Source organism: Molossus molossus, unplaced genomic scaffold (genome assembly GCF_014108415.1).
Source record: "Molossus molossus isolate mMolMol1 unplaced genomic scaffold, mMolMol1.p scaffold_m16_p_9, whole genome shotgun sequence".
In the NCBI taxonomy this organism is placed as follows: Eukaryota; Metazoa; Chordata; class Mammalia; order Chiroptera; family Molossidae; genus Molossus; species Molossus molossus.
In genome coordinates, this window is record NW_023425403.1 from 102,240,096 (window position 1) to 102,312,184 (window position 72,089).

Below are 72,089 nucleotides of genomic sequence, written 5' to 3' on the forward strand. Positions count from 1 at the left end.
TTTCAAATTACCATGCTTCTAGGAAAAGATCGAGATGCTATGTCTTTTCAGTGAAGGAAAGTTTCATATTAAATTTCCATTAATTAAAATTTGTCTATTTGAATTGTAAAAGGTCCGAGCCAGCGGGAGATCACATCCACAACGCAAGGCCAATGTAGAGCAAAATAGCTTTATTGCATGAGCCTGGGGGCAGGCGGGTTGAGCCGAAAAGGGGTCAACCTCAAATAACAGTTGGGTGTAGGTTATATACTCTACTTCTAGCTTCTGGCAGTTCCTACTGACATACTCTGCCTGGCCCATTGTCCACTTTGCAGTTGGACTGGTCTGGTATCTGGTCCTGCATCTGCTGGGTGATTTATTGTTCTGCAGAAAATCCGATAATCCTCAGTCAACAGAAGGCTGACCAAAGGTCATGCAAGAAATGCATTTTTCAGTTTCTGCCTTTTGCAAGCTTTTACCTTTATCCTTTGAAACATTACTAACCCTGTCCTGGCCAATTTGGCTCAGCGATTATAGCATTGGCCTGCGGACCAGAGAGACCCGGGTTTGGTTCCCGCTAAGGGCACGTATCTTGGTTGCAGTTTGTCCCCGGCCCTGGTTGGGTCGTGTGGGTCCCTTCCACTCTAAAGTAAATCAATGGAAAAATATCCTTGGATAAGGATTAAAAACAAAGAACAGTTCTTGTTTGGTATCTTGCAATAATTTTTATTAAAAATGGAAAATTGATTGTACTAAAAAAAAATAGCACTTGTCATGGAGTGTTATAAATATTAAGATAAGAGTGACATCAAAATGGCATAAAATAAGGTTCCAGATCTCATTCCTTACAGAAATGTCAATTTAACAACCATTCACAGATAAAAATACTTTCATGAAAGCTCTGAAATTCAGATAACAGAGCATAGCACCCCAGTGGAACACAAAAACAATTTTTTTAAATTGATAAAGTCAAGCAGAAGAGTTTCACTTTACCCTCATCACCTCTCCCCAAAGCCAGCACAACATAGTCCTTAAATAGGTCCTGTCAGCCACAGATTTTTCGGTGCAGGAGAGAACAAAGTGAGTATTTGATTTAACTAGCCTTTGGGGGCACTATTTGAGAGGCTCACCCACAACACTGAGGAAATGGGCAAATTCCTTACATACAGGTGATTATGAACAAAGGAAGGGGGTGGGGTGCTCTCAAAAGCCCTGTACAGATCTCAATAGCTGGCCAGAGGCCCTAGTCCCAGGTCTACGGGCAAATGCTAGCAGGAGGCCTATTCACTCACAGGCCTAGCACCAAGCCTGGCTGCTTGTGGAACCAGCAACAAACCCACATGCTCACACATTCTGGCATCAGAGCTAAAAAAAGATCTCACATAACCTCAGTAAAAACCTCAGGGAACAAGAAAAATCAGAATGAACTAAGTTTAAAGTTAGCAGGAGGAATGAAATATAAAGGTTTACTTTCTGTCGTTTCTTATAACGTTGTATAACCAGGAACAAACACCGCAAGTTGTGCTTGCTTAGTTTTGTGGACAGCTGAAAACAGGGGATGCTTTTATTTCTTTTTAAACTTTTGTAGCTGTAGAAGTGATGCTAGATAGCAAAGTACTTTCAGCAAAATTGTCTCACTTAAACATCTCCCTTTATTACTCATCCTATGGGAGGATAAACGAAGACATGAAAAGATTATTGAGCTAGATAAATATATCTCCTATCTCAGATTATTTTGCTTGAAGGCAGGGATTTTAAGAGTTTATATCCTAAAAGGAGCTATTGCTAGGCCAAAAGATGCAGTTGGTAGAAAAGAAAAGAGGTGTTTTATTCCATTCCAAAAAGAGTAAGACTGACATTTTAATTTTTGCAAACACCATTACAAAGATTACTGAAAACATTAATCTCTGTTTTATATGCACACATTCAAAAGCATTATAAAGTAGACAGTTTTCATCAAATGGTTCATCTTTGGGTTTAGAGTTTTTATTTAAGTTATATTCTGCAAAACACTTTTTTGTGTGTGGGAAATTAACCATGCTTTAATATGTCTGGAGAGTATATTAATCCTTAATTAATACAGCAAATTTATTTCTAACAAGTTCAGATACCAGCTCCAGGATTTTCATCTGGTAAAAATGTTTTCTCCCCTGTGTCTCTTTCTCCAGGCATTTAATATCCGGTTATAGCAAACATGCAGCAAGTGCCTTAGGAAAAAAATTGGAAAGCAAAATGTTTTCCAAAAATAAAATGGTAACATCCCAGTGGGAACTTGGGAAGAAGGGAATTAAGCCTCAATTAATAGTTTTTGTTTAGTCTCCACAAATGACCCACACAACATAACTGCAGTGAGTTCTCACTGGACCCATGTCTGATTGTTAATGCACTTTTCTACTGAAGGGATGGAGGTACACAAAGGGACTAGATAAGCTGAGAAGATGCAGAGAAATAGACTACTGTGCCCAATGGAACAGCAGGAGAAGATGTGGGCTAGTTTGCAAGTCCACCAGAAACCTCTCTTGGAATGCTACATTGCTAAGAGGTAGTGGCTCCAGCAACATTTGAGTTTTACTATTAAAGTGACTATATAATCCCCCCTCACTAATGTGGCTTACAAAATTTGTGTTATATATTACTATGGATCTTGAAATAAAATTAAGGGCCTGAAGCCTAGATTTTTTTTAGGCCCTGGTCTGCATGTCCAGAACACAGCGTTGAATCCAGTCTCTTGGTTTGCAAACTGGAGGCTGCCAGTTTGATGTTACATCCATGTTGTTTCACTGTAGCTGTGAGAATGGCAAGCATGTGGAGAACCCCAGACTTCGGCAAATACCGAAAGGGACTGAGAACTGCATGGCTACAGGAAGTGACCTCATTACTAGATTCTACAAGCTACAAGCTTGACTGTTTGTTTTACCTTCTCTCTCTTCTTTTTCTTCCATCCCTTACCTCTGGCCATCTTCCTTCTGCCCACTGTCCAGCTCATAGCACCTCCATTGGCAGAAGAGTCACAGAGAAGAGGGGAAATGTAAGTCATAACAATCTGTTTTGCTACTTGTCAGCAGCTTGAGTGCATTTTATGAGAAAACGGTGATTGGCAGAGGAAGACTGGGAAAAGCTGTCGAGTTCATTCATCCAGTACAACTGGATTGAGAGCTGGACATTGAAATCTTGCTTGTTTGCAACTGGTGTTTCTCTTCTATGAACAGAGGATTTAGTGATTTCGAAGACATCTCTGCAAGTGAAGAGAAGGAGATAGGAGTGGAGGAGGAAGAAAACATTTTGATTGCTCAGAATTCTTACTACATTATTCATTCTACATTCTTACTACACTTATTTCCCTTGGTCCCTTTCATGGAAGTGATGGACACTTACAGTTTCCACAATTTGCTTGCATATGGTTTGTAGCATCACATATTCATTTCTGGTTCTTTGAGTTTATTTTCTCTGAAATGTAAGACTATTTTCTTCGTAATGACTTGAAGGTCAGCTGTACATTCTTCTCCCTGATACTCAATTCCCCACAGTTACAGAGCAAGTGACAGAGGCGCAACTAGGTATATGTACTACTGTGTCAGAAGGGCTTAGTGGCATTTTGCAGAGACTTATTTCTGGAGAAGAATTGAAGAGCTAATGAGTAGACATTACAGGGTAGGCTATGGGCCTGATTCAGAGAGTAATCTTGTAATATTTAGAACTGTTCAGCAATGCAGTGGGTGGATTGATGTTGATGGTGTCAAAGCAAAGGTGCTATAGAGAGGATTAAAGAGCATAGAAAAGATCAAGCCAAAAGAAATCACATCTCTTCTAACCTTGAGATTCTGTTAGTATAAATTTATGACTTTGTACAATTAGCCTATCACTGTATTTTATTTTTTTCAAATAACCTAACTTTGACGCATTCAAGTTAAGCTGTCCTTCCAAACTGTCATGCTCTTTCTTACCCACCCAGCTATTAAAAGTATTGCCATCTCTTGGGGATCAGTTAAAGCTTTACTTCTTCAGTCTTTTCTCTACTCAGTGATCTCTCTTTTCCCTGATTATTATAATATTCACTGAGTGCAACTTTTCAGCACTTAATTACACACCCATTCTTTTTTTAATTTAATTAATTAATTAATTTTTGTTACAAATGTTTCTCCTTTTTCCCCCACTGATTCCCCCTGCCCTCCCTGCCCTGTCCCCAGCTTTGTTGTCCATGTCCATTGTTCATGCATATATGCATATAAGTTCTGTGGTTTATCTCTCCCCATCACCCCCTGGGGATTGTCAGTATGTACCCCACTTCCATGTCTCTGAGACTACCCCATTCCTCAGACTGTTATGTTCATTATATTCCACAAATAAGTTACATACCTATTCTTGTATTGTTATCTATATGTTATCTACATATTTTATCTCCTTCACAAAAATTGACATCTCCTGAGAGACATGAACATTACAGAGCTGAATAAATACTAAGTTTTATTTTTAAATGTTTTTATTGATTTTTTAGAGAGAAAGGAAGGGATAGGGAGAGAGAGATAGAAACATTGATGAGAGAGAAGCATCAACATTGATCAGCTGTCTCCTGCATGCTCCCTTCTGGGGATAGAGCACACAACCCAGGCATGTGCCCTGACCAGGAATTGAACCAGTGACCCCTTGATGCATAGGTCAATGCTCAATCACTGAGCTACACCAGCTAGGCAATACTAAGTTTTATTTAATAATTAAAATTAATTTTCATTATGTCAAATAGAAATAACTTGAGCGAAGTTTCTCTTTTGTCATTGATGAAACCTCTAAAAGGTGCCCCACATCAATCACAGACAATCTTTATAGGGTGATTATTTCCTTTAAGATTTTTGTGTGTGGCCCTGGCCAGGTGGCTAAGTTGGTTGGAGCATTATGCCAGGGTTGTGGGTTTGATCTCCAGCAGGGCATATGCAGGAATCATAGGTGGATGGAACAGCTGGTCGCTGTTTTTTTTTCTCTCTCTCGCACCCTTCCTCTCTCTAAAACTAATAAATTTTTAAAAAATTAAAATTTAATTTTGTGAATATGTTTATAGAGCTAGGCTCTAGATATGCTTAACTGAGTTTTTACTATCATGAGCCCGATCTCTAGTATCTTTGTTCCTGATCTCTGGTCAGTGTCACTTCATGGCAAAGTAGAATAATGACACAAGCAGCCTCATAGATGACATATGAAAGTGCAGGTCTATGAAAGCTTTAAAGGCAACATAGAGGGGTACATTTTTAAACACTTTAATAGAATAATATTATTTGAGTACCAAATATGTTAGTTTTATTGTAGTTATAAAAAATAAAGTATAATTTAACCGTTTCTTATAAAGTTCTGTTCACCTTTCTAAGATGGGTTTTGCAAAAAATTAATTGAAGGACAATTGTGGCTATTAATAAAGATATATAGAGAAACTGACAATCATTCTTAGGGTAGCTGTAAGTATGTAAAATCTGATGAAAGATTACTAAAATCCTTGGCCACAAAATTGTATTTCAACTGGAGCAAGCCATCATGAATTTATTTAGCAAACATACATCAAACAACTTACTATATACCAACAGTTAATCTTTCTTTTCTTCATTTTGGTTACTTTAAAATGAATATGATCATGCCTACTTTATTTAGCTCAGCATTGTGTGTGGAATAAAAAACAAAACAAACCATCGACTTGGAAAGGCTTCCCCAGGCTGCCATATCCCCTCTGTCTAGAGCACAACAGGTCATACCTGATGCAGAATTAGTACTCTCTCTGGAACACATCAACTAAACTTTCCGCCTTTTCTCCCCAGGCTAGGACTTAAACCTGATATGTAGGCTGAGTGGTGGTATTTGTTTTAATTGTTTTTTTCCCATATATACATATATATCATAATACACATAGTTTTAAAGGATAATGACAGATGGAGACAGAGTGAAATGAGAAAAGTAGGGAGAATTTTTCCTACCTTACAATGGAGTTCCCAGAAGGAATGGGGAAATGTTCCAGTTTTCCAGATTTTGAAGGTATAGTTCTCCTAATTTTCCATAGTAGTTTCTGTTTCAATGATCAAATTATGTGTCTCCTATGAACTGAAAACTAAATAGGCTTTTCTCAATCTGATGTCCATCTACCTTAAAATTAAAGATAAGAAAATAGAGACGAGTAATAGCAGGCAGACAGCTTGGGGGTGGGAGGATTGGAGGGATTCAGCAAAAATGAAAAAAAGAGAGAGATAACTCATGGACATGGACAATAGTGTGGGGATGAAGTAGGTGGGTGGAGATGGAAGAGGGCAGAGAAAAATGGTGATGGAAAAAAAAGTAAAATAAAATTTTAAAAAATTAAGGCTAAGGCCCCCTAAATTCTATTGTTTTCATTGCAGTATTTATTAGTGTTATGAGTTTACATCTTTTTTCTTTTCTGTATTTTAGTAAGAAGTTGAAATATACTTTAGTAGAGACTATTGACCAGAAGCCATTGTGTTTTGGAAATTATTTTATGTTTGTTTGAGTATTGCTTATATTATATTGTAATACATGCCCTATAAGTGCTTTTTGTTTTAAAACATGTTTTTAAAATATTTTTCCTTTATTGATTTTAGAGAGAGAGGAAGGGAGAGGGAGAGAGAGATAGAAATATCGATGAGAGAGAACATCAATTGGTTGCCTCCTGCATGCCCCCCACTGGGGGTCAGGCCCACAGCCTGGGCATGTGTCCTGAATGGGAATCGAACCAGCAACCTTTCAGTGCATGGGTTGACACTTAACCACCGATCCACACTGGCCGTGCTGTTTTTTTAATTTTTTTATTATTGTAAAAACATTTAGCATAAGATATAACATCTTAACAATTTTTAAGAGTACAATACATTATTATTGACCATAGGTACAATGTTGTACAGTAGATCTCTTTTACTTAAAATTCTTGATAAATTGGTCATGTTATTGTTTCTAATCTAAAGAAGAAAAAAATATTGTCTCTTTTGATTCTTTTCCATCCAATCATACATGTTATTTGCACATTGAAGAAAGGAAAGATACAAATACCTAATTATAATAAATGGAGTATAGTAAATAATTTTGACTGGGTGATCAAAACAGCATAATAAGAAATGCCATGGAGTAGATGACATTTGACTTGAGTTTTAAAGAATAGCTTTAATAAATATATAATAAGGTGAGAATCATTCTAGACTGAGGAACTCACATAAGCAAAGATATTACATGATATGCCAATTACAATCAGATGTTATGTATTTTAAATAGAGAATAGTTTGAAGCATATGCATGTAAGTCATATTGGCTACATTTTCTTCTAAAAAAACACACAAAACCACTAAGTTCATTTCAGCCTCGGGGCGTTTGCACTTGCTGAGACATCTCTATCTTGGATACTTTTCTTGAGCTCTTCTAGTAGATTACTGCTAATACTTTGGCAAAACTTTTATCTCCTCAAAAGTGACCTTCCTTGACTGTAATAGTTACATTTGCTTTCTCTGCCTACCTTACCCTCCATCATGTTATGTGCTTATTTCACAAGATTTTTTTTATTCTGTAATATATTTTCAATATGTATACTGCTACAGGTCTTTATTCTTTAGCAAATGAGATGCCAATGGTGTCTTTATAAGATGAGCAATGACATGGTCTTTCTTGATCTTAGGAATTTATTTCTAAATCAAAGATAAGAGGTTATTTCATGATGTGCATTATAGCTCAGCGAATGAAGGAAGGGGAGAGTGTAGGGCAATTTACCAGAAATTTATCACAATACACAGCCTTAGTACACAGCAGTCCTTAATGTGTAGCGTATTCTGATGTGTATATGCACAAATGTGAATTTTACATCTAGACATGTTACATCTGCACATGTTGAGAATTATTTGAAATATGTGATTCTTTGTAATTATATTTCTATATTCTTTATTCACTGCTGTTTTCCAAAGTGGCTGTACCATTTTGCAGTACCACGAGCAATGAGTGAAAGTTTCTTCTGCTCTGCATCATCACCAGCTTTCGGTGGTATCAGTGTTTTTGGATTCTGGCTCTTCTAATAGGTGTGTAGTGGCATTTTGTTATTACTTCAATTGGAAATTCCCTAATGATGTATGATGTTGAGTGCCTTTTTACATACTTATTTCCCATCTGTATATCTTCTTCGATGAGGGATTTGTTCAGATGCCTTGTCTATTATTAAATTGAATTGTTTGTTTTCTTGTTATTGAGTTTCAAGTGTTCTTTGTATATTTTTGATACAACTCCTTTATCAGATATGTTTTGCTAATATTTTCTCATAGTCTATCTCTTTCTTCAGTACCTTAAACAGTGTCTTTAATAGAGCAGGAATTTAATTTTAATGAAATCCATTTTTTTTCTCTTTTATGGTTTATGCTTTTGATCTAAAAAGCTCATTGTTCAACAAAAGATAACCTAGATTTTCTTCTATGCTATTTTTAAGATGGTTTTTAGCTTTGCCTTTTAGGTCTATGATTCATTTTGAGTTGATTTTTAAATTTAGAACAAATTTTTTTTTGCATGTTGATGTCCAATTTTTTCAGCACCATTTGTTGAAAAGATTATCCTTTCTCCATCAAATTACCTTTGCTCTTTTGTCAAAGATCAGTTGATTAAGTTTGTGTGGGCCTCCTTCAGAGCTCTCTATTCTGTTTTCTCTTTCACCAATACTATACGGCCTTGACCACTGGCCCTTTATAGTAAGTCTTGAAGTCAAATGGTGTCAGCCCTCTGACTTTGTTCCTCCTTAGTATTGTGTTTGTTTCTGGAGATTGTTTAGTATTGTGTGTGCTCTTTCATATAAACGTTAAAATCGGTTTGCCTTTATCCACCAAATAGCTTGATTGGATTTTGATTGAGGTAGCATTGAATCTATAGATCAACTGAGAAAGAATTATATCTTAAAAATGTTGAGTCTTTCTACCCATGAATATGAACTCTCTCTTCATTTATTTAGATCTTTGATTTTTTTCATCAGTGTTTTATAGTTTTGCCCACATAGATTTTGTACATATTTTGTTAGCTTTATACCAAAGTATTTCTTTTTGTGTGTATGTGTGCTAATATGAATGGCTTTGTGTTTTTAATTCAAATTCCAATTGTTAATTGCTGGTTTATAAGGAAGAAATTGCATTTTGTACGTTAACCTTATGTCCCGCAAAGTTGCTATAATGATTATTAAGTTTTTGTTTTTTTGGTAGATTCTTTCGGATATTCTATATAGAAAACCATTTCACCTAAACAGACAGTTTTATTTCTTGATTTTCAGTCAGCATACCTTTTATTTTCTTGTCTCATCTGGCTGCATTAGTTAGGACTTCTGTGAGGTCGAATAGCATGGTGAGAGCTGTCCTTCCTTGTGTCCTGTCTTCAGATCCAGTTTCACACCATTAAGTGTGTTAGCTATTCTTTCATAGATATCCTTTATCAAATTGATGAAGTTTTCTTCTATTCCTACTTTGCTGAGAGTTTTATCTTGAGTGGGTGTCGGATTTTGTCAGATACTTTTTCTGTATAATTAAATGGTAGTTTTACATTCTCCTGTTAATGTGGTGGTTTGTATTTATTGATTTTCAGTTGTTGAATCAGCCTTGCATATCTGAACAAATTCTACTTGACCATAATATAACATATATCATATATCATATATAATATATATAATATAAGGATTGTTACATCTGTGTTCATGGGATATATTAGTCTATAATTTTTATTTCTTGTACTGGCTTTGTCTAGTCTTGGTGTTCTGGCTTCATAAGTTAGGAAGTGTCCTCTCTGCTTCAATTTTCTAGAAGGGATTGTGAAGAATTGGTATCATTTCTTATATAAATGTTTGTTAAAATTCACATTGAAAGTGTATAGTGTTGGTGTTTTCTGTTTTTGCAAATTATTAATTATTAATTTAATGTCTTTAATAGATATTGGCTTGTACACATCATTTATTTCTCCTGATGTCAGTATTGCAGATTGGGTCTTTTAAGGAATATGTCTATTTCACCTAAGTTATCAAATTTGTGGACCTTGCATTGTTCTTAATATTCCTTTATTATTTTTTCAATGTCTATGGGATCAGTAGTGATGGTCCCTCTTTCATTTCTGATGGTAGTAATTTGTGTCTTTTCTTTTCTTTTTCTTGGCTAGCCTGGAGAGAGTTTATGAATTCTATTAATCTTTTCAAAGAATCAACTTTTGTTTTGATTGTTTTTCTCTATGGCTTTTCTGTTTACAAATTTCATTGACTTTTATTCTGATTTTTATTGTTTCTTTCCTTCTGCTTACTTTGGATTTAATTTTCTCTTATTTTTCTAGTTTCCAAAGGTGGTAAATAGATTATTGGATTAGATCTTTATTTCTGACATGTGCATTCAGTGCTATACATTTCTCTTTAAGGATCGTTTTTGGTTCATCCCACAAATGTTGATGTTATATTTTCATTTAGTTCAAAGTATTTTTACATTTATTTTAAGACTTCTTCTTTAGAAATGTGTTGTCTAATCTCTAAATATTTTAGGATTTCCTGTCTTTTTTTTTTTGGCTACTGATTTCTAGTTTAATTCTACTGTGGCCTCAGAATGTATTGCATGACTTCTGCACTTTTCAAAATGTATGGTGTTTTTGTGACACAGAATATGATCTATCTTGGTGAATATGCCATATGAGAAGAATGTGTATTCTGTTGTTGTTTTGTGAAGCATTCTGTGAAGGCTGATGAGACTCGGATGATGGTGAGGTTCAGTTCAATGTGTTTTTACTTATTTCATGCTTGCTAGATCTGTCAATTACTGATCAAGAGCTATTGAACGCTTCATCTATAATAGAGGATGTGTCTTTTTTTCCTTGTAGTTTTATCAATTTTGCCTCATGTATTTCTAAATTGTTGTTAGGCACATACATATTAAGCACAATTATGTCATTTTGTAGACAGCTATTTATATAATTGATTTGGTTGAGAATTGAGAGGTGTAACATGTATGCATATGTGCTCTGGCTTTGGAAATTACATCTATTATATTTCTGTGTCCTGATTCAAACTAATTTTAACATCCTGTTACATATACAATGATAATAATACCACTTTATCTGATACTCATCATTTTGTCTCTGTTAAGGATATTGCTGAGGAGGTATATTATACTGAACACAGTGAGAACTCTGGGAGCATCTTTTTCTACTGTTATTATTAGAATAATTCTACTTTTTGTAGCACTTGGTTTGATTTTTATTTTGATACTACAAATTGTGTATCTGATTACATATTCTTTTTTTGTAATATTCAGAGCCGAACTTCTATCTTGATGACAGCACATGCACAAGACTTTTGTGAAAGTTTGTATAATAAATCTCTGGCACCATTTTCATTTAATTATTTCCTTATCTTGGTTTTTCTGTTTGATTTCTGAAAGGCAATAAATATAGTATAATGTTAAGAGCTCAACCTCTGGACTTAACACAATTGGGGGTTTATATCCTGGCTTCACTATTGCTATGACCTTTTTACTTTCCTTCTAAGTCTTATTTTCCTCATCTGGAAAATTATGATAAAAAATAACATGTGCTCAAGATTAAAGTTGACCCTTGGACCGTGTGGTTTTAGGGGCACTGACCCCTACATAGTTGAAAATAGCATATAGATTTTGAATCCAAAAAAACTTAGCTGTGAATAGCCTTCTGTTGACCAGAAGCCTAACCAATAACATAAAACAGTGAACTAACACATATTTTGTATGCTATATGTATTATATGCTATAGTCTTATAATAAAGTAAAGAAAAAATATTTTTGAAAATTATAATAAAGACAAAATACATTTACAATATTTATTGACAAATGTCTGTGTACAAGTAAACCCATGCAGTTCAAACTCATGTAATTTAAGATCAACTGTACTATGAGGGTCATGCATGTAGTGAATGTAGCATAGTGATGATCACATAGTGAGTGTCCAAGAAATAGAAGCTACAAAGATTATTGCATATGTTTCTTTTACCTTTCTAGTCTTTATACAATTGCAGGCTGTCTCAAATTCTTTCAGGCAGTAAGTGCAAATTGAATACGATAAATTAAAAATATTTACATGCACACACCACTTTTATTGTGCAAATCACTTTATAAGTTATTTTTTCTCATTGATAAAAAAAAAAAGACATTACCCTTTTTCTGTAGGAATAGAATCTCAGAGAGTTTAAGTGGTTTGTCCAAGATCATACCACTTGTGAGTGAGACATGCCCCATCTCATTTCAAGTCTCGTAAGCCTTCAACTATAACATCTTTGCTGTGACTCACATTGCTAAAATTCTTTACTTTAGTCTTTAGTAACTACATGAATCACAGTTTTGTTTTGTTTTTAATTCCAATTTTCAGTGACATGAGCATCATTAACTGCCAGTCATTTTCCTACTAAGTACTACATAGCATCAGAATCTCAAAGTGGGTTGAGAAAACCCTATTGAACTGTAATTTTTTAAATTCTTTAAATGTTTCAATTACCATTGACATATAATATAATATTATATATATTTCAGATATATAAAACAGCAATTAGGTATTAATACAACTTACAAATAGTATTCTTGTTCAGTTGTTTTTTTAGTTATTACAAAAACAAATTACCTTCTTTTTTCCTTTCCCCAGCACCCTGCTTACCAACTTACCCTCCTCCTCTTTTCTTCCAGTTAGATACCAACTTTATCTACCCCTTCCTTTATTCTGTATATTTAATACTGCATCACCCACCCTATCAGATTTTGCTTTACTGAGACCCAGCCCTCTCCATTCATTCTGGATTTCTTTAGCCACTGTCTCTGTGGTGTACCTGTCCTCCCTTTTACCTGCCCATCCCATACTATCCTGCATGTCATAACCAAATGCAGAATCAGGTGCATTTCTTTTCTTTCTGAACATTACCTTTATCATGTAGCCTTTATTCTCTGTTAGCTTTTTAAAAAATTATTTCTGACTTTCTCTGTCTGCTTTATGAGGACCTCCATATATATAGCTCCTCACCATCAATGATACTGAACTTAATATAAGCTGTGTGTCAGTTAGGACTAAGCAGCACACATTGACCCCAGCTGGGTGGCTCAGTTGGTTGGAGCACTGTACTGTACACCAAAAAGGTTCTGGTGTCGATTCCTGATCAGGGCACATACTTGGGTTGGGTTTGATCCTCTGTTGGAGAGCATGCAGGAGGCAACCAATGAATCTTTCTGTCTGTCTTTCTCTCCCCCTCCTCTCTTTCTAAAATCAATAAACATATCCTCAGGTGAGGATTGAAAAAACAAGCACAGCTCTGGCCAGTTAGAGCATCAGCTCAAGGACCAAAGGGTCTTGGGTTTGATTCCCAGTAAAAGGCATGTGCCTGGGTTGCAGGTTTGATTCCCGGCCCAGTGGGGGTCATGTGGAAGTCAACCAATCGATGTGTCTCTCTCAAGTAGATATTTCTCTCTCTCTCTCTCCCTTCCACTCTATCAAGAAAGTAATGGAAAAATATCCTTGGGTGATAATTTTTAAAAAAGCACAAATTGGTAGTTACAGAATGTAAGTAAAGCATTAGAAATGTAGTCAATAATATTGCAATAACTATGTATGGTGCCCATTGGGTACTGGAAATATTGAGGGGAACACTATGTAAAGTATATGATTGTCTAATCACTAAGCTGTACATGTGGAACCAACACAAAATAAAATGGAAAAAAAAATACAATAATTTAAAAAATAAAATAAAGCATTGACAGCAAGAAATTAAAACAACAAAAAGCCATACCACTCATCCTTTTGTGTTCTGGCTCACAGCAAAGAACTACCCTATTCTTTCATATTTCGAGGTAAGACTCAACTCTACCCTTCCTCAGTGACTGTCTTGTTTATAAAACTCCATGTTTTTTTTCTCTTTTCTCTGAGATTTTCCTCATTAATGAATGCTCTCCTTAGTACAATAGTTGAAATAAATTATTGATTACATTTTGTCTTTCATCCCATCTATCAAATCCGTTTTATACTTGTATTCAACATATAGAAGCTTCATATTTAAACAAGAAAGCTTTTTCTCTAACTACACTGTCATCATTTTTCTTCCCTTCTTTTGACCTTTATGCATATGGTCCTTGATTCTGTTCAAGTCGTAGCCCTTCTGTTGTGCACCTACGAATGTTTTTCTCCTTCTGCACCATCCTTACATCCCAGTTAAAACTTCACTTGTTTCATGAAATCTTTCTACTCATGCTGTCTTTCTGTTAATACCCCTCTAGGTTCTTACAGTTCTCACAGTTTATATCTCCTTATTTGTCATGTTATTATACATGTGCTAGCGAGTTGAGATTTGTATTTCAAACAAGATTTTGAGTTGTTGTACCATTCTCTTTTTTAATGCCTCCCTACCCTCACCACCAATTTTCTTTAGAATCAGAATAAGAGTAGGCTCTTGATAAATATTTGCAATTAATTCCCATCTGGGCTTTTCTTTAGATATACAAAACATGGAATTCTTTCCATTCCTTACCTAATGAAATAAAAACGAAAGGGAATCAGAATAATATTGCTGATAATATGGCATTTAATATTTGTTTTTAAATGTAAAATTTATTTTTTGATATGTAGATTATCTTAATTGACTGAATTAGTTCTAACTGTATGCTTTATCTTAGCTTTGCATTATTATTTTTGCTCTTTGCCTAAGGCTCCATAATAAAAGTTTCAGAATAATTTCATTAATTAAAGGTTAATAGAATGCTTTGGTATAAATACATCAAGAAAGAATGATCATATTACAGCCTCCCTGCTGTAGTCTCTGAATTAGGGGGATGAAGTGGACAATCTTTCACTTGGATAATCACTTTAAGAAATGTGTTAATTCTCTGAATTTGGATTTTGGGCTCTACAGAGTTAGTGAGTACTTTGTGATAATCTTTTGCAAACAGCCACTGAAGCCTACAAACAAATCAAAGACTAAATTCACACAAAATTGGATTTCACTTGGACATTGCTGACAATGAAAATGACAGAGACGGGTGATGTATATCAGGAAGCCATTAAATTGTGTGCAAGTAAAGGTGCCCCAATCCCAAATTTGCAAGGAGCAATGGACTCCCAGATTGGTGAAGCCATCTAGCCTAACGTAAGGTTTAATCATGTTTTCACATATGTGCTCATGAATACATATACATCTCTCTCTCTCTTTCTCTCTCTCTCTCTCTCTCTACACACACACACACACACACACACACACACACACACAGATATGCTGCCTTCTTCACAAATACATCTATTTGGATCATGCAGATCTGGCTAAGATAATGTCTTTTGCTCACTATTACAATAAAAAGCCTAATTGTATTATTGTTATTTCTTTTATACTTATAATTAAAACCATACATGATTTGATTTCAAGTAGGAAAATTAGGAATTCTCTTCTTTCCCTCTTTACTATTCATCCTCTTCTTCCTCCTCCTCCTCCTCATCTTGCTAAATTCACAGTGACATGCAAGGTCACACTTGTGGTGCTCCCAATGTGAAGCAGTGGAGCTAACAGGACCTAGAACACACAAGGTGCTTTATGAACCTGCACAGCTTTGTCAAATCTCTGAAGAAAACAGCCACAGGAAAGAAAATTATAAAATTCTTGCTTTCAGTTTTTGTATTTTCACAAATACACCCCCATAAAGACCACATAAATAACCAGAACAATTTTGTTTAAGGAAGTCAACACATTGCACCTCTGTCATTTTTCTTTCTCCTACTTCTCAGTTAAGTTATGTAAGCAGTTTATCACAGAGTCTCAATGTATTGTTCTGTAAATACCATTCTTTTTCAATAATTACCTTTTGTAATTATTTTGTGGTTAATTTTGTGTGTCAGCTGGGCTAGACGATGGTGCTCAATTTTTTAACCAAACATTAGTTTAGCTATAGCTATGAAGATATTTTGTATATGTGATGTAAACATGCACACATGCATACACACACACACACACACACACACCCCACTGGTTCTCTTTCTCTGGAATATCCTGACTGATGCATCTCTTAAAATATTCACTCCCAGAACTGCCCAATGATTGGTACTTGCGAGGGTGCCCTTGCTGGTATAGATAGTATGAGCTCAGTTGGAGTGTGGACTTTCACATCGATGTTGGATACAGTTTTCCCAGGATCACCTTAAGCCTCACCCTAGCTCCTTCCACTCCTAAAAATCCTCTCTGGAGGGACCACCATGATTTTGTTTGGTTTCGACACCAACATCACTCTTATACTTCTAGATGGAATAGTCCCTCACTTGACCAAACAGCAATCAGGGCAGCTTCAAGGTTTGTACTATAGCTCCTTCAACCTATGTCTTCTTTCATGTGGATCCTAGAATTGATTGATAGAGTCCCTTTTATGCATTCTCAGTGAGAGACCCAAGAACTGGAATGTGTGGAGGTTGACTTCATTTTTTCCTCAGGAATATGACTACATAGTCCTTTAAATCCCCCCAAATACTTAATATTATAGAAGGTCTTTCACCTTCAGAAATGTCTCAACTAGAAGTGGGCCCAAGTCTCAGTCAATAACACTCCCAGGCTTCAGAGGACACATCAACCCCTCCTTCCCCACAGCAAGGAAGAGGACTTGCTACCATCATTAGCTAGCTAGCCAATATTATTAATAACAAAGGAGCAAAGGGGAAGCCAGACATGATAAGCCTGGTTGTCTAGGCAGCTTCACCAGGAACTGCAACTTTACACTCCCCAGGGAACCATCGGTCCATTCCTTGCAAATAACTGGGAGAAGGAATCAAGTAAGGGGGAAGGTGGGTGCATGCACAGTGAAGTCGGGTGACACAAGGAAGGTACTTGCCTGTCAGTCTAATCCAGGAACAGATCTTTGGCTACACGGACGGAACCCAGTGCAGGCCTGTGAGAAGCTGGGAATACATGTTCCCCAGACAAAGCGATTCCCTCTCTCATTCCATTTGCTTCACTTCTGCTTCCTTGCACTTGGCCGTCTCCCTTCATGACTATATGGCCCTTGATATGGAGCAGGAACTGTGGGCAGTGGCTTTGATTCTGGCCCTGCTGAAAACAAAATGGGACTTTCCCATGGTGGGAGAAAGGGAGATGGTGTCTTGGAAACTCCGGGCTTTAACTCCACAGAAATAAAACACATCATCCTGTGGGGGCCTCAGGAAATTCTTCTCAAGAAGCCCACTTCCACCAGCAACAGGTGGGGACACAGATAACAGAATAACAAGAGTAAGCGTCTACAGTGTGAACATAGTGCCTAGTGTTGTGCTCCCCACGAGGTGCTTAGCCCTGCTCCCGAGACGAGGACACTGTTCCCTGAGCCCTCTCAGCAGGGCAAATTCCTGTCGCCCAGTAAGTGGGGGTCGCACTTTGGGCAGCTGCACAGAACACAGCTGGAACACAGATGCCAACTTCCCCTTCCTTCAGTCAACTAAGCTCAAGGAGGAAAAAGTACACCTCTCCCTCCCTCCACAACAGTGTGGTAGCTTTTCTGTTAGCACTTCGCTCCACAGTAACACAACTTCTCTCCTCCCCTCCCAGTTTCTCATCCTATTAGTGTGCTGTGAGGTGTCTGACCCATTTCTGGCTCACTGACCAGTTTCATTGAAGATGAATGTGGCAGTTTTTATCCTCAGTTTGGGGTCTTAACTGCAATTCTGGGACAACAGTTTGTCCCACTGGACATTTTGCTACATATACAAATATGCCTTAGACCTAACATAAACATATTGAATAATGATTTTGATAGATCTTTTATAGTTTATAAGCAGAGTGCTGTGTTGTCGCTGACGAGCATGAGAAGTAACCCGTGTCTGTCCCTGAGCGGTGCTGGGCATGGCGAAGAGAAGTGGGCTTTGGGCCCTGGTAGGTGTGCCGGCCAAATCAGGACCTGTAGGAGCAGGTGAAGTGAATATTTTGCAGCTTTCACCAGCAATTCCTATAATGGAAGAGAAGATTGGGGATCGCAAAATGAAGACTGTGGTTTCCTTGTCTACATTGATCTTACTCACCAGATAACTGCTTGGCACCTTCATTTTGTTTTAGTGAGCATCACCTAAAATAGCAGTTTCTAGCTAACTGCCTGGGGGTCTGTTTTTATGTTCCTTTGATATGCAAATAGTCAGCTACCTCACAATTAAAGTTTCATGCCCTGACCAGTAAATAAATTGGGCAAACAAGATGAGGCAAAACAAGGCAATATAGCAAATGTGAATGTAATTGTGTGAGAAAAAAAAAGCCTTGTCTTTTATTCTGTTCCTGAGAACCCATTGCCATAGCAACACATTAAGTTCTTTTCTTACATCTTTAGGCAACATGAAGTGGTATAATCGATATCAAGTATTGAAACTCACTGGGGTATTAACAATAACATTGCACTTAACAAGACAACACAATAAACAGGTCCACCTGCTAAATATACCTAATGCAGTTTATGTTTCCAGGAAGCACAAATGTCTTCTAGAATTTTTCTTAGTTCTGCTGTTTCATTGTGGGAAATGTAAAGTTCAAGTATCAACTTCCTTTACAGGAAACAGAGTTCACTGCACAGCAGGTTGTGGAGGGCGTCAGATAAGAAAACTGGTTTCTTTCCTCCTTCTCTGTCTGTCAAACATCTGTCATCAATCCTCACTGTCTTTTCTGAGGATTTATCTCCCCATAAAACTGAATCAAAAAACTAGAATCTCTCAATATAGTAGTCACTAGTCATGCCTCTGAGTACTTGAAATGTGGCTAAACCCCACTGAGATGTGCTACAAATATAAAACACACATTAAATTCTAAGTAATCAGCACAGAAAAAAATTATGTAAATTATTTTGTTAATGATGTTTATATTGATTACATATTAAAGTAACATGTTGGATATAATGGCCCTCTTCTTACCTTTTAAATGTGCCTACGAGAAAAAGAATGTGCATTTGTGGCTCACTGTCTATCTCTGCTGGGCAGCAGTGCCCTGGGGCTGAACGCATGTCACCCATCCAGGGACGACAACCCAATCATTTCTCCACTTCTCCCTGAACGACTCCTTTTCCACTCCGTGTTCCTGCCCTCTCTGCTTCCTTGTTATTTACTTTGTTTCTTGTTGCTATTTTCCCCCTTATTTATTCTATTTCTCTCTCTGAGATTTGAAATAGAGAGAAAGGGGAAGGTCCTGCTTAGAGAGAGGAGGAAAGAAGGGCGATGAAGTGGGAAGGGATCTGTGGTTCACCATCTGTTCTGTACATACGTGTCCATCCACCTTGAAAGTTGGCCCTAGAAAGAACTAAAGAGGGGCAACCATGGTTTTCAGCGACTCACCCCTCATTCTCTGAGGGACATCTCTAATCGTGACGTTTCCCTGAGATGAAGTATGCTCTTTCCTCAGGAGGGAGCAAGTAGACAGCTACTTTTACAAACCCTCGCTCCTCCAGCTGGACTTGTCCCTCAGGTCAAGCCACTAATTTGGTTGTTGAGACTAGGGGAAGCCTAAAAGTCATTGGACTGCAATAAAAAAAGGGTGGGGTCACTACATTAAGCTGTGGGCACCTGTTTCTGTCACCACATGGCTCATTCTCTCTCTTGACTTCTTAGACATTTTATTGTAGCCTGAAAAATGCCACACACCCCAAAAAAGTCCAAATTCGAATCCCTGGGATCCATGAGTTTTTACTTTACATGGTAAAAGAAACTTTGCAGATGTGATTAAGTTAAGGATCTGGAGACAGGGGGATTACCTTGGATTACCTAGGTGTGCCCAGTGTAATTCAGGGGTTTTTCTAAGAGTGAGGCAAGAGGTTCTAAGTCAGAGAGAAGGTACTATGATGATGGTAGAAGAGGGGCATGTGGGCCAAGCAAAGTGGGTAGCCTTTAGAAGCTGGGGTACAAACAAAAAAACAGGAAATGGATCCATCCCAGAGCCTTCAGAAAGAACAGCCCCACCAACACCTTCATGTTTGTTGGTCTGCGGAGAATGATATCAGACTTTCAGAACGTAAAATAAGCAAGCTGTATTGTTTAAGTCGGAAGGTCTGTGGTAATTTGTTGTAGCAGTCATAGAAAACTGATATAACCTGAAAAGGCCAGGCACAGCGACTCTTTCAGGCAGGCCCTAAGTGGTCGGACCAGTCCGGCTTCAGCTCCGCTCCCCAAAACTAGTGTGCAAACCAAACCTGTGAGGCTTCGAAGGGTTCGATGGAAAGGAAGTACCGTTATATTCGTCACTCTGGCCATTCCAGAAGGGCCCTGATAAATCCCATCCTTTCCCTGCTTTGCCCCGTTCTCTGTGTCCATTCGTCAGAACTCCGAAGGCAGAGGGGTGCGGAGGGACTTGAGAGGGAAGCCTGTTCCAGGTCTGTGACATCATGGTGAAGCTTGTTTTCAGAGACATGAATTCAGTAACTGCAGGTTCTGGTCCCAGTGCTGTCCCAAGCCTCCCTGCTCACCTGCCTCAACCCTGCTCTCACGCGCCCCGTGGCTACGCTCATAACTCAAGACTACACGCACTTATGGGGGCTGCCGGGTGCCCTGCTCTGTGACAGGCATCATGGTGGTGTGGTGTTTACAGCACATTGCTGCTTCCTCATGGAGACGCTTACAGAAAGCAAGTCTACATGGATAACATGGGACATGTGCAGTTTCTCTGGCTATGTTAGAAAATGAACAGGTCAGACAAAAATGCATTATACTTTGTTAGAACTTTATTAGTTCATGATTATAGTAATTATCACCTATTCTGTCACTTGAAAAATTTAAAGCAGCTTGATAATTATCATTATTAAAAATACAAATATAGTTCTTTACAACTTACAGAGTAAATTTACATATATATGATTTTGTGAAACTGAAAATAAAATCTCCGTTTGGCATGAAGACATGAGTATTTGAGAAGTTTATGTGGTTCCCCAAAGTTTTGTAGAGCATATTGGATAAAGTCTACAGTAGAGCCCAGATCCTCTGGACTCCAGGCCCTGCCTCGTCTTTTCTCAGTTGCACAGTAGACATTTCCTGTGCGACTTCCTGTGCAGTTCGGCGCTGAGGCTGCAGGCGGCCCTGAGGCTGCAGGCGGCGCTGAGGCTGCAGGCGGCGCTGAGGCTGCAGGCGGCCCTGAGGCTGCAGGCGGCGCTGAGGCTGCAGGCGGCGCTGAGGCTGCAGGCGGCCCTGAGGCTGGAGGCGGCCCTGAGGCTGCAGGCGGCGCTGAGGCTGCAGGCGGCGCTGAGGCTGCAGGCGGCGCTGAGGCTGGAGGCGGCCCTGAGGCTGCAGGCGGCCCTGAGGCTGCAGGCGGCCCTGAGGCTGCAGGCGGCGCTGAGGCTGCAGGCGGCCCTGAGGCTGCAGGCGGCCCTGAGGCTGCAGGCGGCGCTGAGGCTGCAGGCGGCCCTGAGGCTGGAGGCGGCCCTGAGGCTGCAGGCGGCGCTGAGGCTGGAGGCGGCCCTGAGGCTGGAGGCGGCGCTGAGGCTGGAGGCGGCCCTGAGGCTGCAGGCGGCCCTGAGGCTGCAGGCGGCGCTGAGGCTGGAGGCGGCGCTGAGGCTGCAGGCGGCCCTGAGGCTGGAGGCGGCCCTGAGGCTGCAGGCGGCCCTGAGGCCGGAGGCGGCGCTGAGGCTGCAGGCGGCCCTGAGGCTGGAGGCGGCCCTGAGGCTGCAGGCGGCGCTGAGGCTGGAGGCGGCCCTGAGGCTGCAGGCGGCCCTGAGGCTGCAGGCGGCGCTGAGGCTGCAGGCGGCCCTGAGGCTGGAGGCGGCCCTGAGGCTGCAGGCGGCGCTGAGGCTGCAGGCGGCGCTGAGGCTGCAGGCGGCCCTGAGGCTGCAGGCGGCCCTGAGGCCGGAGACGGCGCTGAGGTTGGAGGAGGCACTGAGGCTGGTAAAACTTATCCATAACCACAGCACAAGTCACCATGTTGCTGCAGCCTCCCAGCTTCTGAGGAGCGTTAGGTCATAGGCCTTAATTCATACAGAACTGATACTTCGGGGAGGGTAACAGGTTAAACAACTGGGCCTTTAGACTATAATAACAGAGAAACAAAATTTGAGTAAAAAAACAATACTGAAAATCTAGGTCAAATTCTCAAAACACCAGGAACAAAAAAATGAACAGGTGCTAAAATAAGCACAAGCATGTCCCAACACAAACTGCCATGATTGTTGAATTGAATGTCTTTTTTGTAATTCAGTTCTCCTATAACATACACACAATGGGAAAGAATCCAGTTCTTTAATATGTGCTTTAGAAGATCTTAAGAGCTACTTTTTTTGCCTGTCCCTGCATTTCTTCCCCACCCAACCCTCAGCAACATTGGAAATAAGCACTCTGGTCACCAAGGAGAGGGGGGCAGTGCTTGGCCAACAGGAGCTCCCTATTCATTCCTGGGTGTGTGGTAATTGGTCCAGAGGTGGTTTTATGATGCAAGAAAGGCCAGTCAAGGTTTTTCCCTTTACATAAGCCCTTTGGACTTAATATATGTAGGAAAGGGGCATGTGAACTACATAAATTAACTAAAGCCAAACAAAGTTAAGTCAGGGGGTTGCTACATGTTGCTTGACACAGAACTCAGCTGATTGGAGATGCAAGCAGACCAGGAGAAGCCTCCAGAACAAAGAAAATGTCTGCAAATATTGATTAATAGCTACTCATCCATAACTTATCATTTATTCATACCATAATACCATACAAGAGAAAGACAAGACCACAAAAATACACTTTATAGTTAAATAAATCCCTATATTTTTTTCACCCTCTAATTCCCCCTGCCAACAATTTTCCATAGAAACGACAAACAGATATAATCTCAACCTCTAGGGATGGTTCGAGTCCACCACTTTGTGGAGTAGCTTTTCTTGTTTGTCCTCTCTGCTCAATAAACTTGCTTTTGCTCTGACCTCCTGTCTGGCTCATATCTTGAATTCTTTCTTTCCTGTGCAAAGCCAAGGAAAGTTGGCTCAAGTCCCGACTTGGGATTCACCCTTCCAGTATCAGAACCGGCAGGCAGACCAATCACATCTCCCTGGGGACCTGAAGAAGACTTTCTGCTGAAGCTCAGCAAGGACAGGCTGACAGAAAGCTGTATGAAGGAGGGGAAAAGCCTGGTTGTATGGGGCTTCATTCTAGTCCCTGTGGCTCTGGACCCTCCACCTTTTCCTTTGAGCCTATGAACTACCCTCAGAACAATTGTCACCAAACTGGTTCTGTGACAGAATGGTTCTGTCCCAGGATGGTTTGGAACATCCAGGCTCTCGACTCATGCAAGAAAGAATTAAAAATCAAGTCCGAATAAGAATGAAAGCCAGTTTTATTTGAGTAGAAGAGAAGAGGCTAGGACGCCGGTTTCTGGAGACAGGATCAGGGCTGGAGCCATCTGCTGCCCCCTGGATGCAAGTCTTACAGGGCACCATGGTGAAAGACACAAAAGTACACCTCCTGGTAGAAGCAAACAAACTTGTGAGTGAAATGCGTGCCAGGCGAGTTAGTTCTTGTGTTTTTATGTGTTTTCAAGAGTGGGTTGTTTCTGAACTTTGTAGCACCAAAATCTGACTGACCTTCTATTTGGGAAGGGGTCTTTTCTTAACATGGTCTTCGGGAGTGTAATGGAGAGTCCCGCTCTACACCGCTTCTACTGTGGTGTCCGTTTTCATTATAATGATGATATAATGAGCTTTGGATCATTCTCTGGTCGATTTTCCTCCATCTTGGATTGATCCGGTTTTAGCCCATCCTTGTTGTTGTTGACTTTGAGCACCGCAGGAGTTTCCTGCCATTACTTCATTTTGATCATGTGTGAAGGGAGGGGCTCTGCTGAGAGGACCTAGTGGCTGATAGGCCTGTGATGTGCACCCCTACTTTCTCCTTCCACTTGTCGAGAATTTTCCCTAAATTCTTTCCATCCTGTCCACAATCAGGCTGCATATTACAATAGACTGCATCTTTTCCTGGGGCGGGTTTGTTTGGGTAGGAGGAAGAACCTGCCCACTACGGAGCAGGGGTGGTGAAAGGTGCTCTCCTCAGTTGTACAAAATGTGACATGACAAACCTTTGACCTTCCTGCAGTAAGAGTGAAGAGACCCCAGTGAAACTTTGGACATCAGGCCTCATTGCCTCCTCTTCTTTGAGCTATAGAAGCTTCCTATAGGTTGGAAGGAGATTTTCCTAAACTGAGGTTCTGATGGCCAGTAGTAAGGTGTGATGTCAGGGGAAGGAAAATTTGGGGAGAACATGTAGTAGGTAAAGGAAAAAACTGCTATTTAGAATTTTTAGAACCCTGAAATTTTTTTTCTTCATGGGATTTTTTTGGGTGACATTGTATCACAAAATTCCACAAGTTTCAAGTGCACAACTCAATAAAACTTCATTCCACACTGCATGGGGCACCCATCTCCCCAAGCAAAGTCTCTTACAGTTACCATTCCCCCTTTGCACACCTCCACCTACCCTCTACCCACCTTGTCCCCTGGCTAACACCACACTGTTGTCTGTGTCTATATATATTATTATATATACATTATATATAAATACAAAAAATATATATTGATTTTAGAGAGGGAGGAAGGGATAGGGAGAGAGAGAGAGAACCATCCATGAGAGAGAACATGGATTGACTGCCTTCTGCACGACCCTCACTAGAGATCGGGTCCACAACCTGGGCATGTGCCCTGACCAGGAATTGAACCGGTGACCTCTTGGTGCATGGGTTGATGTTCAACCACTGAACCACATGGGCCAGGTTACTTTTTTTTTCTTTTTGCTTAATCCCTTCTCCTTCTTTCTTTGAGCCGCCAATCCCCTCTCCTCTGACAGCTGTCAGTCTGTGCCATCGATCAGGGATTCACTAGTAAATAACAGAAAAATTCACTGCTGTCAAATCTATTTTTAAATACCAGAAGTGATAAGTTCTGCAAAGAAATCTTTCTTAGCTCTTAGTCAAGGAAGGCCTGTCTAAAAGGTAACTAAGACAGCATTTGAATGACAACAAGAAGAAAACTAGGAAAAATCTGGAGACAAAGTATTCCTGGGAGAGGAAATAGCTAATTGAAAGTTCTAAGACAGGAGATGTTCAGTATATGTGAAGAACAAAAAGAAGCTTGGTGTTGCTAGAAGGCAGTATAGTGTAGTGTAGTGCAGGGTTTTCCACCTGAACACTGCTGGCATTTGGGACTGGACAATTTAAAGAGGATGTAAAGTTATCACTAATTAGAGATAATATGAAATACTCTGAGATACTCACGGGAATCAACTAAAAAACAAGAAATGTGTAAGATCTATAGAAACAGAACTGTAAAATACTCCTGATGACAAAAGAAATTATGAACAAAATGAAAAGGCACATGTGTGACATAGAAAAACTTAATATCATAAAGGATTAAGTTCTCCACAGAAAATCTGTAGCTCTAGCATAATTCCAGTATAAATACCAACAGGGTTTTATCTTGCACTAGAGAAAGTGATTATCAAGTCATATGAAAATACAAGCAAATCAAGAACAGTAAGAAACACTCTGAAAAAACAAGAGTAATGAGGGGAGGTAGCCTATTGGTAATTAAAGCATATAAAATTTTAAGTAGTTATAGTAATGTGTTCCAGATTTAAGAATAGACAGTGATGTAATAGAATCCATTAATATAAACATGCACATGGCAACTCAATAACTAATAAAAGTGGTATCGCAAATCAAAGGGGAAATATTAAGAATTAAATAAATGCTATCAGGATAACTAGGTAGCCATTTGGAATATATAAATTGTATCTAAACTAACCCTTTAAGCAAGAATAAGTTCCAAATGGATCAATGATTTAAATGTATATATTAAAAACAAACAAACACCTTGAAACTACTAGAAAAAAATTATAAAAACTGAGAAAATTATATATGACAATGAAGTGTGGAAGATATTTCTAATTAAAATATAATATTTCATATCCATCTGGTGTGGCCAGTAGATGGAATGTACTGAGAGGTCTCAGTTCAATTCCCGGTCATGGCACATGCAAGAGGCAGCCAATTGATATTTCTCTCTCACATCAATGTTTTTATCTCTCTCTCTTCTTCTTCTCTCTCTCTCTCTCAAAAAATTAAAATACAATATCTTAAAGCTTTAAAAGAAAATAAGATTTAAAATGGTGACTATATAAAATTTTTCTTAAAAATTAAGGAAAATCAACTATAAGAAAAGTCAAAAGAAAAAAGACATACTAAAAAATAGATTTGCAACCTTATGACAAATGATCATTTTACACATTAAAAGCATGGATTAATCAATAAGATCAGCAACTCCAAATTTGGCAGGATAGTAAGAAGCTAGAAAAATTCCTGAACAAGTGGAATGCTGAAACTGAGACAAGAAAATTCAACAAGGCCAAGCAATTTGAAGGACTTAAAGCCAGCTTCTGAATTGCAAGACTTTATCTTCCCCAACCAAGAACGCTTGAGAGCAAACGGCTTATATCTCCCCTCCCTAACCCAAGAATATCTAGCTTAAATCACCCTAGTCGGGGAAAATAGGGAACAGAAACCCAGTTAATGCCATTTGTCCCAGCTAAACCCAAGGACAGATAAAGTCAGGGAAACAAATAATAAAAATCCTGATTAAAGCCAGACAGACCCAAGATAAAAAATAAAACAGTAAAGCAGACCAAAGAATAATCCAAAACCCCCCTATATGCTCATTTTAATGCAATAACATATTAAAAATGCACCCCGAAAACTGATGAATATTCTGCTGAAACCCTCCTCTGAGATTCTTTCCCACAGAAAGAAAAGAAAAAATTCCTCAAGACAAAGACCGAGTGTGGGCTCGCTCTACAGCAGGCTCATGTCCCTTCTCAGGTCCCCATGAGACTTGCCATCAGGGAAGCAGCGGGCAGCAGCAACTCATCCTGGTCTCACCCCCTGATCCTGTCTCTAAGGCCCCCTTTTCTCTCACTTCCCAGTGAGCTAAAAGCACCCCACCTTGGCTCACCGCTATCACTGTGACCTTGACTTCCCAGCGAGCTGACAGCAGCCAAGATTTGGCTCACTGCTTTCCTAGAACGTTTCTAGGGAACCAAAGCAGAGACCACCTAGGCTCTCTCCTGTTGCTGCTTCTACCCTAAATCCTCCTTTTGTTTAACTGTCCCTAGCTTTAATAAAGGCACTCTTAAAATCACATGGACTCATGTTGAAAAATCTTTCTTACATGAAGTCAAGAGCCCACACACTATAGGTTGTCCCTTTGCAGTAACACAAATACCGTATGATTTCACTTGTATGTAGGTTATAAACAATATAAACAAACACACTAAACAAAAACAGACTCAGATACAGAGAACAAATTGATGGTTGCCAGAGGAGAGGGGTATTGGGAAAGTGGGTGAAAAAGGTAAAGGGATTAAGAAGTACTGATTGGTATTAACAGAATAGTCATGGGGATGTAAAATACAGCATAGGGAATATAGTCAATAATATTATAATAACCATCTATGGATCCAGATGGGTACTGGAAATATCAGGGGGATAACTTTGTAAAGTATATGATTGTCTAACCACTATGCAGTACACCTAAAACTAAAATAAAATCATATTAAATATAAACTGTAATTGAAAAAATGTAATTTAAAAATGGTAAAAAACAAAAACAAAACAACTCAATATAAATTTAGGTTGTCTATTTACCATTTTCTAGTTTAACATTTTTGAACTATCTAAATGTGTTATACTTCAAAAGACTTACTACAATGAAAATTTTTGAAAATAGAGATGACTTTGGCTACTGTTTCAGTATGTTTCAATAAAGCCTATTACTCAAATAATGACTGTGAGTGGATATTTTTATAAAAATTAAAAAATGTTGGGAATTTCATAGCTGAGTTGACATAGTATGAAAATTATGGATGAACTAATAATGTATAAAATTTACCTATGAACTGAAGCAGTTTATAACAAGCAATAACTGTTAAACCCTTCACACAATCGCTTTTCCCTTTCTCCATTCCCAGCTATTAAACTGACCAAAAATTTAGGAAAAGTTTTAGATTTCCAGGTGAGTCAAAATTGGATATTTAGGAAACTTTACTTAGTTCTTTTTTTTTTTTTAATCCTCACCCGAGGACATTTTTTGTTCAGATAGAGTGGGAGGGAGGGAGAGGAAGAGAGAGAGAGAGAAACATTGACGTGAAAGGGACACATCGAGTGGCTGCCACCCGCACGACCAACCAGGACTGGGGACAAACTGCAACCGAGGTACGTGCCCTTAGCGGGAACTGAACCCGGGTCTCTCTGGACCACAAGCTGACGCTCTAATCGCTGAGCCAAACTGGCCAGGGCAAAACTTTACTTAGTTCTTAAGAGGCATGGTGATCCCAGCTAACTTTTGAATTAAGAATAAACTACTAAACTAGAACTCAGAAAACCTAGACTCGGAGTCTATCTTGATGGCCGATATGACATTTGGACACAAGATGAGAGGAAGTTCAGACTCTCCCCAGTATCCCAAGTATATGCACAACAACCTGGCACAGAGAAACAATCTATTAATCCTATTCCTCCCTTTATCTTCTCATTCTGATGCTGGTTTTGTTCATGGGTCAGTCTCACCCAGAATAAACCGTTTGAAGCATGTGTATTAGTTCCATTTGGTTCCACTGCCCACACTGGGGGTAAGGGTGATTCACATGGTTTAAACAAGGGAAATATAATTTTCCTCCCATGGTAAAGAATATTTATACTTGAGAAGTCCTGGGCTGATATGGCAGCCCCATTGCTGTTATCGGGGACCCAGGTTCTTATTATACTCGAACCTACAAGTCTTTTATTCTCAAGGGCTCTCTATAGTTCCAGATGGCTGCTTGAGCTCCAGCTATCAGACCTGGTGAGCATATATTTATGAGTGAAAGAAGACAAGCACAAAGGAGTGCAGAGGGGTGGGCAAAAGTAGGTTTATAATTGTGAGTACATGAAACACAGAGTTTATGCTTATGTTATTATCTATTAATTATTGTATTATTTATCATTGGAACAACTGTAACCCCTATTTTTTTTGTTTTTTCAAATTTTATTAACTTATTTTTGTTACAGATGTTGCTCTATTTTCCGCCCGACCCCCTTGCATTGTTGTCCATGTCCATTGGATATGCATACATGCATTTAAGTTCTTTGGTTAGTCTCCTCCATCCCCCCCACTCTGCCTAAGGTTTGTCAGTCTGAACCATACTCCTTTCTATGTCACTGGGTCTATTTAGTTCATCAGTCCACACTGTTAATTATATTCCACAAATAAGTGAGGTCATGTGATATTTCTCTTTCTTTGATTGGCTTATTTCACTTAGCATAATACTCTCGAAGTTCCTCCATGTCGTCTTAAAGGATAATAGATCTTTCTTTCTTACAGCTGTATAATATTTCATTGTATACATGTACCACAGCTTTTTTACCCACTCATCTATTGACAGACACTTGGGATGTTTTCAGATCTTAGCAATTGTTTAAATAGTGCTGCTATGAACATAGGGGTACATATATTCTTTCTGATTGGTGTTTCAGGCTTTTTAGGATATATTTCTAGAAGTGGGAACACTGGGTCAAATGGCAATTCAATTTTTAATTTTTTGAGGAAACATCATAGTGTTTTCTATAGTGACTGCACCAGTCTGCATTCCCACCAGCAGTGTACTAGAGTCCCCTTTTCTCTACACCCTGCCAGCACTTGCTGTTTGATGATTTGTTGATGCAAGACATTCTGGCAAGTGTGAGGTGATACCTCATAGTCATTTTAACTAGCATCTCTCTGATGATTAGTGACATTGAGTATTTGTTCATATGTCTTTTAGCCATTTGTATGTCTTTTTTGGATAGGAGTCTATTTAGGTCCTCTGCCCATTTTTTGTTTGGGTTCTTTGTCTTCCTTTCATTGAGTTGTATGAGCACTCTGTATATTTTGGAAATTTCCTCTTACCTGATGTATAATTGGCAATTACGGTCTCCCATACAGTGGGTTCCCTTTTCATTGTGATGGTTGTTTCCTTTGTTGTGCAGAAGCTTTTTAGTTTGATATAGTCCAGTGTGTTCATATTTTCCCATGTTTCTGTTGCTTTAGGTGATGTATCAGTGAAAATTCTGCTGCATATGACATCTGAAATTTTGTTGCCTACATTTTCTTCAGGATTTTTATGGACTCACAAGTCACATTTAAATCTTTTATCCATTTTGAGTTTATTTTTGTGTATGGTGTAAGTTGATGGTCTAGTTTCATTTTTTTTTTTTTTGCATGTAGTTGTCCAATTTTCCCAGCGCCATTTGTTAAAGAGGCTGTCTTTACTCCACTAGATGCTCTTGCCACCTTTGTCAAATATTAATTGAGCATAATGTTTGGAGTCAATTTCCATGTTCTTTGTTCTGTTCCATTGATTTATATGCCTGTTCTTATGCCAGTAGCAGGCTGTTTTGATTACAGTAGCTTTGTAGTATAACCTGATATGTAGTATTATGATCCCACCTACTTTGTTCTTCTTTTTCAATATTGCTGTGGCTATTCAGGGTCTTTTTTTGGTTCCATATGAACTTATGAAGTATTGGTTCTAGTTCTGGGAGATATGTCATTGGTATTTTGATGGGAATTGCATTGAATCTATAGATTGCTTGGATGGTATGGACATTTTAATGATGTTAATTCTTCCAATCCATGAACAAGGTATGTGCTTCCATTTTTTTTTTTTTTTTTATATCTTCTTCTATTTTTTTTCCAGTGTTCTGTAGCTTTCTGCAAATAGGTTCTTTACTTCTTTGCTTAAGCTTATTCCTAGGTATCTTAAATTTTTTGCCATGATGGTAAAGGGGATTGATTTTTTGGTTTCTCTTTCTGTGAGTTCATCATTGGTATATAAGAATGCCATCGATTTCTTGAAGTTAATTTTGTATCCTGCTACTTTGGCAAATTCACTTATTAAGTCTAGTAGATTTTTCATGGAGTCTTTAGGGTTTTCTATGTACAATATCAGGTCATCTTCAAATAATTACAGTTTCACTTCCTTCTTTCCGATTTGGATCCCTTTTTATGTTTTTTTCATGTCTGATTGCTGTGGTTAAGACTTCCAGTACTATGTTAAATATGAGTGGTGAAAGTGGGCATCCCTGTCTTGTTCCTGTTCTTAAGGGAAATGTTTTTAGTTTTTTCCCATTGAGTATTATGTTGGCTGTAGGTTTTTCATATATGGTCTTTATTATCTCAAGATATGATCACTCTATTTTCACATTGCTGCACGTTTTTATCAGAAATGGATGCTGGATTTTGTCTTATGCTTTCTCAGCATCTACTGATATGATCATATGGTTTTTATCTTTTATTTTGTTTATGTGGTGTATCACATTTATTGATTTGAGAATATTGTACCAGCCTTGCATCCCTGGGATGAATCCCACTTGGTCATGGTGAATACTTTTTTAAATGTATTTGTGGATCTGATTTGCTAGTATTTTGTTCAGAATTTTGGCATCCATGTTCATCAGGGATATTGGTCTGTAGTTTTTTTCTTTGTAATGTCTTTATCTGGTTTTGGAATTAGAGTGATGCTCGCCTCATAACATGTGATTGAAAGTCTTTCTTCTTAAAGTTTTTTGAAATTGTTTTTTTAAATTAATTAATTATTTCATTAATTTATTTTTGTTACAGGTGTTTCTCCTTTTTTTCCCCATTGACACCTTCTTCCCTATCCCCCCCACCCCATCCCCAGCTTTGTTGTTCGTGTCCATTGGTTATGCGTACATGCATATGAGTTCTGTGGTTTATCTCTTCCCTTCACCCCACCACCCCCTCTTCTGAGGGTTGTCAGTCTGTAGCCTCCTTCCACGTCCCTGGGTCAACCCTATTCCTCTGACTGTTATGTTCATTATATTCCACAAATAAGTGAGATCATGTGGTATTTGTCTTTCTCTGCTTGGCTTGTTTCTCTTAAGATAATACTTTCCAGTTCCCTCCATATTGTCTCGAAGGATAAGAAATTTTTCTTTCTTACAGCTGTATAGTACTCCATTGTGTATATGTACCACAGCTTTTTGATCCACTCATCTATTGATGAACACTTGGGCTGTTTCCAGATCTTAGCTACTGTAAATAGTGCTGCTATGAACATCGGGGTACATATACTCTTTATGGTTGGTGTTTCAGACTTCTTAGTGTATATTACTAGAAGTGAGATCACTGGGTCAAATGGAAGTTCAATTTGTAATTTTTGAGGTAACACCATATTGTTTTCCATAGTGGCTGCACCAGTCCAAATTCCCACCAGTAGTGTACTAGAGTCCCCTTTCTACATACCCTCACCAGGACTTGTTGTTTGATGATTTGTTGATGGCGACCATTCTGATAAGTATGAGGTGATACTTCATTGTTGTTTTAATTTGCATCTCTCTGATGATTGAATTTTTTGAAATAGTTTGAGGAGAATTGATGTTAGTTCTTCTTTGACTGTCCGACAATATTCCCCCATCAAGCCATCCTTACCTGGACTTTTGTTTGCTAAGAGAGTCTTGATTACATCTTTAGTTTTCTTAGTTGTTATTGGTCTCTTCAAGTTTTCTATCTCTTCCCAGTTCAGTTTTGGGAGACTGTTTCTAGAAATTTGTCCATTTTGCTTAGATCGTCTAATTTGTTGCCATATAATTGTTCGTAGTATTTCTTCATGATCCTTTGTATTTCTGTGGTGTCAGTTGTTACTTCTCTTTCATTTCTGATTTTGGGCAGTTGGGTTCTCTCTTTGTTTCTTGGTGAGTCTGGCTAAGGGTCCATCAATCTTGTTTATCTTTTAAAAAAACCAGCTCTTTTTTTCATTGACCCTTTAAATTTTTTTTTATTTTTTATCTTTATGTTGTCTATTTCTGCTCTGATCTTTCCTATCTCCTTCCTTCTACTTGCTCTGGGGTTTTATTTTTGTTTGCTTTCTAGTTCTTTAAGTTGTGTGGTTAGATAGCCAATTAGAATTATTCCTTGTTTCTTGAGGTAGGCCTGTAGTGTTATGAAATTCCCTCTCAGAACTGCTTTCCCTGCATCCCATAGATTTTGTGTTGTTATGTGTTCATTTTCATTGGTTTCCAGGAAGTTTTTAATCTCTTCCTTGATCTCCTCAGTAACCAATTCATTGTTTAATAACATGCTATTTATCTTCCATGTGTTCAAATATCTTTGCATGTTCTTATTGCAATTGATTTCTAGTTTCATGCCATTGTGATCTGAGAAGATGCTTGATATGATTTCAATCTTATTGAACTTGTATTGACTTAGTTTGTGTCCTAACATGTGGTCTATCTTTGAGAATGTCCCATGTGCACTTAAGAAGAATGTGAATTCTTCAGTTTTGGGGTGTAATTTTCTGTAGATATCTATTAAATCCATTTGATGTAGTACTTTATTTAGAGTCTCTGTTTCCTTGTTAATTTTTTGTCTAGAGGATCTATCCAGTGATGTCAGTGAGGTGTTGAAATCCCTTGCTATGATTGTATTGCTGTGGATTTCTCCTTTGAAATCCTACAGAAGATTTCTCTTTTCTTTCTTTCTTTCTTTCTTTCTTTCTTTCTTTCTTTCTTTCTTTCTTTCTTTCTTTCTTTCTTTCTTTCTTTCTTTCGGAGAGAACGTGAATGCTGTCCCACACTACCACAAATTATACAATCAGTTTCTCACATTTGGGGAAATGGCAGGGGTCAGCACATTGGAGTGCAATTGATAAGCCTCGCCTTGGGGAAACCACCTTTGTGATCATGGTATTTCCCCTGCCAGGTAAATATAGAAGATTTCTAATATATTTGGTGCTCCTATATATCTTACTGTTGGATTGGTCCTTTTGATATTATGTAGTGGCCTTCTTTGTTTCTAGTTATGGCCTTCATTTTGAAATGTATTTTATCAGATATTGCTACACCATCCTTTTTTTCTTCCCCTTTGCTTGGAAGATTTTTTTCTATTTGTTTATTTTCAACCTATGTGGGTCTTTTGTTGTGAGGTGGGTCTCTTGTTAACAACACATATGAGTCATGTTTTCTTATCCAATCAGCTACTCTGTGTCTTTTATCAGGGCATTCAGTCCATTTACATTTAAGGTGATTATTGATATGTACTTATTTATTCCCATTTTTGTTTAGTGTGGTTATATTTTTCTTCCTATTTCTTCTGCTAATTATAGCAGTCCTTTTAACATTTCTTGCAGTGCTGATTTGGTGTTAATATATTTCCTTAGCTTTTTTTTTCATCTGGGAAGCTCTTTATTTTACCTTCTATTCTGAATGATAGCCTTGCTGGATAGAGTAGTCTTGGATTTAGATCCTTGTTTTTCATGACCTCAATTACTTCATACCATTCCCTTCTGACCTATAGTATTTCTGATGAGAAGTCAGCTGATAACCTTATGGGGGTTCCTTTGTAGGTAACCTGTAACTTATCTCTTGCTGCTTTTAAGATTCTCTGTCTTTAATTTTTGGCATTTTAATAACTATGTGTCTTGGAGTGGGCCTGTTTGTGTTCTCCTTACTTGGAGCTTTCTTTGCTTCTTGAACTTGAATTCCGTGCACTGCCAGCCCACCCTTTCATGCCTCCACAGACCTACCAAGCTCAATTCAGTGTCCTTTTTTCCTGTCTGTGGTTACATGGTCCTCTCCAGCTGCTTTTCTGTTGCTTTTTCCCAGTTATTTGTCTTTATTTTAGTTGTACTTCCAGTTTGGTCTTGGGAGATGACCTGTGTAGCTTCCATTCACTCTGCCACCATTTTGGAATCCCCGTGTCAGGTGCCATGTGTGCTCTTCATGCCAGTTACCCAGTGCATGGAGCCCCAGAGAGGTCTTTAGGTCCTCTTCAGCACCCCTGAGGAAAGTAGAGGCAGCAGCCCCCATCACCACCCCCTGCCACTTCCCCAGATCCACACCCCACTTGCTGCACTTCAGGCTTCAAAAGTAGACTCATCGTCTCCAGGTGCACCACTGGCTGGCAGTGAACAGGTTCGTTCCCAGTGGGGGCAACAGTCAAGGAGGCAAAATTGGGTGCCCTAACCAGCTCTGCAAGGAAGCCCCTGGTCTGGGTCACAAGGACTGGGCCTCTTCTGTGGAGGAGAGGTGGAGAATGGGGCCACTGCAGGGTCCGTGGTTGGTCAGGGGTTGCGGAGCCCACCTGCAGTGGGAGGGCAGCACACAGGAGCCCGCGCAGCAAAAGCAGCTGCCTCTGGCATCACCTTCCAGGTTGTAAACCTACTTTTCCCACCTTTTATGTTGTATTTGGCAGTTACCAATGTATTACCTCTCAGCTACAAAACTACTCTTTTTTTTTTCCCCGCTTTGTGATCCTGATACTTAACTCTGTAAACATTACTTCTTGTCAGTGTATTCAATATTGGAGTTACCAATAAATGGTTTTTCCCAGGTTAGGTGGCTTAGTTGGTGGAAGTTTCCTGTACACCAAAAAGATTGCAGATTTGATCCCCAATCAGGACATGTGCAGGAGGCAACCATTCAATCTCTCTCTCTTTCTCTCTCTTTTTCTCTGTCTCTCTCTCTAATCAACAACAACAAAAAAATCCTCAGGTGAGGATTTTAAAAAATAAATAAATAGATGGTTTTGCAGGGACACTGCAAATATATAGCAAGAAGAAGGGGTTTCCCTTCCTGGTTCCAAAATATTGTTTCTGGTATGCATGACAGCTATCAAATTGGCATGTGAGTGGCCTGGCAGTGCTTACATCAGCAGTACCCACAGACCCATGCAGGCCTGTTCATCCAAGCAAGTCTCCACAGTAGGCAGGCCATATCTATGTACCAGCTGCAGCCCATAATTTACAGCAAGGTTCTTATTCACCAGAGGCTTCCTGTTCCTGTGAGAGCTAAGCCCTCTTCAACCTGGTCTGAATCTCAGGGGTAAGGGTGGAGCCCTCTTTAAATTTCTAGTGTCTTACTTGATCATGTGAAGCCCTAGAAATAGTAGCTAATTCTATAGATGTATCTGCTACTTCTATACTGCTCAGAATCCTCCTTTCCCCATTTCGCGGTTAATGACCTTTTACTAGTTAACAATTCACTTTTTAAAATATATTTTTGTTGATTTTTTTGGATAGAGAGGAAGGGAGAGGGGGAGAGAGATAGAAACATTGATGAGAGAGAAACAACGATTGGCTGCATCCTGCACACCCCACAAGCCCGCAACCTGGACATGTACCCTGACCGGGAATCAAACCCACAACCTCTTGGTGCATGGGACAATACTCAATCCACTGAGCTACACTGGCCAGGCAATAATTCTTTATATTAAGATTCCCCTGTTGAAATTATTGGTGTACTTTCTATCTCCTGACAAGAGTCTGTCTGATTGACTAATTCCACTAATATGAAGTTCAAAAATCAGGCAGAACTAATCTCCAAGGGTAGTGATAACCTCTGGGAAGGTATTGACTGAGATGGTCATAAGGGACCACTCTGGAGTGTTGGGGATATTTTATATTTTAATCTAGGTAATGGTTTTTTGAGTGTATGTACATGTAAAAATCCATTGACCTATATGATTAAAATGTGTACATTTTACTCCATGTAAATTATTCTTCAATCAAAATATTGGTGTGGGGGTGGGTATGTGATCTAGATTGTAAACTAGAAGAGGAGGTAAAGAAATGGATAAAAAGTGAACCTTTTGGCCTGGCTGGTGTGGTTCAGTGGTTGAGTGTTGACCCATGCACCAAGAGGTCTCTGGTTTGATTCCCAGTTAGGGCACATGCCCAGGTTGTGGGCTAAATTCCCAGTGCATGCAGGAGGCAGCCAATCAATGTTCTCTCTCATCAATGTTTCTGTCTCTCTCTCCCTCTCCCTTCCTCTTTCTCTGAAATCAGTAAAGGAAAATAAATTTAATAAAAGTAAAGTGAACCCTTTGTAGCTGAACCAACCCCTTTAAGCAGTTTCCTAGTAACATCACACTGCAGGTACTCTCAATGTCATGGGCCTGAACAAAAACATATGAACATAAGTAGCTACACAGTATACTTAGCTCAAAATCAGGGTTCTGTTAGCTAAGGAAGGAGAGTGGATGCTGGTGTAGGGAACTGGTAATTGTCACAACAGGTACTATATTAAATTTACTAAATATTTATTCAGTAATAGCCATTGTATTAAGCCCTGAAGATATAGCTATAAACAAACTGTTAAGGCCCCTGCCCTCATGAAACTTACATTCTAGCTAGCACTTGGTTCTCAGTAGATTCAAAAAATGTTTTTTGAATAAATATGTGAATGATAATGAAATGCATGAATATGTGAATGAGGGAATAAATAATAGCTGTTTAGATGGGAATAAATTACTTAAGAAACCACAATCACAGCTATAATCTTGAGAAGGCAGTCTGCCCCAGCAGAAAGAAATGAGCTATCTCTGAAAGACTGGCAGAGCTGGTACATCATCCAAGAAAAACTTGAGAAAGCTGCAAATCTCCACTCGGAGGGACTTCTCTGTGGAGACGAGAGTGGAAGTCCTGCTAGTGGGAGTACAGATCAGTGTGTTGTTTCTTCCAGAGCCCATTTGTCTCTGCTATATCTCCCAGACATATGGTTTTTGAATATAATGATTTTTAAAAAGCTTCCACTAAAAAGCACAGTCGCCAGATTGTGGGGAAGCACATGCTGCCCGTGAAAGATAAGGAAGCATTTCTAAACCCAGGCTTGTCAGGGAAGAGTGCGCCCGGAACGAGGTCTCTGAGCTCTGAGCTGGGGCTCAGCAGCAGAAGGGCCTGCCGAGACAGCTTCGAGGCTTTTGTCACTGGAAAGCACACACACAAAAGTCCTTTAATTTAGAGAGCTGACTTGGATAAGACCCGCCGCCTACCATAGAGTGAAACATGAAGAAGACCACAGATTGTGGGCTTGGGGCTATCACTAGAGAGAGCAGGGTGGACTCAGAATTTTGAGGGAAGAATGTTCATATGATAATGGGAGACTAGAGAAGGAGTCCAAGTCATAATTGTTTCAAATGTTATAAGTACATAAATCAAGAGAAAAGCCTTAATGGTGGTTATCTTGAAGGTGTTAGGATGTGAATATGTAGACACTGGCTACCATGTTATTTAATAATAACACTGAAATCCTGTTTGGGGGGCTATTTTTTATAAATTAAACAGAGGGTTTAAAAATAATAATAATTTTAAAAAGCCCAGGAAGACAGGGCTTTTGCTCCCTTAATGTATAGCTGTGAGTGATGCCCCATCCAATTCAAGTTCTGTTGACCATAAAATGGAGGTTTCCAATACATAACATGAATGTTTGCCAAAACACTGAAACTACTTGGAGGATGAGTAAACTTTTTCTGGCAGACAGGTATTCATCTTTGAAAAAGTTTACAAAAAATCATAAATCATAAATTGCATTACCATTTTCCATCTCAAAATCAGAAGTTCTAATAGGCATTAGCTATTAAACAGGTGTTTTGCATATAATTTTTATTCAAACCAGAAAGTTTTGTGTGTTTAGTCAATTCATATTTATTTATTTATCCTCACCCGAGGACATTTTTCCATTTTTTATTCAGATAGAGTGGGAGGAAAGAGAGGAAGAGAGAGAGAAAGAAGCATCGACGTAAAAGGGACACATGGAGTGGCTGCCACCCACACGACCCAACCAGGGCCGGGGACAAACTGCAACCGAGGTACGTGCCCTCAGCGGGAACTGAACCGGGTCTCTCTGGACCACAGGCCGACATTCTAACTGCTGAGCCAAACCGGCCAGGGCTAGTCAACTCGTTTTATAATGAGATGGAAATGTTCCTATAATGATGTTCAACTGCAATGGAAGGGTTAGTAATAGGATGCTACTGTATAAAGAATACTGTGTATTTAATTTTTCACTTATTTGCACATACCCTGACTCATTCTAAAAAAGGAATTTGAAGTAATTTGAAGCAGAAACACAACAACATGAAAATGTAAATAAAAAGGGAAAACAAAAACAGTACCAGGGCGAAGAGCAGGTCACGACATGGAGGAAAATAAAATAAATGCATTCTGTCAGGGATTACACAGTTGCCATCATTTATTTCTAAATTTATATCTGAACTTTCCTGAAACAAAGACAAAAAAAGAAGATGGATAGTTACATGGCTCTCCTTATGTAAAGGGAAAAATAAAACCCTACTATTTCTGCAGAAGGATGTGAAATCCAATGGCCTGAGTTATAGAATGAGTTATATAATCTTAGGTAAGCAATCCGAATTTCTGGGTACCTCTGATTCTTTAAAAATGAGGAGCTAGGGGACTTTACAAGGTGATTTCTTCTGTCACCAGCTGCAAGGGAATTCTCAGAGCTTCCCAGGTGGGAATATATTAGGGAGCAGCTAGGGACCAATATCTTTGACGTGAGGGAGAAAGCAGGAGTGAGCAGAGGAATAAGCTGAGCTGTGAAGCAGGCCCAGTGTTAGCCTTAGTTGACTCATGGGATCTCAGGAGCTAATGCAGCCCAGTGGTGTCAGCTCGTGTTGAACCAACATGGCTAGAATGTCCACTTCAGTCAGTCTCTGGAGGTAGGCCACTCTAGAAAGTGACCCTGGTCAGTCGGCTCTCTAGGGCAGAAGCAAGCCCTAAAGAGGATAGTATTTGAAGACACTTCCAGCAGCTGGAGCAACAAGTTCTTCTCTGAAGAGGGATCTGGTTGGGGCATCTCCATATCCAACAGACAGGTGAACATCTAAGTCACAAAGTACGCACGGCTGGGTGCAGTATAGTATTCCTACCCTCCACTTTGTTACACTGAATCACTGTAATTTAAGACATGTCTCTTACAGCAGCTAGTATTGTCTTATTTAACACACATATTTACACACGCCTAACACTTGAATAAGACAAAGGGTGTGGTGCCCGTGTACTAGACTGAATACTCCTACTTCACTAATGTGAGAGTTGATGCAGGGTCTGGACATAGCTCTGAAGTGGAGAGAATTTGTCATCATGGCTTCAACTTACTGTGACTTACTCAGCTTCTCATTCCTACTGTCAGCCACTCTACAACTTCATAAACCCAATGAGCCCAATCTGTATCTCCATGCTCCTCACACTTGCTCCTTTTGAAAACCTTTTAGTATCTTTGTAAACTCAGCTCTACTTATAGTAAAAGTTATAGAAGGATCATACATACACTGAGAGAAATGAAGAAAATTTGGGGATATTGTAAACTCAAACAATCCACCAAGACGGTATGTAGATATATTTTAGAGTCAGCCCTCTTTTCAACTACATGACTCCAAGCCTGAGTCCTGTGTGGCTTTGGCTACAGCAGGAATTAAAATGTGGTCACTCACAGGGCTCTCTCTGAGCCATCTCATAGGCATTCTCAAGCAATTCTTTCAGGCTCTCTGCTTTAACCCTCTCACCTCTGGTGTCCACTAAGAACCCACATGAAGCATAGTCACACCAAAGAGGCTGTCATCCATGGCTGTCTCTGATAGCTGGGAGAGATGACAAACCATCTTCTTTAACTCGTTTTGTTAGTGCAAGAGTATATACTCTTTCCTTCTCTTTCCTCTAAAATCCCTCCTTCATCCACATTGATTCCTCATAGCAGCCCTGCTAGTTCATGTCCAAACATATCTAAATCCAAATTTAGAGTTAAGTTGAGACTTCCACTACATATACAAGGAAGTAGATTTAAGAAACAAGGTAGTAATAATAATGACATTATCAGTATAATAACCGCTAATATTTACTGAGAGCTATGTGCCAACCACTGTGCTAAATGCTTCTTAAACGTTTTCTGATTTAACTACTATCAACCCCATATAAAAGATATTCTTTTTACCATTAAAAAAGGTAAACTAAGGTACAGAGAATTAAATAACATGCCTAAGCTCACAAATCTAGAAATTTGCTGAGCCTAGATATAAACCTAAAGCTTAAGTATGCAACCACTGACTTCTGAAGATAACAAGGCATTGATGACCTTTAAGTTAGCATGTCCTGATTAAAAAACTTGAGCATTCATTACATGTGATTAGACAGAATGTGTACAGCTTGATTAACCATTCAGATTTTGTACTATCTTAAACAAATATGAAAAAAAATGACCCTACAAAATGAAACTAATAAGGAATTCTACCAAGGGCAGAACCTCCTTCTGGGTGGGCTGCTGTGTGATTAAATGCTTCAGTATTCACCCATTGCCTTCACTCCCTCCCTCCCTCGGACAACACCATTAATATCCACGGTACTGGTCAGCTTTTGGTGCAGCAGCAAACAACTTTCCCAAATCAATGGCTTATAAAGCAAGTATTTATTTCTTGTTCACATTACATGAGGGTTGCAGGTTGGTTATAGTTGGGCTGGGCTTTATATGTTTTCTCATTTACGGACCCATAATAATTAGCTACCATCTGGCTTCATAGTAGAAGACAGAAGCAAAAGAAGCTGAGCCATTTCATGCACATTAACTAAAGCTTTTGTTCAGAGGTGTTATTTGTTGTGCTTGCTAACAATCCATTGGCTTAAGCAAGGGAGTATACTTTGTCTACCATGCTGGTGGTGGACATGACAGGGTGGGGAGGGAATGAATAATCTTGAGCAAATAATTAGATCAATCTATACTATCTGGGTCTGCTGCAATTTCTCTGATCATACCTACCCAGTCACAGAACCTGTTCTTCTCTGTCTGACCCTCTGAGAACGCGGTGTGTGCTAGACTTCTGTTCCTCTGCCTTTTCCTTTCCCTCTGCTGTTGTCCTTAAGCCAGCCTTTTATACCCTCCCCCTTGGTTTCAGGCACATCATTTCCCTATATATTGAATATCTCTACCTAAATATCTTTCCAGTACCACAAACTTAGCTTATGCAAGACTAAATTTATTATGTATCCTGCTATGTCCTAAATGTGTGCGTTCCTCATATGCTGTGAGTTAGCTACTACAACCCTTAGTTCCTCTATGTATTAACCTTAAATACAAAGCCCAGGCTTCTTTTTCTCCTTCTCTCCCTAAATTCAAGCCCCACAGTAGTCACCTTTCAGTCTCCTTTCTGTTTGATTGCTCGGTCCCTATTGCCCTGTCCACAGGGGCCAATGTAATAGGTTCCCAACCAGTCTCCCCTTCTCCAGCTTCTCCCAATTCCAATTCCTTCTCCTCAGATTTCGCAGAGCGATCTTCCTAAAACAAAATAATCATGACATTTTTCAGGTGACAGTTTTTCAGTAACCCTCTGTCACTGTAGTCCAAACTGTTGTAACCATAGCAGTACACATAGGTGACTTATGAACTGACTAGAATAAAAAGGGTGGAAATTTGTATACTCTTTTCTCTTCATTTAGCCACAGAAGCTCTATTTTATTGCTAGGCATGTCACCCTATTTGAATAAAGGATTCTTGCAATATCAAGCCAACAGATAATCTCTCACCTGTAGGATATAAGCATATTTCTTGAAGGTGTGCACTTCACAGCTGGGCTTCCGTCTGTTCTAACTATATGCCCGGCATGGGTTCTCCACAAATCCCACCTCACATACACTCTCCTGTCCAGGACAACAGCCACATGGAAATACTCAATGTCGTTCTCTTAACCAGGAGTGTTCTCTCCTTTTTTTAAAATTGCACCAAGACAACTCCTGCTCTGAACTTTAAGATGCAACCTCAAAGGAAGCCTCTACCCTCCCCATTCTCACCACAACCACCCAGGAGGTTACCTGTCTCCATTTTGGTTCTTGTAAACCCCTTTTAAATAGCACCATTTACTTTGCATTATTGTTCATTTCCTTTGCCTGTCTTCCCAAGTAATAGAAAGTTTCTTAAAGATTAAGTCATGTCTTATTTGTCTTTATATTCTTGGTAACCTGCATACTTTCTAGTACAGAACAAGTGCTCAAATAGTATTTTTATGAGACTGAATTAAAGCATTAATAAAAGCAAAGCACCCCATCCTCAACCAGAGCCCTAGAAAACTAATTGCTATTTGGATTCTGTAGAGGATATTTGCCATAGTTAAAATCACTGAATAGGTTTTGAATTTACTTTCTAGAAGAAAGTAACTCTTCTTGTCTCTCTTTCAGTTAGAATATGAGCGTGAAACCCTGACTCTACCTGTTAGATAACTTCTCATGAAACTGAGTCAGAAGTGAGTTATGTAAGGAAACATGGTTTCATCTTTGGGTGAGAGAGTGGCTGAAGCACGAATCTTCTTAAGAATGAAGGTAGTGAAGCCACTGATATCTCTTACCTGGAACTATGGTTATGTATTAGAGCAATAGTAATAAAAGAGTTTTCCCTAATGCAGCATCCATGGATTTGAGCTTGATTCTTTGCCCCTTCCAAAGTTTCTGTTTAATATGCTTAATAATCATATTGTGCTCTATATAGTTGTTAAAATTAATCAATAGAAAAAGCCTAGTTCTAAGAGATCATTTCTCACCGTCCAGATTGTAATGTTTGTAAAATTGTACGTCCTCTTCTCTGGTCACATCCTTCCCAGTTTCCAAAATCCTTCCATGGAGGTTTCTGGAAGTTGTGGTCCATAATCAGCAAAATCCCCTATATTTTCAATATGGCTGTCTATATATTCTCTGTGCTTTCTTGTTTTAATTGAAAACTGGCTTTTCCCTGAGACATTGCTTCCTCTGAAGCCATCTTCCATACTGAAGGTGTCCTCCTTGTTCTTCATGCATGTTTCTAGACCATTGTCTCTTCCTTATCCCAAAACCCACCTCCGTTTTGTGCTAGTGTCATCACCATCACTTCTCCCAAATAACTTCTGTCACAATATCTAGTTGCTTTAATACACATATGGCAGTTCTCTCATTGATCTGGCCTCTTACTTTATTAACTCTTCCAGTAATCTGATCATCTAGCCATTATTAGCCACTGACTCCCACTCTTATACTTAGACATTTTCTTGACCAAAAATAGCATACTCTCCATTATTTAATTTCAAGTATCCTGCTCTCCAACAACCATACCCTACTTTTGTGACTTGTCCTCTCTAAGACCCCAGCCCCCCAAATTATTTAAACCTACCCTAGCCCTTAATCCATTGATCTTACCACATTTTGCTGTTTCTCATCTTCATAATCTCATTATTTTTCTATTTTTCTAGTTTTTATTCCATAGTTTATTATTATAATCACCTTCTTGCACACACCTCAATACTGTTTTCTTTCTCTCTCCATTGTATTCTCCTTGAAGAATCCAGTTACATTGGAATACCAGCTTGGGCAGGTGAACATGGCTGAAGAAGGACATAGGGTTATTCCAACTTACTTTAAATCTATGATCCCTCACTTCAAGTGGGCCTTGAGAGATGTGCAGATACTTTATATTTTTCCCAAAACTTTTCACTCATTGGCTCCCCTAGACATTTACTTCACACCTATTTTCCATTCCTTAAATGTTTAATAAACCCCCATCACTTTCAGTTGATAACCATAATTTCTATTTTACTGAGAAAATGTAAATATGAAAATGGGTTCCCACACACTACTACATACACTAACATCTGCCTACCCTCTTCCATCTATACCCACATGCTTACCTCCTATTCTGTTAGTATTGATATCTGTCTGAGGTCAACTCTTCCATCAGTGCAACTGATCTCGCCTCCTCTCACATAATCAAGAGCATCTTCAGCAATTATCCCATCTCCTAGATTATCATTTATGCCCCTCCCCCCAGTGTATCATTCCCATTTGGCACTTAAAAATTTGGTTCATCTTCTCTCATCTTTACAAATCCATCCCTTATTCCATGATCTTCCATGACCATTAACTTTTTTTAAGCAAAACTCATTAGAAGAGTCTTCTAATTCACTGTCTCTTTGGTTCCTCCTTACATTACTTCTAACCTTACTGCAAGTTATCATTCTCACCGATCCCCAAGTGACTCTGTCCATTACCAAGACTTACCCCTTGCAAAATCCAAAAGCATTTTGTATTCCTCGTGCTCTTTAATTGGTCAGTAGCACTTGTCATGTTGATAACTTCTTCCTTTTTTTTTTATCCTCACCTGAGGACATTTTTGCATTTATTTTCACATAGAATGGGAGGGAGAGAGGGAGGAAGAAAGAGAGAAACATCGATGTGAGAGAGACACATTGAGTGGTTGCCACCCACACTATCCCAACCAGGCTTGGAAAAAACTGCAACTGAGGTACGTGCCCCTCACAGGAACCAAACCCGGGTCGAACCTGGGCCTCTCTGCACCACAGGCTGATGCTCTAACCACTGAGCCAAACCGGCCGTGGTGATAACTTCTTCCTTTATGAAACACACTCTTCATTTGGCTGCAGGCACATCACACTCACTTCTCTTTTACCTGATTGGCCCTTTTTTCTCAGTTTCATTTCTGATTCTCCTTCAACTCCCTGATATGTAAACATGTAGAATTTTCCAGACTGTCTTTGGATCACCACTCTTCTCTATCTTAACTTCTCCCAGGTGATTGCCCCTAATCTGATGGCTTTCAATAACACTTTTCAAAAAAATTAAAAGTTTTATTATATCCTTCAAGACCCAAGATTATCTGGCCCCTGTTACTTTTCTACCATCCTCCATATTTCCTGTTCCAGTTCTCACTCAGAAGTCGTTCGTTGAACATGACATGCATGCTCTCACCTTTGCACTAACTGTTTATTCAGTCTCAAAATATCTTCATCCAATGTGCACGTGGCTGCTGCCCTCACTTCTCTGTTGTCAGTGATCAAATATTACCTTATCATAATGTTTTTCCTAAATACCCAATGTAAAGTACAATACAACCCAACCCTTATCATTTTTTATATGGATGTGGTCTTTATTATACATATTAATATCTACATATTTTATTTTATTTATTTAATTAATCACCTGTTGTCTCCTTCCCTAAGGGTAGGGTATACACCTGTTATGTAACTCCTTTATTCCTAACTCCTAGAACAGTGTTAGGCATGGAAAATATTTGTATAACTATATATATATATATATATATATATATATATATATTAATTATACATTTCTTTTCTGCTTAAACAGTTTTGAGTACATTCTGTTTTATGCTCATGAACAGGATGGTACTGGTGGCTATTATCCTTGATGCTTCTATCTCCTGGAAATACAGGCTGCCTGCCTTTAACTGTTTGAGATTCTATCTGATTCTATTCCTCAACTCATATTAGTAGAGCTATTTCTGGGTGCTTAATCTAAAAGAGGTGCCCTGAAATTTCTAAACAAAGGTGAGGGGCATTTTTCAATGACAAATCCATACAAATATGGAAACATCCAATATTAAACACAAACCCTTTAAAACTAAATAAGAATAATTGATTGAAATCACAGCTATATAGTTTACTCGCAAAAATGAAAGCTATAGTGTTGATCTTCACAGTGTCTGTTTTTTAGACAATTTTTCAGAGATAGCTGACTGCTCTCTTGAGGAATCATTGGGGCACAATAAGATCATCTAGATTTTTGATTCAGTGCACTTCCATTAAGTTCTAAGAATAACTCAGCCTATCCATAAAATCAAGTGTACATGCTAGCTTTCTAGAAAAATACTTGAAACAACCTCTTCCACTCTTCTCCTTTTTCTCTTATACTCCTGTATCTAGCTTTAGTGCTTTCTCTAGCCCTCTGGGAGTTAGTGCATTTCCTTCTAGACTGAGCTATCTAATGTGGTAGCCACTACCTACATGTGGCTATTTAAATTATAATTAATTACAAGCAAATAATTAAAAATTCAATATTTTAGTTGCATTAGTCACATTTCAAGAGCTCAGCAGCCACGTGTCACTAGTGACTACTGCACTGGACAGTACTGAGTACTACAGACATTTCCATCATCCAGAAGTCCCTGGAGAGTACTTCTCCAGACCCTCAGGATCCCCTTCTAGAATCCTGATTTTTTTGCCTGTTCACTCTTCAGTCTTCACCTGAGATTACAGTTCTCATTCCACTTCAGCTTCTGGAACCATAATCCTGAGAGCTTCACCAACCCTTAGTCATAACAAGGTATCTATTAGATATTCCAAATCTGCCTTAGATCTTCACTTACATTAAGCTGGTGATGATGTTAAAGTCATAGTTTGCAAGGGAACACTGAGAAGTTAGAACCTGAAGGGAATCTGCTATATAGGAGAATGGGCACAACACCAAGATCAGTAGTAAACTCCAGTGAAACCACGCAGGTAACAACACCTCAGGGTGGGAGAGAGACTAATCAAGAAAAGGGAAAACAACATGTAATGGTTCTCTTCCTTGTCATCACCTGACGTGGTGGGAACTTGACTCACAGAATCGCAGGTTTTTCTCACATCTAGACTGTGTACAGTCCACCTGTTGTGCTATGGCAGTAGGATTGACAGGAGGAGGGGAAAACAAACAAACAAAGAAACAGTAGTGAAGCAGGGACATTCCTTGGGCAAAACCCTGGGTGTCGGTTTGGACTGGGTCCCTGCTCCTCACCACCAAGTCAGGGAAGGGGAGAATATGAGGAATATAACATAAGATAAACTCATCCCTGGGCTAGAGAGCTAGAGCTACTGAGTAAGTGTTTAAAATTTCTGCTTAAAAATAAAACGAAGATTCTCAGGAGCCAGACTCAGAGCAGGCCTATTGCTCCCTCTCACAGAGGAGTGCTGAATGTGGGTTTCCAAGCCTACACAGTGGTGCCCCTGACGGCTTTGCCTTCGGCTCTCCATGACACTTGACAGCACCTGAGAGGGGAGGGCTTGCAGGACTTGGGGACAGAACAGAGGTGCCAATGGAGGAGATTTGCTTATTTCACTTAAATGAAAGACCTGGGTTTTGGTTATAGAATGTGAGGTTTCATGAAGGGTATGGAGGGAACACCTGGGCTATTCTGGCTTCCTGAATCATGCCACAAAGTCTATTGCTAAGTTCTAAACTGCCCACTATCCTCCGACCCCTAGAGATGGAGAGAGCTGAGCAATTGTGCTGACCGCTGAAATCATTCTGCTGGTGGCTGTTCTAAGAAAAGCAAGTTGACAGAGACCATAAATGTTTCAGTTCCCTTTCAATTCAAGCAACACTTTTCAATAAAGCTAAAATGTGATATCATCCTCAGCATCAAATCAGTAGATTAAATGCTACAAATGAAATTCAAACTATTAAAAAACCTACAAAACATGCGGCTAAGTCTTTGTATGAAGTAATTTATTTCAACATAATGTACAAACCACTCTTGCTCTCGGCAGATATCTCTAATTTGTGCAGAATTTCTTTGTGAGACATAGAAATACAAAGGCACAAGAATGAAAGAAAAAAATTCCAAGCATTAAACTCTTCAATGCTCTGCAAGATTGATTTCCTTTAGTTTAAAAACCTGGCAACAAACTATTGACTTTTCCCAGAAACAAGCAAGGATCAATTAATTTCCTGAGGATATTAGTGATTTTGTTATTTAACATTTTCAAGAGCTAATTATGCATTTGTTGCATAAAACCTTTCTCAATGGTGCCCTGGCCGGTTTGGCTCAGCAGTTAGAGCTTCGGCCTGTGGTCCAGAGAGACCCGGGTTCGGTTCCTGCTAAGGGCACATACCTCGGTTGCAGTTGGTCCCCAGCCCTGGTTGGTCATGAGGGTGGCAGCCACTCGATGTATCACTTTCACGTTGATGTTTCTCTCTCTCTCTCTCTTCCTCCCACTCTATCTGAACAAAAAATGGAAAAATGTCTTCGGGTGAGGATAAAAAAAACAAAAAACCCTTCCCAGTGGTGCAGCGTTGGTTCAGGGCCAAAACATTAGCATGAGCAGAAGACCTGTGTATATGTCTGAACTGGTGCCTGTGGATGAGTTAAGGACATTCTGACCCCGTTCTCGCTGTCTGCTCTCAGGCTGAACTCCTTGAGCCTTGAGGAACCAGCTGAGGATAGCACAGACTGCCACACATGAAGCTCTTACTAAGGAAGCAGTGTAGCGCTTTCATTTGCAAACTTTTATAAATGATTTATAACAATCTTGAGGACCTGATCAGATGCAGAGTTTTAGATAATGTGTCCAAGGTTGCACAACTTTATAGAGTGGAGATGGATTCAAATCTAGGATTTTCACCTTTCTAAGTCTACCTTTTATCACGGGAACTAGAATTGTTCTCATTGTGAACAACATACTGGAATATGTTTCTTTCTTTCTTTCTTTCTTTTTTTGGTGTGTGCCCCTAGCAGGAATTGAACCCGGGACCCTCTCGTCCACAGGCCATTGCTCCAACCGCTGAGCCAAACTGGCCAGGACGTATGTTTTTTAATTATGAATGTTTTTTGAAAAATTTAAATTTCCACAAAATCCTACTCAGATGAGTTTTGTAGGTAAATAATATGTTTTTATATATCTGCTTATAATGTGAACTTTTCCCAGAAAAAAATGTAGAAAGAGACAAACAGAGAATCAAATAAAATATTGTACTGGACTAAATGGCAGGGACACGCAGTATGCCTGGCTCTCTGCCAAGCTGTCTCCAAAAGTCACAGGAATTCCTAGTCAGGTTTATAGACTTCCCAGGTAGTCAGAAATTCAACTGAATGGAAACCTGAATATTTCATTCTATAAAGGCATAAAAACAAGTGAATGAAATGGGATTGCAGAATTTGAGACTGGCAAGTGTCAAGATACGTTGCTCAGCACTTAGAATCAATGCACTCTTAGTGTTTTAAGGGGCTTCCTTATAAACATTCCTTCTGAGAGCTATGCTGTAAGCCATGAGCGACCTAAAGGAACCAGACATTCTGCTGTCTTTCATATACCACAATGAGACCTCTGAGTTACTTTCAGAAAAAGAATGGTTGCAGAAGAGCTCACACAAATTGGCTGTTGTTCAGCAAAAGTTCCTGAGGAATATAGCCCGGGAAGTAGAAAATCGCAGGAGACACATCGTGATGTGGCACACCGCTCTCATGACTCAGTGACTTTTCATCTTTTTCTCAAGCCAAATAGTTCAAAAGATTGCTTGCTGTTATTCCTAGCTGCTGGGACATAGCTCCCTGCTCTGTATTTCCATCACAGCTTGTGACTGCTGAGAGAAAGGGTTGTTGAAGAAAATAACTTGTCTCGAGCTAATGCAGGACTTGAGCATGGGAACTTGTCTGACGTGAAACTCAGAAACAGAAAATCTTCCCTTGGCAAAGGCATTTACCCTTAGATTTTCCCCCCAAAGATGTGACCCGATATTAGCTGAATACCTACCATAAGTTAGGCACTGCACGGATCCTTAGATCTGCTGTCACAACAGCCAAGGGAGATCGTTCCCTCATCTTCACTCCACATGGGAGAGAGCTGCACTCGACTAGTTCAAGAAATTACTAAGATCACATAACCTGTAAGTACAGAATTTTTTTATTTTTAAATTTTTATTGAGGTATAACATTCATATTCTAATGTGCATAAAATTAAGTCTGTAGCTAATTCATTGTAACATGTGCACATACCCATTAAATCGCCCTCTGGCTCTAGATACAGAGATTCTCCACACTGTAGGAAGTTCCTTCTTGAATATACTATTCAATATATAGCCCTGAGGTAACATGTATTCTTACTTTTATAAACATTATTTAATTATGCTTATTCTTAAACTTAAACTTCATACTTTACATGAAGATAGCGTGACAACCCACCCTAGTTTGCTGGGATCTGAGAGGTTTCCTGGATATGGACTTTTCAGTGTTAAAAATAGAACAGGTGATTATTCTATAAATGGAATCAATTAGACAATGTAGACTGTTTTCAGTGTGTGGTTTCTTTTGCACAACATAATCTCAGTGAGATTCATTCAGGCTATTGAGTGTAGCCAAGTTTTGTTTATTTTATTGATGTATATTATTTCATTGTATGACTGTTCCATAATTTATTTATCCACTATCCTGATGTATGTATGAGTTATTTCTAGTTTTTTTTTTTTATTTCCATGAATAGTTCTAAGAACGTTATGCATTTTTCTGTATCTATCATTACTCAGTTCTTATGGCTGTAGATTAGCTATGTCACAGAATAAACTGATTTAGCTTTAATGATACTGCCAAAATATTTTACAAATTTATATCTTACTAAACATTTAAAAAAATGTTTTTATTGATTTTAGAGAGAGAAGAAGAGAAACACGGAGAGAGAGAAAAAAAATGGATGTGGGAGAGAAACATTGACACCTGCCTCCTGCATGCACCCCAGCTGGGGATTGAGCCTGCAACCTGGGCATGTGCCCTGACTGGAATCTAACCAGTGACCTTTCAGTGCACAGGATGATGCTCAACCAACTGACCCACACCAGTTAGGGCCCTCCTAGAAATTTATGAGTGTTTTAGTTGTTCCAAATATTCACCAACATTTAGCTCGGCCAGTGTGGCTCATTGGTTGAGCATCAACCCAAGTACCAAATATTCACCAACATTTGGTGTTTCAATATTTTTTTTATTTTAGTCATTTTTGCAGTATGGTAGACTACTGTTACAGATATATATACCCTTGTGCAGTCTCCTCTCCACTTTGACTTTGTCCTTGGCTGTGTGATTTGCTTTAGTTAATGAGACTTTAATAAGTGTGACACCAACAGGAGTTTGATAACCACTTGTACATTTGGACTTGTCCTCTTGGAACACCCCTTCCGACAGATCTGACTCACCATATAATGATGTCTGACTATGCCACTAGAGGGACTACATGGACAAATGGAATGAGGCAGAAGGGTTAAAAAAGATGCTCAGCTGGGTCCCAATTTTTCTGGCCATTTCAGCTGAGGTGCCAGACATGTGAGTAAAGAAGTCATCTTGGAAGTTCCAACTCTAGCAAAAACAACATGGAACAGAACTGCCCAAGTGAATCCAGTCCAGATGAAGAACTGGGAAAAAATAATAATTGTTATTGTTTTAGGCCACTAAAAATGTGAATAAATTATAAACTTCAGTTAATAATATATCAATATTGGTTCATTAGTCATAATAAATATACACACTAATGTAAGTGTTAATAATATAGCAAACTGTGGGGAGGTATATGGAAAATCTTGGTACTACCTGCTCAATTTTTATGTAAATCTAAAACTTTACTCAAAAAATAACAACTATTAATTTTTTAAATGCATAAAATAAACTTAGTGCACCTATGCTAGTATTGTTTCTTCCTGTGATCAGGCCTCTAAGTATTAGAGTTTCAATCTCATTGGGTTGGATCTGGTCAAGGCATTAATCTCAAAGACACCTATTTGGTGGATCCCAGAAATAAGTTACAAATTGCTTCAGGCAGGAACATGAATTAGTCTGAGAAATACTCCAATATGTTTTGAAATAAACAATTCTTAAGATATTAAATTATACAGCTCATTGCACAAGATGGACTCATCTGGAAAACAGAATTAGAAAGCCAGGTAGATGCAACCACAAGCACTCTATGTGCTGCAAGAGAATATTAAAAATATCCATGAACCAAAATGTTCATATTGAGCAGTCATAATGACATTATTACTAAGCATCTATAAATGGCCATAAAAATAAATATTAATTAGATTTGGTTTGGTTTATTCTAGTAATCAATGCATGTTAGGACCATTCATGTGACTTCATAAACTTCTTAGTAAAAAAAAAAATTTCATAAATACTACAGAGATAAATGTCATCTTTCTAGTATAGATGGTTTAGCACTCAAACTCAAAAGAATTTTAGCAACTTTTTCTTAGTAGTTAAAATAAATAATGGGAATCAGCATCACTTTTTCTTGCTCGCCGGACACCATCTCTCTCGTTCTCCCTCTGCAGTGTCCCAGGATGGATGATAATGGAAACGCTGCGAGGTTAAACACCATGTCTAAAAATGTCAGAACTACTTCCTTTTAAAGGCTCACTATAGAAGGAGGAAAAATGAAGGCATAGTGAATGGAAATTACACAGACTGTCTCCCAGAACCAAATTGGAATTACAACTAAAATAAAGACAAATCATCAGGAAAAAAAAAACAACTGAAAAACAACTGAAAAGAATCTGTATAACCAGGGACAGAAAGAGGAAGCCAAATCAAGCCTGGGAGGGACGGCAGAAGCAGGAGAGGGCAGCCTGGGAGCCTATAGTCGGCTACCAAGGGCTGTTTTATCTGTGAGCAATTTCCACTGAGAAAGCAGGGGTTTTAAAAAGCACCAAATCAACCTGGTCAGTGTGGCTCAGAGGTTGAGCATTGACCCATGCACCAAGAGGTTGCCAGTTCAATTCCCAGGCAGGGCACATGCCCAAGTTGTGGGCCAAATCCCCAGTGGGGGCCACAGTGGGGGCAACCAATAGATGTTCTCTCTCTTTGATGTTTCTATCTCTCTCTCCCTCTCCCTTCCTCACTCTCTAAAGTCAGTAAAGAAAAAAAAATTTAAAAAGCACCAAATCAGCTACAGCCATTCACCTTAGGCTCTGGCAGAGAGAGGGCAGACTAGATTGGAACTATGTAGAGAGTGTCCAGGGTTCCTGGCTCAGGAAAGGGCTAGAGGGGAGGGCACTGGGAGTTGTGTGGAGTTCAGAGTAATAATCATGAGGAACTCAACAACATGAGTAAAGATATAGAAACATTGAAAAGCAACCAATTGAAAAGGAAGAATGACATAGTAGAAATGAAGAACACATTGGAAGTAATAACCAGCAGAGTAGAGAAAGCTGAGGATCAGATCAGTAAATTAGAAGACAGGGTAGAAAAAATCACCCAATCAGAGAACCAAACAGAAAAAAAACAAAAACAATTAAAAAACAGGAAGACACGGGGAGGAAAAATGGCAGCGGAGTGAACGGAAGCTACACAGACCGTCTCCCAGAACCAAACTGGAATTACAACTATAACACAGACAAATCGACGGGAAAAACCAACAGAAAAGCAGCTTGGGAGGACCATACAACGAGGGACATTGACTCCATCCCGGTAGGCTTGCGAAGGCGCGAGACAGGGGCTGGGAGCCCACGGTTGGCAGCTCGGCAGTGGCCTTAGCTGGGAGCAGCGCCCTCGGGTTACACTCCCAGGCAGCTCCCCAGCGCAGAGCCGGGACAGAGGCTGAAACAGCCACAGCCACTCACCTTGGGCTCCAGGAGAGGGAGGGCAGACTGGACTGGAGCTGTGTTGAGACACTCGGGATTTGGAGGGCACTCAGAGTGTTTGCTGAGTTGTTGCCATGTAGGCCGGTGGCCATATTGCTCCTTCCCAGTGCTCTGGGGAGAGGCAGCAGCCCCTCCCTCGGAGATCCAACCACACCCTGTGGGCCATTGAAGTGCTATTTGAATCTCATTAACAACCAGCATCTACCCCGCCCTCGTGAAATGGCCTTATGCTGAGCACCTGAGGGAGTTTTTCAATCAACTGACAACCCAAAACCCATCAAGTAACCTCAACTGCTAGCCTCCAGGCAAAAAGCTAGAGGATAACAGTACCTTTCTTGGGCTAGCAACTTTAACCAGGAAAGTAAGACTTGACAGTGGTGTTTAACGTGGGTCCCCCCTCGCTCATCTAAACACAGGAGAGGGAGCCACAAACAGTAGAACACCAACACCCACTGGGAAAACTTGACAGGCTCCAAGGCCCACAGTGATAGCCAAAATGGTGAAACACAGAAACAGAAGCCAAATGAAAGAGCAAGGGACCTCCACCGAAGATGAGATCAATATGGAGCAATTAGGCATGTTAAAAGAGCTAGAATTCAGAGCCATGATCTTGAGGAAGCTGAACAGCATGAGTAAGGACACAGAGACACTGAAAATAAGTCAATTGGAAATTAAAAACCAACAAGAAAAATAAAAAATGATATATCAGAAATGAAAATCACATTGGAAGGTTTAAAAAGCAGAGTAGAGGAAGCTGAGGACCAGATCAGGGAATTAGAAGACAGGGTAGAAAAAATCAACCAATCAGAAAAACAAAAGGAAAAAACTATTAAAAAACAGGAAGACAGCTTAAGAGAACTATGGGACAACTGGAAACGTAATAATATTCGCATCATAGGAGTCCCCGAAGAAGAAGAAATTGAGCAAGGCATAGAGAATATATTCAAAAAAATAGTGAGAGAAAACTTCCCTAATTTGGTGAAGGAAGAAGGCATTCAAGTTCAAGAAGCACAGAGTCCCAAGTAAGAAGAACCCAAACAGGCCCACACCAAGACACATAGTAATTAAAATGCCACAAATTAAAGACAAAGAGAGAATCCTAAAAGCAGCAAGAGATAAGCAACAGGTTACCTACAAAGGGAACCCCATAAGGCTCTCAGCTGACTTCTCACAAGAAACACTACAGGCCATAAGAGAATGGCATGAAGTAATCAAAGTCATGAAAAACAAGAATCTGAATCCAAGACTACTCTACCCAGCAAGGCTATCAATCAAAATAGAAGATCAAATAAAGAGCTTCCCAGACAAAAAAAGGCTAAGGGAATACATTAGCACCAAACCAGCACTGCAAGAAATGTTAAAAGGACTGCTGTAATTAGCAATAGAAATGGGAAGAAAAATAGAACCACACTAAACAAAAATGGCAATAAATAAGTACATATCAATAATCACCTTAAACGTAAACGGATTGAATGCTCCCATAAAAAGACACAGAGTAGATGATTGGATAAGAAAGCATGACTCATCTATATGTTGTTTACAAGAGACCCACCTCTCAAGAAAAGACTCACATAGGTTGAAAGTGAAGGGATGGAAAAAAATTTTCCAAGCAAATGGAAAGCAAAAACAAGCTGGCGTAGCAATTCTCATATCTGATAAAATAGATTTCAAAATAACACCATAACTAGAGACAAAGACGACCACTACATAATATTGAAAGGATCTATCCATCAGGAAGATATAACCTTGATAAACATATATGCACCCAATATAGACGCACCAAAATATATTAAAAATCTTCTGGAGGACTTCCAAGGAGAAATCGACAACAACACAATCATAGCAGGGGACTTCAACACCCCGTTGACAGCACTGGATAGATCCTCTAGGTGAAAAATTAGCAAGGAAACAAAGACTCTAAATGAAGCACTAGACCAAATAGATTTAATAGATATCTACAGAGAATTACACCCCAAAACCGCAGAATTCACATTCTTCTCAAGTGTACATGGGACATTCTCAAAGATAGACCACATGATAGGACACAAACTAAATCTCTACAAGTTCAAGAAGATTGAAATCATATCAAGCATCTACTCAGATCACAATGGCATCAAACTAGAAATCAAATGCAACAAGAACATGCAAAGACATTTCAACACATGGAGGCTAAATAGCATGTTATTAAACAATGAATGGGTCACCAAGGAGATCAAGGAAGAAATTAAAAACTTCCTGAAAACCAATGAAAATGAACACACAACAACACAAAATCTATGGGATGCAGCGAAAGCAGTTCTGAGAGGGAAGTTCATAGCACGACAGGCCTACCTCAAAAAACAAGAAAAATTTCTAATTGACTGTTTAACCTCACAACTTAAAGAATTAGAAAGCAAACAAAAAGAAAACCCCAGAGCAAGTAGAAGGAAGGAAATAGTAAAGATCAGAGCAGAAATAAATGACATAGAGACCAAAAAAACAATTCAAAGGATCAATGAAACAAAGAGCTGGTTTTTCGAAAAGATAAACAAGATTGATGGACCATTAGCTAGACTCACCAAGAAACAAAGAGAGAGAACCCAAATACACAAAATCAGAAATGAAAGAGGAGAAGTAACAACCAACACCACGGAAATATAAAAGATCATTAACAACTATTATGAACAACTATATGGCAAGAAATTTGACAATCTAATCGAAATGGACAAATTTCTAGAAACACACAGTCTCCCAAAACTATTCCCAGAAGAGATAGAAAACTTGAACAGACCAATAACAACTAAGGAAATTGAAGAGGCAATCAAGACTCTCCCAGCAAACAAAAGCCCAGGCCCAGATGGCTTCACGGGGGAGTTTTACCAAACATTCAAAAAAGAACTAACACCCATTCTCCTCAAACTATTTCAAAAAATTCAAGAAGAAGGACCACGTTCCAAACACGTTCTATGAGGCCAGCATAATTCTAATTCCAAAACCAGAAAAAGACACTACGAAGAAAGAAAACTACAGGCCAATATCCGTGAGGAACATAGACGCCAAATTCCGGAACAAAATATTAGCAAATCAGATCCAGAAATACATCAAAAAAATTATTCACCATGACCAAGTGGGATTCATTCCAGGAATACAAGACTGGTACAATATTCGCAAATCAATAAACGTGATACACCACATAAACAAAATGTAGACTAAAAACCACATGATCATATCAATAGATGCTGAAAAAGCCTTCAACAAAATCCAGCATCCATTTCTGATAAAAACGCTCAGCAATGTAGGAATAGAGGGATCATATCTCGACATAATAAAGGCAATATATGAAAAAGCTACAGCCAACATCATACTCAATGGACAGAAACTAAAAACATTTCCATTAAGAACAGGAACAAGACAGGAATGTCCACTTTCGCCACTCTTATTTAACATTGTACTGGAAGTCTTAGCCACAGCAATCAGACAGGAAGAAAAAATAAAAGGGATCCAAATTGGAAAGGAGGAAGTGAAACTGTCATTATTTGCAGATGATATGATACTATACATAGAAAACCCTAAAGACTGCATCAAAAATCTACTAGACTTAATAAATGAATTTAGCAAAGTAGCAGGATACAAAATTAACATCAAGAAATCGAAGGCATTCTTGTACACCAATGATGAACTCACAGAAAGAGAAACTGAAAAAACAATCCCATTTACCATTGCGCCAAAAAAATTAAGATACCTAGGAATAAACTTAACCAAAGAAGTAAAGGACCTATTTGCAGAAAACTACAGGTCATTGAAAAAAGAAATAGAGGAAGATATAAAAAAGTGGAAGCACACACCCTGTTCATGGATTGGAAGAATTAACATCATTAAAATGTCCATACTACCCAAAGCAATCTATAGATTCAATGCAATCCCCATCAGAATACCAACAACATATTTCATAGAACTAGAACAAATACTTCAAAAGTTCATATGGAACCAAAAAAGACCCCGAATAGCCACAGCAATCTTGAAAAAAAAGAACAAAGTAGGTGGGATCACAATACCAGATATCAGGTTATACTACAAAGCGACTGTAACCAAAACAGCCTGGTACTGGCACAAGAACAGGCATATAGACCAGTGGAACAGAACTGAAAACCCAGAAATGGACCCAAGGCAATACGCTCAATTAATATTTGACAAAGGTGGCAAGAGCATACAGTGGAGTAAAGACAGCCTCTTTAATAAATGGTGTTGGGAAAATTGGACAGCTACACACCAAAAAATGTAACTAGACCATCAACTTACACCATACACTAAAATAAACTCAAAATGGATAAAAGACTTAAATGTGAGCCATGAGTCCATAAAAATTCTAGAAGAAAATGTAGGCAACAAAATTTCGGACATCATACGGAGCAGAATTTTCACTGATACATCACCTAAGGCAACAGAAATAAAGGAGAAAATGAACACCTGGACTACATCAAACTAAAAAGCTTCTGCACAGCAAAAGAAACAATCATCAAAATGGAAAGGCAACCCACTGTATTGGAGAACATCATTGCCAATGACGTATCAAATAAGGGGTTAATTTCCAATATATATAGAGTGCTCATACAACTCAACAAAAGGAAGAGAAAGAACCCAATTAAAAAATGGGCAGAGGAACTGAATAGACACTTCTCCAAACAGGATATACAAATGGCCAAAAGACATATGAAGAAATGCTCAACATCACTAATCATCAGAGAGATGCAAATTAAAACAACAGTGAGGTATCACCTCACACCTGTCAGAATGTCCACCATCAACAAATCATCAAACAACAAGTGTTGGCGAGGTTGTGGAGAAAAGGGGACTCCAATACACTGCTGGTGGGAATGCAGACTGGTGCAGCTTCTATGGAAAACAATATGGTACTACCTCAAAAAATTAAAAATTGAATTTCCATTTGACCCAGTGATCCCACTGCTGGGAATATACCCTTAGAAGCCTGAAACACCAATCAGGAAGAATATATGTATCCCCATGTTCATAGCAGCACTATTTACAATAGCTAAGATCTGGAAACAGCCCAAGTGTCCACCAGTAGACGAATGGATAATAAAGCTGTGGTACATATACACAATGGAGTACTATGCAGCGATAAGAAAGAAAGATCTCTTATCCTTTGAGACGACATGGAGGGCCCTGGAAAGTATTATCCTAAGTGAAAGAAGCCAAGCAGAAAAAGACAAATACCACATGATCTCACTTATATACGGAATATAATGAACATAACAGTCTGAGGAATACTGTAGACCCAGAAACATGGAAGTAGGGCACAGACTGACATCCTTCAGAAGAGGGGGTGGGGGGGTGGGAAGAGATAAACCACAGAACTTATATGCATGTATGCATGACCAATGGACATGGACAACTAAGCCGGGGACGGGGCGGAGGTGGGGTGGGGTGGGGGGTGCCAATGGGGTAAAAAGGTAAAATATCTGTAACAAAAAACAAATAAAAATTTCATAAAAAAACATAAAAAACAAAAAAACAACAACAGGAAAACAGCTTAAGAGAAATGTGGGACAATTGAAACATAACAACATGTGCATCATAGGAGTTCCAGAAGAAGAAGAAAATGAGCTAGGGTTAGAGAATATATTTGAAGAAATAGTGACAGAAAATTTCCTTAACTTGGTGAAGAAAAAAGCCATACAAGTTCAAGAGGCACAGAGAGCTCCAAGTAAGAGGAACCCAATGAGGCCCACAACATGATACATCATTTTTAAAATGCCAAAAATTAAAGACAAAGACAGAATCAAAAATGCAGCAAGAGGTAAGCAATAGGTTACCTACAAAGGAACCCCCATAAGGCTATCTTCTGACTTCTCAACAGAAACACTACAGGCCAAAAGAGAATGGCATAAAGTAATTAAGTAATGAAAAATAAGGATCTGAATCCATGACTACTCTATGCAGTAAGGCTATCATTCAAAATAGAAGGTGAAATTAAGAGCTTTCCAGACCAAAAAAAAAAAAAAAGGCTAAGGGATATATTAGCACCAAACCAGCACTCCAAGAAATGACTGAGGTAATAAGCAGAAGAAATCGAAAGAGAAACAACCATACTAAACAAAAATAGTAATAAATATGTGTATATCAATAATAACATTAAATGTAAATGGATTAAATGTTCCAATCAAAAGACACAGAGTACCTGAATGAATAAGAAAGCATAACTCATATATATGTTGTTTACAAGAGACCTGCCTCACAAAAGACTCACATAAGTTGAAAGTGAAGGAATGGAAAAAAATTTTCCAAGTAAATGGATAGGAGAAAAAAGCTGGGGTAGCCATACTCATATCCAATAAAATAGACTTCAAAATGAAGGCCATAACTAGAGACAAAGAAGGCCACTACATAATATTGAAAGGATCTATCTAATAGGAGGATATAACTTTGGTAAACATATATGTACCCAACAGAGGAGCACCATAATACATTAAAAGACTTCTGGAGGACTTGAAAGGAGAAATAAACAGCAATACAATCATAGCAGGGGACTTCAGCACCCCATTGGCATCACTGGGTAGATCCTCTAGATAGGAAAAATTAAAAAAACAAAAACAGGTAAACTGAAACTCTAAATGATAAATTAGATCCAATGGTTTTAATAGATGTCTATAGAGAATTACACCCCATAATTGCATAATTCATATTCTTCTCAAGTACACATGAGACATTCTCAAATATAGACCATATATTAGGACACAAACTAAGTCTCTACAAATTTAAGAAGATTAAAATCATATCAAGCTTCTTCTCAGATCACAATGGCATGAAACTAGAAATCAATAACAACAAAAAACATGCAAAAACATTCAAACACATGGATGCTAAATAGCACCTTATTAAACAATGAATGGATTATCAAGGAAGAAATTAAAAAACTTCCTGGAAACCAATCAAAATGAACACACAACAACACAAAATCTATAGGATGCAGCAAAGCAGTCCTGAGAGGGAAGTTCATAGCACTACAGTACTACCTCAAGAAACAAGAAAAATTCTAATTGACTTTCTAACCCTACAACTCAAAGAACTAAAAAGTAAACAAAAAGAAAACTGAGAGCAGCCCTGGCCGGTTTGGCTCAGCGGTTGGAGCATTGGCCTGCGGTACAGAGAGACCCAGTTTCGGTTCCCGCTAAGGGCATGTACCTCGGTTGCAGTTTGTCCCCGACCCTGGTTGGGTCGTGTGGGTGGCAGCCACTCGATGTGTCCCTTTCACATCGATGTTTCTCTTTCTCTCTCTCTCTCTCTCTCTCTCTCTCTCTTTCTCTCTCTCCCTCCCACTCTATCTGAACAAAAAATGAAAAAGTGTCCTCGGGTGAGGATAAAAAAGAAAAGAAAAGTGAGAGCAAGTAGAAGAGAAGAAACAGTAAAGATCAGAGCAGAAATAAATGACATAGAAACTAAGAAAAACAATTAAAAAAATTAATAAAACAAAAAGCTGATTCTTTGAAAAGATAAATAAGATTGATGGACCCTTAGCCAGATTCACCAAGAAACAAAAAGAGAGAACCTAAAAAAAAAACAAAATCAGAAACAAAAGAGGAAAAGTAACAACTGACACCACAGAAATACAAAGGATCATAAAAACATATTATGAACAATTAATTATATGTCAACAAATTGGACAATCTAGGTGAAATGGACAAATATCTTGAAACACACATTCTCCCAAAACTGAACCAGGAAGAGATAGAAAACTTGAACAGACCAATAACAAATAAGAAAACTGAAGATGTAATTAAGAAACTCCCAGCAAACTAAAGCTCAGGATGGCTTTACCACGGAGTTTTACTGAACATTCAAATAACTAATACCCATTCTCCTCAAACTATTTTTAAAAATTCAAGAAGAAGAAAGACTTTCAAACTCATATTATGAGGCCAGCATAATTCTAATTCCAAGACCTGATAAAGCCACTACAAAGAAAGAAACTACAGGCCAATATCCCTAATGAACATAGATGCCAAAATCCTTAACAAAATATTAGCAAATTGGATCTAACAATACATTAAAAAAAATTATTCTCTTGCCACATTTGTCAAATATTAATTGAACATAATGTCTTGGGTCAATTCCTGAGTTCTCTGTTCTGTTCCCTTGATCTATATATCTGATCTTGTGCCAGTACCAGGCTGTTTTGATTGCAATAATATAACCTGATATCCAGTATTGTGATCCTTGCTACTTTGTGTTTTTTTTTCAAGATTATTGTTCTTATTCAGGGTTTTTTTTTTTTTTTTTTTTTTTGGTTCTATATAAACTTTTGAGGTATTTGTTCTAGTTCTGTGAAATATGTCGGTGTTTTAATAGGGACTGCATTGACTCTATGGATTACTTTGGGTAGTATGAATATTTTAATGATGTTAATTCTTCCAATCCATGAACAAGGTATGTACTTCCACTTTTTTATATCCCCCTCTGTTCCTTTTTTCAATGACCTGTAGTTTTCTGCATACAGGTCCTTTACTTCTTTGGTTAAGTTTATTCCTAGGTATCTTAATTTTTTTGCCACAATGGTAAATGGGATTGCTTTTTTTAGTTTCTTTTTCTGTGAGTTCATTATTTGAGTATAAGAATGTCATCAATTTTTTGATGTTAATACAGTGGAGTAAAGACAGCCTCTTTAATAAATGGTGTTGGGAAAATTGGACAGCTACATGCAAAAATACAAAGCAAGACCACCAACATATGCCATACACATGAATAAATTCAAATTGATAAAAGACTTAAAAGTCAGTTGTGAATTCATAAAAATCCTGGAAGAAAATGTAGGCAGCAAAATTTCAGACAAAGCAGAATTTTCACTGATAAAACACCTAAGGCAAGAGAAAAAAAGGAAAAAATGAACACATGGGACTACATCAAACTAAAAGGCTTCTGTACAGCAAAAAAAAACAACAACAAAAAACAAACAAAAAAGAACAATCATCAAAATGGAAAGGGAACACACTCTATGGGAGACCCTGATTTCCAAAGATACATCAGATAAAGGGTTAATCTCCAAAACAGGTAGAGTACTCATACAACTCAACAAAAGGAAGACAGAGAACCCAATTTAAAAATTGAGGAGAGGACCTAAATAGACACCTCTTCAAACAGGACATACAAATGGCCAAGAGACATATAAAAAAATGCTCAATGTCACTAATCATTAGAGAGATGTAAATTAAACCAACTATGATCTATCACCTCACACCTGTTAGAATGGCCGCCATCAAGCAACAAGTGCTGGTGAGGGTGCGGAAAAAAGCGGTCTTTAGTACACTGCTGGTGGGAATGCAGACTGGTGCAGCCACTATGGAAAATAATATGGTTTTTCCTCAAAAAATTAAAAATGGAACTGCCATTTGACCCAGTGATCCCACTTCTAGGAATGTACACTAAGAATCCCGAAACACCAATCAGAAAGAATATATGTATCCTTATGTTTATAGCAGCACTATTTACAATAGCTAAGATCTGGAAACAGCCCAAGTGTTCATCAATAAATGAGTGGATAAAAAAACTGTGGGACATATACACAATGGAGTACTATGCAGCTGTAAGAAAGAAAGATCTCTTATCGTTTGAGACAACATGGAGGGACCTGGAGGGTATTATGCTAAGCAAAATAAGCCAATCACAGAAAGACATATCATATGATCTCACTTATTTGTGGAATATAATGAAGAAAATAAGCTGATGAATAAAGTAGACCCAGGGACATAGAAGTAGGGTTCAGACTGACAAACCTTAGAAAAGGGATTCAGGGAGGAAGAAGAGTTTAAAACAAAGAACTTATATGCATCTATGGGTAACCAATGGACATAGACAACAATGCTGTGGGATTGGGGGGTGGAAAAGGGAGGAGGATGTCATTGGAGGAAAAACGAAAAAAACATCTGTAACAAAAATAAATGAATAAAATGAAAAAATAAATAAATAATGGGAATCAAATTGTTTTTCCTGAAGGCTTACTTTTTTTTTTTTGGTATGTGCCCCTAGCAGGAACTGAACCCGGGACTCTCTGGTCCGCAGGCCAACGCTCCAACTGCTGAGCCAAACCAGCCAGGGCAAAGGCTTACGTTTTTAAATTTTTTATTATTTTAATTTGTTTTAACTTTTTGTTTATTACTTTGCCTTAACTCCAAAAGTTTCAACTTTGAAAATTCTCATACCCTCTGTGTCTGTTTTTAGACTCTTTAGCACACTTTCTAACCTGTACACTTTTTAAAACTCTAACATGATTTTTTTGAAATGAGTGAGTTGAACCAACTATTCTTTCTTCTGGTATATTTCCAAACCTTGAAATTAAGTTGGGATCATGTTACCTGTCTGCTCAATAGATTATGAACAGAAATGAGGTATTTACTTCCAGGCTGAGTCAATTAGAGCAGATGTTTTCCTTCATCTATTTCTTCCCCCCTATATTGACCATTTGGCATAGCTATAACATGACATGGCCTCTATTACCCAAGGTCTCTGAGAGACCATGCGGAGCAGAGCCCTCTGCCCACTGACCTGGAGCAAGTAATGTTAGTGAGACATAACCCTTTGTTCTGTTAATCTACTCAGATTTCAAAGATAATTAGTTACCACACCAAAACCTCTGCTATTCAGAGACAGGAGGCTACTTTATGGAGTTAACACCACAGAAAGTCAAAATGTCACCAGTATAAATATAGGCAAGTGAAAGTAATATTTTCTTTCAATAATTCTTATTTTGCTTTGGAGCTCCATTCTAATATATCAGAAAACAAGGTAAAAAGCCTAAATCAAGAAGTCTTAAGCTTTTGATTAACCATCATTTTCAGGTTAACTCAGTTTCATGTGATACTCAGCTCAAACTCCAGTCACAGCTATTTCTTCTCTCTGAGTAGGTCTACCATCCTTCTCCTTCCCAGGACCATATCTGCATCCAGGGTAGGCCTTGTTGATTGTCATGGATTTATGAGGAAAAGCCTCTAATGCACAGCTACTCTTCCTGTTCTCTTTATCCCCGTGGTCATGTGGGTGGTCTGCTCTGATCCTTGTGTTAGCATTCCACTTGGGCTTCTGGGCATTGTACTGGCTACTGATGCTGAAGTCTTGATGACTGCGACCTCATCCCGTTATGAGGTCCCTATGCTCTGTAGCAAGGGTCAGCAGACACTTTCTGTAAAGGCCCAGGGGAAAATATTCTAGGCGTTCAGGTCACATACTGCCTCACATCAATTTCTTTTTTCTTGTGTTTGTTTTTGTTCTTGCTATTCTGGTAGCAGTGGTAGTGGTGGTTGGTGTTTTCTTCTTTCTTCTTCTCCTCCTTTTTCCTCCTCCAACCTCTTCCTCCACTTTTTTCTTCATCTTCATCTTCTTTTTAAATTGTAAGAAAAAACATTCTTAGCTCAGGGCTATAAAAAAGCAGACTTGCATTTTAATTTATCTGTTACTCATACAAGTTTTCTTAAACAGGGGTATATATATATATAGTTCAAGCTACCATATATCTAAATTGCCACTGATCATAAATTTTTCATACTTTACTGGAAGCCAGCCTCCAGAGATCCAGGTCTGCCCCTGGAGCAGAGATCATCATCCCCCGCAGAGCTCCCAGCCTGTGCTGCTGCCTGGTCACCCAGGAGAGCATCAGCAGTCACTTAGCTTCTCCCTGAGAGTCCCTGCCAGTGTCACCTGGCAAAGGAGGAAGCTTGGCCACTCTTTTTCTCTTACGAGAATTCTTCATTCTATGATGAGTGAGAAAGTACAGCAGATTGAAAATCCCAAAAAACATGCTGCCTTAGATGCCCTGCGATGTCGCTCAGGCTCTGATTACAGGGGGAAAAAGTGAAATGGATGCGATGGTTATAACTTAAGAAAGCAACAATTTAAAAAGTACCTTAATTTCATTCAGAAAGACCAGACATGTGCCGCGTGGCCTCCCTTCCTATCGCTCATGTTTAGGAAGAAAATGACGGTCTAATCAGGCATCACATGTCACATGCCTCTTTCTTCCAGGGATCCCTGGAGAATATGAAGTGGGCATCACTGAGCCAGGGTGTTACAGAACTGCCCTCCCACCTGCCCAGCCTAGAATTATAGTTTACAATGACTTCTTCTGGAAAACTCACCTGCCTCTCCACACAGTGTCATGGGGGGTTCTCTTGTATACTCCCACAGCCATAGTGACCAAGTTCCCCACTTTGCCAGGGACTGTCCCAGTTTAGTCCCATAACCCAGGAAAAGGCTGAGTTCTGAGCGAATCAGGACAGGTGGGCGCCCGCTGCAGTGTTCAAGTGTCAGTCTTTACACCCTGCTGTAATCATCCAGTTACCTGCTGGGCTCTCATTACATGTGAACTCAAAGGCAGAAATTATGTCAAGTTTTAAAAACTTAGTTGAGAGAATGAAGGAGAGTTTGAGAGAATAAGTAAGTAGGTGAATGAGTAAAGGAAACTAAATTATTCTGGTAAGATTATTTATAATTTTGAAAGTTTCCGTTATTATTTTTCCCAAGAGGAGAAATGAAAGGTACTCTTTGTTCAGTAATTTTACTCAAATCAGTCCATCAAGTCCAATTAGATGCCTGGATTACATGATTGAATATTATGATTAAAGGCAATACTGAGATCTTCAACGGGAAGGGTAAGTACTGAATAAAAGATCCCAGGGTATCTGAATACTGAAAGGGGTAGAACAGCCAGAGACTATGGCCAAAGCTGGGCACAGGCTTTTTTCATGAAGGAAAGTTAAACAATCAGGATTTTGTTCCTCATCTTTTATATTGGCAAGTGAGATCACTACTGTCTGTGGCTGACAGACGCTTGGTGGATATTTTCAGCTAAATTAAATGCATTATCTTTATTATTATTATTATTATTATTATTATTTGTCATTGAGCTAAATGAGTTTTGAAGCATCCATCAGAGCACTGGGTTAAATGCCAGAGGTGGGGTTGTGAGAAAAACAAAGGCAAATCTGGCATATGGGAAGGTGGTATGAAATTAAATTAGTACAAGGATGCTGAAGCCAGGTGGCCTGGGTATGAACTCCGCCACTCATACATTCTAACTCTGTGCTCTTGCTCAAGTTATGTAGCATCACCAATCCTCAACAGCCTCACCTGTAAAACAATAGTAACACCTATCTCATAGTGTATTTGGGATGATAAATGGGATGGATAAAACACTTGGCTCAGCATTTGACATGAAATGTTTTCTAAAGTGGTAGCTATTATTATTGTTGTTGTTGTTCCTACTGTTTTTATTATTATTAAGACAGAGTCATTAGCATGTAAGAGCCATGGTTTGACTGAGAATGGTAACTACTTTTTATTGATTGGCTGATATAACACATTAGTAACATTAAATATTCTTTAATATTATACAATGATAAAAAAAAAAGGTTTGATCACCTGCCAAAGTTCTTTTTATTTTTATTAAATCATGTTGTGCCATTACAAATAGGTATAGGACGTTTCTTTAGCAGACCACCTGTGCCATGGTGAGCATGGATGAAACAAACCTGAGAAGTTGCTTCCTTTGCCTTTAGCAGGCCCAAACGCCTATAATGATAGACTCTCAGGAGAAAATGGTGGCAGCATTTAAATTCCTTTAATGTGTATAAGAAAATAAAAAGTAAGCCAGACCATTATATATAAAAAATATGCTTCTCAGAAGACTGTTATTCTAATTAAACTAGAGCATCTATTTTAAAAATGTGCACAAGAGTAAGTAAAGTCCCAGGACAAACGTCATGTCTTCCTAGGGTACCTATTTTTTTTTCCCAGAAGTTTGGTGGAAAAGCATTAGCTCATATTTAAACAGAAACCCCATACATTTTTATGATAAATAAAGATACATAAAAATATATGTATTTCTCTGGGACTACACTTCAAACCCAGAAATTTTGTGTTTACCCTTTTCGTTTGAAACTTTGGTGAGAGGTTTGATAGTCAATGAGACAACATGTTCCCACCAGCCAAAGATAAATGCAGATTCCATGATTTTATGTTCTTAGTTTGCATGCATTTCTCTTATCTCACCAGGCTTGAGGCACACACAACAGCAAACCCCAAGTATAGTAAATGTGGGGTTCACTCTGCCCTACTCCCCACCTCCAGGTTCCATACACTTCTGTCTCCTTTATAGCAAAAAAGGGTTTTGTCCTCATGTTGAGCTTTCCCTTGAGGATTCAGAGCTTCACAAAATTATTTATAGTAGCTGGTGATACACTCAAGATACGTACAAAGCAAATGCAAATGGAAATGATAACCCCCCATGATTTGTCAGTCCACCCAGTCACTAACCTTCACCAGTCAAATGAGGATATTTTTATTTCAGCAGGGAACAGGCTGTTAAAGGTACCATGATGTTCCCACCCATCCACCCAGGTTCCAAATTGAGAGCACTACAGTCAAACAGAATCTCAAATGACCAAAGGTCCCAGGATTTATTGCCAGGTGATAGGAACCTCTCTGACTTTTCCAAGAGTGACTGATGACTTTTTGTAAGTCAAGGTCTATGTGTTCGAGTTTCAGGAGAAGGACAGTATGTGGACGGTGAACTCACAGTACATCCAGACATTCATCTTTATATTCCTTGTCCTTTCTTTCATGGGTCCTTGGAAAGAATAGTCTGAGAGAGGATTACAAAGTAATGTCTGAGGAGCAAACAACTAAAGGAACAAATAGCTAGAAGATTTTTAGTTCAAAAGATGTTGAGGATCAGGAATTATCATAGTTAGAATTCCAACTCCAACAACTGTCAAATCTTGGATAAGTTATTTAAATGTTTCAAGTCTGTTTTTCTCATATATAAAATAATATCATATTTACCTCATAGGGTTGTAATAAGGACTACATAAAATAGCAAACGTACAATGAGTAATTGAGTGATTATCATAAGCAGACCCTGAATAATTTAATCTTCCTTAAAAGGTGGCCAGAACAGTTCAGCCTCTCCTGTGTAACAGAGCTCATGGTGGAAAACAGGGAATGCACACCAGAATTTTCATCTGGAGAATGGTGAAAAACTAAGCTGAACTGAGAAAAGAGTACAACTTGGAGCCAGAGATATTTATTTGTTTTGCCTTAAGTTTGCTGCTTGGTAGCCATGTGGTATTGAGCTAGTCATTTAAGCTCTGGTATTCTCAGTTATATCGGCCACACATTATGACTATAATCTTTATAATTTATAAATTAAATTAATTAAAATTTATAAATTTTGTAATTTTTAGAATTTTGCTCATCCTGTCATATAAGTCTATCTTGAGACTTTGTATAAAGTAACCATAATTTGTAAACAGTGACACATTATACAAATATAGGGTACTATTATAAATTGAGATTTTTGAGTTGCAAGATAGAGAGAAATTGACTATAAATATAGTTGAATTATATTGCAGGCAAGATGGTTCATAGTAAGGGAAGGAGCTCATTAATCAATGTAGCTGCTCCTGAGGTCAGCTGTGGTGTTGCTTGTCTACTCTTGTTGATTTTCTGGGCCTGGAGCTGAAACATAACTAAGGTCTAGAAGTATTGATGTGGGTCAGAACCCCATTATCTTGGGGACTTAATCCTTAAAAGCTATTCTCCTACCCCTGTTTTTTTACCCCTGTAAGGGGAGTCTAACTTGCATGTCTAGGAATATGCCAGGGTAAGGAAGGTCAGGGGAGGGTCCAAACCGTATGACCAGCACTGTGAAAGGTCAGGAGCCTAAACCTCATGAGCAGCTATGTGGTAGGGGAGGAAAGGTTGCCCTGGGAGCAAGGTCCTTGTTTCCCTAGTTTTGCCCTTTAATAAGCACTGGGGGCTTTCCACCCTCGTGCTTCTTGACGCGGCCTGTTGCCCTAGCTCTGCTCATGTCTGTCTGACTGCCTACAACGAAGGGAGAGCTGGGACGAACATTTATTCTCCACCCTCGTGGTCCACCTGACCTAATAGCCCGATTTCTGTCTTCTGCTTCAACTACAAAAAATAAAATAAAAATCAAGCAAACATTTGACAAAGAATAGGGTTTCCATTTTTGATCCAGAAATATGGGAAATATCAAAATGGTTGGTAACTTGTCTTTTCTTGGATTTTGCTTGAAAGTGAGAGGATTTCTGTAGCTTTCATTAGTGCTTAGAAGAACTGTATACATTCTCTGTGATTTATAAGATGATAAAAAAGTGTTTACATTCAATAAGTCTAATCAGTCAAGAAAAACAGACTGTGAATTTAGTTTGATATTTTCAGCCTGAACTCTGAGGGCTTTGCTGGTAGAAGCGCTCAGGGGCTGCTTTCTCTCTGTATCTTGGCTTTTCTTTAGCATTTCTTATTACCCTTTGGTTTTAAGTTGTACATTTCAGTACTTATAAATATAGTGCCTGATTCCTCCCTGCTTTTTCTCTTTGTCAAGATCTCTTTGACCAACACATTGTTGTTTGAAAGTAGCCCCTTAATGCTTCCAACAAGAAGGCTACATTCTGAGGTTCTAGTGGCTTAAATTTGGAGTTTGCTGACAGTCCTCCATGGCCACTTTTTGTTTACCATGAAAGGGCCTAACAATGAACAGATGTGTCTAACTTGACATTTATTAAAAGTGTTCTGATGTAAAATTTCTCTGTTCTTGTGATTCAACTCAATTTGTGATTCAACTTGAATTTGTGATTCAAGGATTCTATGAGGATTAATGTCAAATGCAGTGTATTCTTTGTTCTTTGATCTCATGACGAGTGAAACTGTTGTTTTTCCCTTAGCAACTTTCTCTTTTATAATTAATATTAGGTTTATACCTGATTTTTCTGAATCTCTTCTGATGTTAATCTGACCTACACTGGTATATACTAAAATCACATGGTCCACTGACTTTATCTTTTTTCTTTTTCTATACAGTGTTTAAAAATTTATACTTGTATCTCTTTATATATTAGTAATTAGAATAAAAACACAAGTAATCAAACCCTTAAAACAGATATTTTATCACACATTTGAGGATGTATACATATTAAAACAAGATTTTTGAATGTAGAATATTTAGGTGTAGCCTGGTAACTTTTTTTATTATTATTAATTATTTACTGTTCTTAGCAATTACTGTTAAATTTAATTTCAGTTTTCTTTTGCTAATTTAAGAAAAACATTTACATTTCTCAAGTGATTAAAATAAACGCTCACCAGAGTCCCCATTTTCTTGCTGCAACCTGGTTAGTTCAAGCTTATTTACCTCAAAGAAAAAAACAAACAAAAAACTCCCCCATCTACATGTTCTAAAATTATCAGAAAAAAAACATTAAGTTCCTTTTCAACACTCCCAATTAATTTTTTATACCTACTTCCCACTTTGTCTGCTCTGCATATAATTCTCAGCTCACCAAGAAAGGTCCCTGCTCTCTCTTCCCAGCTTCCCAGTCCACTGCACGGTCTTCCGTCTGAGCGACACACACCTGGCAGATCTGTGCATGCACAGACTAGGCTTCCTCTGGATGACACTCTGCTACGATCACCCCTCCCAAAGTTTGCTTCCCTTTGGTCTAGGAACTAAAGTTATACATTTGTTATTTAATTTAAATTAAATTATTTAATTAGAGTGGACAAGATTCACCAAAGTGGGTGATAAAAACAGAGATTAGTGATCTGACTCTGAAAGATGCTGAGCCAGGAACTCATGAGTGGGAACCAGGAGGCATTTTGGATTAATCTTTCAGAAACTATGCTTTGTTTTCCAAACAATTTTTCACCTTGAGTCTCAGCCACTACTAAACAGTTTCAAGTATATTTGATCAGGTAAAGACATATTTAAAGATAAAAACAAGATCACTAAGAAATATTAATAAAACACTATTTAAAAAGTTAAACAGTGTTATTTCAGGTTTACAAATGTCTTCCCTATAATAAACAAATATGTTATTTCTTTTCTTAATTTTTAAAATTTAATTTATTTGAAACTTATCTTTATTATTGAATGTATTACAGATGTCCCCCTTTTTTCCCCCATTAACCCCCCTCCTTCCCAATACCGTCCCCCTCCTGCCTTCCCCACACTATTGTTTGTGTCCATTGGTTATGCATATATGCATAGAAGTTCTTTGGTTTATCTCTTCTCTCCCTCCTTCCCTCCTTCCCTCCTTCCCTTTGAGGTTCATCAGTCTAACAACCAATTTGTATTTCTTAATTCCTTCATCTTTTTCACCCATCCCCCC

At 38.7% G+C, this 72,089-nt stretch overlaps 1 protein-coding gene and 1 non-coding gene across 2 annotated transcripts; both read right to left on the reverse strand.

Moving 5' to 3' along the window:
* Nucleotides 1-20,895: 20,895 nt before the first annotated feature.
* On the reverse strand, nucleotides 20,896-44,850 carry LOC118622482 (proline-rich protein 2-like). Its single transcript, XM_036249812.1, has 5 exons — nucleotides 44,785-44,850; nucleotides 41,901-42,043; nucleotides 21,906-21,955; nucleotides 21,662-21,819; nucleotides 20,896-21,612 (listed from the first exon to the last, which is right to left on the reverse strand). The coding sequence occupies exons 1-5, from the start codon at nucleotides 44,848-44,850 to the stop codon at nucleotides 20,896-20,898; spliced, it is 1,134 nt and encodes a 377-aa protein (XP_036105705.1).
* LOC118623121 lies at nucleotides 33,530-33,691 on the reverse strand. The gene has a single exon (XR_004958221.1). It is a non-coding gene; the product is annotated as a U1 spliceosomal RNA (small nuclear RNA).
* Nucleotides 44,851-72,089: the final 27,239 nt, after the last annotated feature.

What these genes read in the sequence shown, in the direction of transcription:
- LOC118622482 (XM_036249812.1), bottom strand. Translation starts at nt 44,850, where the DNA reads ATGACAAGTGCTACTGACCAATTAAAGAGCACGAGGAATACAAAATGC. An exon ending in AACAGAAAGGAGACTGAAAG is followed by an intron (nt 21,956 to 41,900) that starts GTGACTACTGTG and finishes CTGTTATTATAG; the next exon opens with TCTAAAGGCCCAGTTGTTTA. An exon ending in CTCCCCGAAGTATCAGTTCT is followed by an intron (nt 21,820 to 21,905) that starts GTATGAATTAAG and finishes GTTATGGATAAG; the next exon opens with TTTTACCAGCCTCAGTGCCT.